We start from the raw sequence: 66,541 nt of genomic DNA, 5'->3' as shown, positions 1-66,541 counted from the left end.
TTCAACTTCTCAGCACCATATCACCCATGTATCGTTATGCACCAAGAAAAAGCACCCTAAATATGATTGCCAGGGTTCCTCCGAACAGTTTGGTGGCCATTGTTCATAGGTTTACCAAAGTATCTGGCATTTAGAGGCCCCAAAATGAAGTTAGTGCATACAAACAGTCCCGTGGGTAACTTCAGCTAATGAAAAATCAACACATTGACTGCATTTTTGTGGGGTAAAAACACAGAAATATATGTTTACCCCCCAAACCCATACATTTTTGGAAAGTACACATTCTACAGAATCTAAAATGGGTACCCATGCCTTATTGCTCCAAACTACTGAGTCGCAAGGCTTTCCCAAAGTTGTCGGTTTTGGTGAAATATCTGGAAATTGCCTCAAAGCTTCAACTTTCCAGCATCGTATTGTCCATGTATCATTACCAGCATAAAGCATCCTAAATATAAACATATGGGTCTACTAAACAGTTTGATACCCAATGTGCATAGATATACCAAACTATGTGGCGCACAGAGACCCCCAAATGACAATATGTATAGACATTTTCACGGCTGACGCGCTGGCTGCTGCAATATAACCACCCGGTGTGTGTATTATGCGACATTAGCCCACCTAACAGTACAGAGACCCCAGAAAACCATATATTTTCAGAAAGTACACATTCTGACGAATCCAATATGGGTAAATAAGTGTTTCTACTGCAAACTGCCAAACTGCAAAGCAATGCTGAACATAACGGTTTTTATCAAATTTCGGAAAATCATCACAAAGCTTGAATTTTACCCCATTATATGCCACACATTTCGTAACGTATCAGCATAAAACATCCTAAATATGAACGCCAGGGGTCTACTGAACACTTTGATGCCCAATATGCATAGATATACCAAACTATGTGGCGCACAGAGACCCCCAAATGCCAATAGTGTATATACATTTTCACGGCTGACGCTCTGGCTGCTGCAATATGAGCACCTGGAGTGTGTATTATGCGACATTAGACCCCCCCTAACAGTATAGAGACCCCAGAAAACCATATATTTTCAGAAAGTACACATTCTGACGAATCCAATATGGGTAAATAAGTGTTTCTACTGCAAACTGCCAAACTGCAAAGCAATGCTGAACATAACGGTTTTTATCAAATTTCTGAAAATCATCACAAAGCTTGAATTCTACCCCATTACATGCCACACATTTCGTAACGTATCAGCATAAAACATCCTAAATATGAACGCCAGGGGTCTACTGAACACTTTGATGCCCAGTATGCATAGATATACCAAACGATGTGGCGTACAGAGACCCCTAAATGACAATAGTGTATATACATTTTCACGGCTGACGCGCTGGCTGCTGCAATATAAGCACCTGGTGTGTGTATTATGCAACATTAGACCCCCCTAATAGTACAGAGACCCCAGAAAACCATATATTTTCAGAAAGTACACATTCTGACGAATCCGATATGGGTAAATAAGTGTTTCTACTGCAAACTGCCAAACTGCAAAGCAATGCTGAACATAACGGTTTTTATCAAATTTCTGAAAATCGTCACAAAGCTTGAATTCTACCCCATTATATGCCACACATTTCGTAACGTATCAGCATAAAACATCCTAAATATGAACGCCAGGGGTCTACTGAACACTTTGATGCCCAGTATGCATAGATATACCAAACTATGTGGCATACAGAGACCCCCAAATGACAATAGTGTATATACATTTTCACGGCTGACGCGCTGGCTGCTGCAATATAAGCACCTGGTGTGTGTATTATGCAACATTAGACCCCCCTAACAGTACAGAGACCCCAGAAAACCATATATTTTCAGAAAGTACACATTCTGACGAATCCAATATGGGTAAATAAGTGTTTCTACTGCAAACTGCCAAACTGCAAAGCAATGCTGAACATAACGGTTTTTATCAAATTTCTGAAAATCGTCACAAAGCTTGAATTTTACCCCATTATATGCCCCACATTTCGTAACTTATCAGCATAAAACATCCTAAATATGAACGCCAGGGGTCTACTGAACACTTTGATGCCCAATATGCATAGATATACCAAACTATGTGGCGCACAGAGACCCCCAAATGACAATAGTGTATATACATTTTCACGGCTGACGCTCTGGCTGCTGCAATATGAGCACCTGGAGTGTGTATTATGCGACATTAGACCCCCCTAACAGTACAGAGACCCCAGAAAACCATATATTTTCAGAAAGTACACATTCTGACGAATCCAATATGGGTAAATAAGTGTTTCTACTGCAAACTGCCAAACTGCAAAGCAATGCTGAACGTAACGGTTTTTATCAAATTTCTGAAAATCGTCACAAAGCTTGAATTTTACCCCATTATATGCCCCACATTTCGTAACTTATCAGCATAAAACATCCTAAATATGAACGCCAGGGGTCTACTGAACACTTTGATGCCCAATATGCATAGATATACCAAACTATGTGGCGCACAGAGACCCCCAAATGACAATAGTGTATATACATTTTCACGGCTGACGCTCTGGCTGCTGCAATATGAGCACCTGGAGTGTGTATTATGCAACATTAGACCCCCCTAACAGTACAGAGACCCCAGAAAACCATATATTTTCAGAAAGTACACATTCTGACGAATCCAATATGGGTAAATAAGTGTTTCTACTGCAAACTGCCAAACTGCAAAGCAATGCTGAACGTAACGGTTTTTATCAAATTTCTGAAAATCGTCACAAAGCTTGAATTTTACCCCATTATATGCCCCACATTTCGTAACTTATCAGCATAAAACATCCTAAATATGAACGCCAGGGGTCTACTGAACACTTTGATGCCCAATATGCATAGATATACCAAACTATGTGGCGTACAGAGACCCCCAAATGACAATAGTGTATATACATTTTCACGGCTGACGCGCTGGCTGCTGCAATATAAGCACCTGGTGTGTGTATTATGCAACATTAGACCCCCCTAACAGTACAGAGACCCCAGAAAACCATATATTTTCAGAAAGTACACATTCTGACGAATCCAATATGGGTAAATAAGTGTTTCTACTGCAAACTGCCAAACTGCAAAGCAATGCTGAACATAACGGTTTTTATCAAATTTCTGAAAATCGTCACAAAGCTTGAATTCTACCCCATTATATGCCACACATTTCGTAACTTATCAGCATAAAACATCCTAAATATGAACGCCAGGGGTCTACTGAACACTTTGATGCCCAATATGCATAGATATACCAAACTATGTGGCACACAGAGACCCCCAAATGACAATAGTGTATATACATTTTCACGGCTGACGCGCTGGCTGCTTCAATTTGAGCACCTGGTGTGTGTATTATGCGACATTAGACCCCCCTAACAGTACAGAGACCCCAGAAAACCATATATTTTCAGAAAGTACACATTCTGACGAATACAATATGGGTAAATAAATGTTTCTACTGTAAACTGCCAAACTGCAAAGCAATGCTGAACATAACGGTTTTTATGAAATTTCTGAAAATCGTCACAAAGCTTGAATTTTACCCCATTATATGCCCCACATTTCGTAACGTATCAGCATAAAACATCCTAAATATGAACGCCAGGGGTCTACTGAACACTTTGATGCCCAATATGCATAGATATACCAAACTATGTGGTGCACAGAGACCCCCAAATGGATATATAGTAAATAAAATTTACAAGGCAAAACAAAATAAGGCAGTAAAGAGTGAAATGCAAAAAAATCCAATAAAACCACAAAAATCAATGTTTTTTTTCCAGACTCGTGTTATCGGCCGTCAGAATCACAGTTTGAATATTTTAGCTGGGCCAAACAGGTTATATGGCTAGAAACAAGTGAACACAACATACGCAGAGCTGAAAATGCAATAAAATGGCTAAAAATTCAATAAAAATGCTAAAAATGCACCAAAATACCCAAAATTGCAATATAATCACCGAAATAACATAAAAAAGATATTGCACAGTACGGTTAGCAAATACGCTATTCGTAATGGCAATAAAACATTTTTTTCAGCCAAAAAAAGAAACGATGCGATAAGAAAAAAAAAAAAAAAGCCACAATGCCATGTATGTGCGTGTGCGTGTGTACAAATGGTAAATTACATGTTATGTGCGCGTGTGTGCGTGTGCACATGTGTGTAAGTGCAGTGAGTGTAAGTGACCCCCCCAATCCCCAAAAATGTATGTGTAAGTGTGTGTAAGTGTGAATCTAAGTGTGTATTACTGTAATAAGTGTGTGTTGGTGTGTTTGTGTGTGTAATTGTTGCACTAACCTGAAAAAATCGCTGGAGACTGTTGCAGGCGATCTGGAAGGGCCTCAGGAAGAGATCTGCGACGTCCTCTGTGTGCCTGTGCTGTGGGGGCGGAGATATCCAGCGCGGTGTAGGCTGCAGCAGCAGGACACGTAAGTTACACGTGCCTGCTGCTGTTTTTGGGCCCCTGGGCGATCGCGCCCCAGGGGCCACTCGATCCCCTGCTCTGCTCGTTGCCTAGGGGCAGGGGATCGATGCGGAACGGAGCGAGCGGCTCTAACAGCCGCTCCTCCGCTCCAGAACCCGGAAGTGCTGCAGAACGTAGAATCTACGTTCTGTGGCATTTCAAGTTACTTTTCCACAGAACGTAGATTCTACGTTCTGTGGCACTTAAAGGGTTAATTTCTTAATATTTTTCTTGCGTGAATATTTATAAATCCAATTACTAAGTATATATAATAGTCACTATTTATAAATTCAATCCTTAGGAATGTATAATAGTATATCTCACAAAATTAGTATAATAACCAAACATCAGTACCACTCACTTCCTTTGCATTTGTTGTTCCTAGACCGTCAATTGCTCCCTTTTTAATCTAGATAACAGTATTAGCCTTTTCACGTATAGCAAGTAACATCAAATTCATGATTAAGTCCTAAGGGCAAGCGCGTGCTCAGATGGAATATCCAGAATACTTCTCTCCTCTCCAAGAGGCTCAACTGATCTCCTCCTCTTTCCCCCAATCTGACTCTCTCTATCCCCTGAATACTAAAAGATTCTAGGGAGTTTCCATTACATGTATTAAAGTGCCTAGTGACATTGCTCTTTTCAGCCATTCGCAGGTTCTTTATCTGACTCAAATGTTCCCTGGCTCTTTCCTTCAGTTTCCTAGTCGTACAGCCTACATATTGTATTTGGCATTTAAGGCAAGTTATCAGATATATTACATAGGTAGTATTGCAATTAATATAGCCCTTAATGTCAAATTCCCTCCCTGTTACCGTTGATTTGAATTTCTTTGATACTTTCATGTGCCTACACGTTATGCATCTCTGACTCCCACACCTGTAGTTCCCAATTGATGTAAGTGGCCCCAGATCTCGTCCCTGGTCTCTCTTTTTGAAATGACTAGGTGATAACATATCTTTCAGAGTGTGGGCTCGCTTGGGAATCACATTAATCCCTGGATTCAACACTCTGAAAAAGTGCTCATCCCCATAGAGAATAGGTAAAAATTTCTTAACAATCCTCGAAATTTCAAAAAATTGCTTACTGTACCTAGTAGTAAGTACTACTTTGTCTGACCAATTAGAGCTCTTATCTTGTTTCGTTTTCGTACTTAACAGATCTTCTCTAACACTTCCTTTTGCCCTCAATAGAGCTTTCTGTATAGTTTTTTGTTTGTAGCCTCTCTCCGCAAATCTCTGCTGCATGTCCTGTGCCTGGTTCCCAAAATCCTTACCCGTGGAGCAGTTTCTTCGGAGCCTCAGAAACTGTCCCACCGGTATCCCTTCTATTAGTTTTTTTGGGTGACAGGAAGAGGCATGCAAAAGAGTGTTGCCACTACACGGTTTACGATAAATACTCGTGTTTATTACCTGATCCTCTGCTGTTAGCTTTACATCCAAAAATTGTATCTGATTTGGGCGTAACAAAAGGAAGCCATGCCCCCCCGCCTAAAAAATATTTTGAGGGCCCGACGCGCATAGGGACACCTTTACATTTATCTTTTTTCCCTATTAATAACATTGGGATCTGACATCATTTTTACCGGACAGGAGTGGCAACCCTAATAGGGACTCATGTGTGGACCCCCCCCCGTCACTCACTTGCTCACTGAGGCACAAGCATGTCAAGAAATTGAATGTGACGTGGAGGGGGATTTCAACTCTGTAGAGGAATCAGACCCTGTAGTCCGGGCCCCCTTTTCCTCAGGCCCACCTACTACCACGGGGTCTGCTTCCTCTATAGTTACGCCAGTGTTTAAGTATGATGTAGAGAGTGATATTCTGAGACAATATATTATTATGTGTTTTTTGCTTTTAATTCAGCAGCTCTCAAGTTTGCAAATTCAGCCATCTGGTTGCTAAGGTCCAAATTGCCCTAGCAACAATGCATTGATTTGAATAATAGACTGGAATATGAGAGGGCATGAGTAGAAATCTAGAGTTGTCACGGAGGTGGTTTTCTACTGATAAAACAATGATCCATACCACTCTGGGCCCCAATCACTCCAGTAACAATATCTTTATTATTGGCTGCAGGGCCAGTAACAGTGGCTTAACTATAGAAACAGACCCTGCAGTTACAGGGGGCTCAAACTGTGGGGGGTCTGCTTTCTTTATAGCTAATAAGAAAACCCCCTCTGAACGGCGAGGAAGGGGACGCAAGTGGGGCGGGATGTGGGTGGAGTTCATGGAGGATGTGGGCGGGTTGTAGGTGGAACATGGGTAGGATGGGGATGGGCGTCCACAAATAGGGGCAAGGGGGGGCCGCAGAAGCAGCTTCAGACACAGTCACCCAGCCAGACTGCACTGATTATACATAAACTTATCACTTTGCCATCCTTTATATTTAATAAAAATCGGCAAATTGAAATTATCCAATTGATAATAAAGTGTCAGTAACAGAATGAAGATGCTATACTTATGCAATTTGTACTACTTTTTATATTATATAAAAGCTTTGTGGATTCTGAAACCAAAATATTGGTACAAGTAATTTGCCTCCTTGCACTCCCCCCCCTCCCGGAAAATTTTCTGCAGACCCATGCCAGGCCCCTCTGAAGGTTTTTTTTGCAGGGGGTCCTGGCAGACTCTATTTAAGCCACTGGTCAGTGAAAACTGGAAAGATTCAAGAAGAAAACAAAAAATTCAGAAACTATAAGAAAAAAATCAAGACCAGTAAAAAGTTGCTAAGGATTGGTAATTGGGGGAACCAAATATGTTCTAGAAAGGCTATTTCTTAGCAACTTTTCAATTGTCTTAAAAAATTTTTTATTTGTTATAGTTTTTTTAAATGTTTTTCTTTCCTCTTCTGACTCTTTCCAGCCTTCAAATGGGGGTCACTGACCCCATCTAAAAACAAAGGCTACACATGGGCACGGTTTTAATTTATCAGAATCCGAATTTTTCTGAGTATTTAAATTAAAAAAGTCCGACCAAACTAGAATCCACCATGTGACCTTATTTGTTAATAAAAAGCATGAGTAAATGGGATCAGGGACAAACTCAAACAACATAAAGCAAAAATCCAAATCCTACGATTTTTTTGTGAGTTTTTTCTCGAATCACTAAATTTGTTTGGACTAAGAACCCGAGACCTCAGATCTTTTCGTATTTTTTACCGAAAAGTCCAACAAAGTCGGATTTTCAGGCTAATTTCAGCGCAGAAATAGATTAGGGACCACTCCCATTGACTTATACACAACCTCGGCAGGTCTGAGATGCCAGATTTTCAGATTCAGACTTTTTCCATTCTCTGGGTATAATAAATTTCGAAAAAAAAATTTCCACTAAAAATTTGTATTATATAGTAAAAAAAAAACCTAGAAATTTTCGAGTTTTTGTCATATGGATCCCCTCATTGTTATTGCTACTTTTTATTACTCATTTTTCTGACATAATTTGTTCCTGGTTGTTATGATATATCAGTTGGATATATATATACACCTATATATATACCTGTTGTTAATTTCATCTGACAATATCCAAGATTATTGAGGGGAAAAAACAGAAAATACATATAGGGGCAGATTTACATATGGTCGAATATCGAGGGTTAATTAACCCTCGATATTTGACTGCCGAATGTAAATCTTTCGACTTCGAATATCGCAGGTCGAAGGATTTACCACAAATAGTTCGATCAAACGAAAAATCGTTCGATCGAACGATTAAATCCTTCGAATCGTTCGATTTTTCTTCAACCAAAAAATTGTTAGAAAGCCTATGGGGACCTTCAGTAGGTTTTAGGTGGCGAAGTAGGGGGTCGAAGTTTTAATTTAAAGAGACAGTACTTCGACTATCGAATGGCCGAATAGTCAAACGATTTTTAGTTAGAATCGTTCGATTCGAAGTCGTAGTCGAAGGTCGAAGTAGCCAATTCGATAGTCGAAGTAGCCAAAAAAAGCATTCGAAACGTCGTTTTTTTTATTCTATTCCTTCACTCGAGCAAAGTAAATGTGCCCCATAGTGCAGTAATTTATAAAAAAAATATATATTGTAACACCCTTGGTGCTTCTTATAAATTTAATTTGTGCTTAGTCACCTAAAAAATATCTTCCATAAGTGAAAAAATAGTACCATATGGTGATTTTTAGTAAATGAACAAAAAAAATGGAAAATGGAAAAAAGAAAAGTTACAAAAATTTACAAAAATAAAAAAATGAGAAAAAAGTGACAAAATAGAATCCACACTTCACAGGCTTGTATTGTACTTTAGTGAAAACCAGAAGTTAAAACCGCACTATTCCCGGTGGTATATTATACTCACAAGACATGAGTTAATGCAGGCGTTGGATATATTAGATGATTTGCTCCGCTCCCGATCTACTTTGTTCCTTGCTTGGGCATAAAAAAAGTGACATGTGCAGAAGCGCTTTTACAACTTTAATAAATATTTAAAATGCACTCGCAGACGTTCTTTGTAAAACCGCATATAAAATCTACATAAAAGTCTCTATTTGCTGCTCCTGGTCTCTCAGCGTCTTTTACCATCCACTGTGTATGTTTGTCACACGCTTCTGCAGCTCCCAAAATTGGTAGTCCTTGCTAACGCGTTTCGCCGACTGCCTTCTTCCCCGCCTCCTCCGCACCTCCATTAATTTCAGGATGCAGTTAAGTTAGTGAGAAGAGGAAAGTCTTGTGATGTTGCTCTGCATAGTGCTAACCAGAGAAACATGAGATGCCTCCTCCATGCTCACTAACGTTAAAGGGTTGCAATTACTTTTCATGTTTTACTATTTGTGTTTTTTGAGTTATTTAGCTTTTTAGTCAGCAGCTCTCCAGTTTGCAATTTCAGCAAAATGGGTGCTATGGTCCAAATTACCCTAGCAACCATACACTGGTTTAAATAAGAGACTGGAAAATGAATAGGACAGTGAGATATACAGGGAACTCTGAGTATCACTCATGTATTATAAGGGATAATGTACCCCCTACTGTAAATGATAAGGATATTAGAAGTCACTGAGGGGTTGTTCTGTGACCATATAAAGACACAAGGCTGAAGGCTGAGTTATACAGGGAACTCTGAGTATCACTCATGTATTATAAGGGATAATGTACCCCCTACTGTAAATGATAAGGATATTAGAAGTCACTGAGGGGTTGTTCTGTGACCATATAAAGGCACAAGGCTGCAGGCTGAGTTATACAAGGAACTCTGAGTATCACTTGTGTATTATAAGGGATAATGTACCCTCTACTGTAAATGATAAGGATATTAGAAGTCACTGAGGGGTTGTTCTGTGACCATATAAAGGCACAAGGCTGAAGGCTGAGTTATACAGGGAACTCTGAGGCATGCCTTTGATGCCTAAAGATACTGAATGATGTCATAATGAGCCTTTCCTGTTGCTATAGTAACCTAGTGTAAACATGAAAACATCCAATCATCCACTTTTGTGATGTCATAATGACAATGCCCTGTTGCTATAGTTACCCAGGTGTCCTGTATGATGTCATAATAACCCTGACCTGTTACCATAGTTACCCAGGTGCAGATGTTAGTTGTTAGGTTTGCGCAGCTCATTCTCTTTATTTCCTGCGTCGGATGAACATCTCACCACCGTTCTCCATGCAAGGAATATTTATAACTTTTTTATTTTTTATTTTATTTTACAAAAACAATTCAAGGTAATGTGGGGCTGTAGGTAGACTATGGGGGGAGGTGGGGGACAGGTTTTTTAAGATGTTTTGGAATTTTCAGGAAATATTTTAGTGTATATTTTTAATGGAGTTTTATCTGTTCTGGAGGTGTTAGTGATTAGTTGTACCTGTTTATCTTCTGTTTGCCTTATGCAGAGTGCTGTGGAGTATACTTGCCCTTTATAAATGAATGTAGTAATAATAATAATAACAACACTACTCTATGTCATCTACAAACAAGTACATTTTAAGGGGCAGATTTATTTAGGGTCGAAGTTCGAGTTTATGGGAGTTTCTTAAAATGCACATCAACTTCCATGAACTACTGTAAATGATAAGGATATTAGAAGTCACTGAGGGGTTGTTCTGTGACCATATAAAGGCACAAGGCTGCAGGCTGAGTTATACAGAGAACTCTGAGTATCACTCATGTATTATAAGGGATAATGTACCCCCTACTGTAAATGATAAGGATATTAGAAGTCACTGAGGGGTCTGTGACCATATAAAGGCATGTCTTTGATGCCTAAAGATATTGAATGATGTCATAATGAGCCTTTCCTGTTGCTATAGTAACCTAGTGTAAACATGAAAACATCCAATCATTCACTTTTGTGATGTCATAATGACAATGCCCTGTTGCTATAGTTACCCAGGTGTCCTTTATGATGTCATAATAACCCTGACCTGTTACCATAGTTACCCAGGTGCAGATGTTAGTTGTTACGTTTGCGCAGCTCATTCTCTTTATTCCCTGCGTCGGATGAACATCTCACCACCGTTCTCCATGCAAGGAATATTTATAACTTTTTTATTTTTTATTTTATTTCACAAAAACAATCCAAGGTAATGTGGGGCTGTAGGTAGACTATGGGGGGGGGGATAGGCATTTTAAGATATTTTGTTTTGGAATTTTCAGGAAATATTTCAGGGTATATTTTTAATGGAGTTTTATCTGTTCTGGAAATTCAGGCAGTTTTCGTGATTAGTTGTACCTGTTTATCTTCTGTTTGCCTTATGCAAAGTGCTGTGGAGTATACTTGCCCTTTATAAATGAATGTAGTAATAATAATAATAACAGCACTACTCTATGTCATCTTTTATATTCTCTACAAACAGGTACATTATAAATGTTGTAGCAGTATGCTGAACAGATGAGGTAGATAAATAAATGATAATACTGATGTACCTTCACTTACATTATTCTTTCTTTTTATCCCTCAGAAACAGAAGTAACAAGACCCCAGTGAGCCACCGTAGAACAATGATGTGGTTTATCTTTGGACTCTTCTTTCTCATCCTTCATCCAACATCAGGTCAGTAGAGAAACTAGACATAGAGAACTTTGTCTTTTCAATTTCAGCAGCTTTGATTTTTGGGGTAAGGGGCTGATGGAATGAAATAATTACACTTTTTTTCTCCCTCTCCTTTAGCTATGAAGATAAAACATGTTACACTATACAGAGATCATGTAGAACTGAAGGTGAATTCCTGGAATATGATCCCTTGCACCTTCACAGCGGATTCTCCTATAAACCATGAGCAGCTGCATTTAGAATGGATTAAAACGATTGATGAAGGAAAAAGCTACATCCCCCTGATCAGTCTCTTTAGGAGCAAACAGCGGGCTTCCAGCAAGTCTAGGAAGAGGTTTAAGGTGTTTCCATCTCTCCTACGAAGAGGCAACTGTTCTCTGATTATCAGTCCTGCCAAGAGCAATGACTGGGGCAATTATTCCGTTCGGCTCACTGCTGATGGAATCCTCTATGAGCCTGTTCCAGAAATTACTGTCCAGATTATGGATATGAAGAGGAATTTAGGTAAAGATCGGAAGCTTAACTAGAATTTCAAACAATGCCTAAATATTAAATATATTTATTTTCTTAAAATGGGGATATCATATAATGTTGTATTAAATAGAATCTAAATTTTTGTTGAAATGTTACAAAGGATAAAAATCCAATTCATTACTTATTCCTATTAAAGAATAAGGAAAGTTTTAATCACAGAGCGGTGCAAATGTTAGACACCCCTCAGTGATTATAATTGTGTACCAGGAGCCGGGGTACTAGTCGATAATTAGTATAAATATCTTAGACCCCACATTGGTGACAGAACCATCATTTTTTGTATTTCAGAAGTGGCCCAGAAACGTGGCCCAGTAGACGGAACACTACTAAGCGCTAGAGCTGGAGAGATTAATGGAACTGAAGAAACACCAGACGAAAGCACCAATACTTCTAGCAAGACATGGATATTTGTTGTGTTTATAGTTCTATTTGCCATAATTATAGCGGGTGAAGCCTTTGGATGGTGAGTCACTTGTTTTTTATTTCTTTTTACAGTTAGGGATTCGGGACAACTTACCTGGTGCCACTCAGGTACTTGGGTAGTTGTTTAAATCCTGGTATTAAATCTATTACATATAATAATTCTACATTTTTGATTATTGCAGCCTCTAAACTGCTTCAGAGTCACTTATGGAACTGTATTTTATTGCAGGTTTCTCTATTACAAGCTGAGGAAGACGACCTCACCAGAAGATGAAGAATGGCTGATAGTTCATGGAAAACCAAGGACAAAAGCAACAGTAGCAGTTGTGTAAGTTTCCACTTATATTAAATAGATCCCAGAGGGCTACAGCTGACATCAACCATTAGATTTCAGTAATGTTTTCAAAGCCCCACTCCTGCAGTTCAGATACATATCAACCAATGGAGTAGGAGAACTGTAAATATATGTCCAGGTGGTTTACTGAAAGATCCTTTGAGAATTAATAGATTTTAGGTTGAAGTCCACTCATAACATTGTTGTAAGTTGGAATGTTTGTGATGCCGGAAATAAAGTAGTGGCGTCATTAGTTACTAACTGTTATATTCTTGTTTGTTCAGGGTTAAACAAAAGGAAGTAATTAAGAAGGAAACCACTAAAAAAGCAGAACCTGCAGTGTCAGAAGAGGAGGAGACTGAAGAAGAACCAGAAACTCCTAAAAAGTCTTCACAGAAGACGCTGCCTTCAAAGAAACCTTCCTCTAAGGCTCTGAAAAAGAAGCGGTAAGTTTTCTAAGTCTGAATTCAGGATTTCACTCTTAAATGATCTGATCTGATTGCTTTTTTAATTGATATTTTTCATGGATACCAACATTTTACTGAAGTATCAGAGTTCATAGGGTCAGTGTCTGGGTGCAATCAATCTTTCACAGCCAGACTATACCTTCAGTAAAACATTGCACTTTTTTAAAACATTGTCAGAAAGGTATATAAGATGGATGTGGTGAAAATCCCTTTCAATAATTTCAAAATAATATAATTTTTAACTATAAAGAGCTCCTTTAAAAGTATTTATGGCATAGCAATATGTCAGCATTATAAATTAGAAGAAGTTGTAGGGAATACATTTCCTAGGTACATGCAGTTTCCACCATATTTCAATAATTTGCCATTAAATCTGAATTTTTCATCATCTGAAACTTTGGTTTGTTCAGGTCCGTCATTGTTCAGCCAGAGGAAGAGACTGAGACTTCTGAGGCAGAGCCTGAGACTTCAGAGGAAGAGCAGGAAAAGCCAATCAAGTGAGTTTCTGGGTTCGATTTTTTAAAATGTTTTCATAGGTCCCAGGGGGCTACAACCACCATTAACAATTAGCAGTAATATTTTCAGTTCCCCACTCCTTCAGTTTAATTACTGGTCACTCAACAGCCCAATGTGGGCACAGTAGGTCAATTGCAGAAATATATCTAAATGGTTACTGAAAGATCCTTAACAAATCAAATGAATCCCCCTTATAAAATGGGAGTATTTTAAGTGACATCAATCTCACGACTTTGTTGAAACTGTTGTTTTACTGATGCCAGAAAAAAGTAGGTGTTCCAATGACTTACTACTTGTGTGCTACTCTTGTTTGTGCAGGGTTAAGCAAAAGAAAGTGATTAAGAAGAAAATCACTAAAAAAGCAGAACCTGCAGTGTCAGAAGAGGAGGAGACTGAAGAAGAACCAGAAACTCCTAAAAAGTCTTCACAGAAGACGCTGCCTTCAAAGAAACCTTCCTCTAAGGCTCTGAAAAAGAAGCGGTAAGTTTTCTAAGTCTGAATTCAGGATTTCACTCTTAAACGGTCTGATCTGATTGCTTTTTTAATTGATATTTTTCATGGATACCAACATTTTACTGAAGTATCAGAGTTCATAGGGTCAGTGTCTGGGTGCAATCAATCTTTCACAGCCAGACTATACCTTCAGTAAAACATTGCACTGTCAGAAGGGTATATAAGATGGATGTGGTGAAAAACCCTTCCAATAATTTCAAGATAATATAATTTTTAAGTACTATAAAGAGCTTCTTTAATAGTATTTATTACAAAGAATGTTTTAAAGCAATATGTCAGCATTATAAATTAGAAGTAGTTGTAGGGAATACATTTCCTAGGTACATGCAGTTTCCACCTTATTTCAATAATTTGCCATTAAATCTGAATTTTTCATCATCTGAAACTTTGGTTTGTTCAGGTCCATCATTGTTCAGCCAGAAGAAGAGACCGAGACTTCTGAGGCAGAGCCTGAGACTTCAGAGGAAGAGCAGGAAAAGCCAATCAAGTGAGTTTCTGGGTTTGATTTTTTAAAATGTTTTCATAGGTCCCAGGGGGCTGCAACCACCATTAACCATTAGCCGTAATATTTTCAGTTCCCCACTCCTTCAGTTCAGTTACTGGTCACTTAACAGCCCAATGTGGGCACAGTAGGTCAATTGCAGAAATATATCTAAATGGTTACTGAAAGATCCTTAACAAATCAAATGAACACCCCTTATAAAATGGGAGTATTTTAAGTGACATCAATCTCATGACCTGAAGCTGTTGTTTTACTGATGCCAGAAAAAAAATTGGTGTTCCAATGACTTACTACTTGTGTGCTACTCTTGTTTGTGCAGGGTTAAGCAAAAGAAAGTGCACAAAAAGAAGACCACTAAAAAAGCAGAACCTGTTGTGGCAGAAGAGGTGTCTGAAGAGGAACCAGAACCTCCAAAAAAGTCTAAGAAAAAACCTTCCAAGAAACCTTCTTCTAAAACTCGGAAAAAGAAGCAGTAAGTTTCCTAACCCTAAATTCAGGACTTTGCTCTGTCTGCTGTTGGAGGGGTAACCAGAATTTTTTTAATCATCTAAACCTTTTGTTTGCTCAGGTCCGATGTTACTCAGACAGATGAGTCTGTATCAGAAGAAGAGGAAGCAGAGGAAGAGCAGCAAAAGCCAATCAAGTGAGTTTCTTGGCTTAAATGTTGTATTTTCTGTAGGCCTCAACTACCCCTAACCATTAGCTTTCATTAATATTTCATTGCCCCTCTCCAGCTGTTGAGTTATATGTCACCCAATGGCCCCAGTAGGGCAGTTGTAAAAGTATGTCCATATGGCTTACAGAAAGATCCTTGGTGAATCAAATTAATTCTTTATAAGTTAGGTGTATTTTAGGCTCACAGACTTTTAATAAATAAATAATTAAATATAGGGATCCAATGAGTTACTATGTGTGTGCTACTCTTGTTGTGCAGGGTTAAACAAAAGAAAGTGCCTAAAAAGAAGATCGCTAAAAAAGCAAAACCTGTAGTGACAGAGGAGGAGTCTGAGGAGGAACCAGAACCTCCAAAAAAGATCACTAAGAAAAAGGCAGAAGACGAGGAGGCTGAAGATGTCCAAAGCCTCTGAAGAAGTCTTCTAAAAAGAAACTGAAAACCACTGACAAAGCAGAAGACAAGGAGGCTGAAGATGTACCAGAACCTCCAAAAAAGTCTTCTAAGAAAAAATTAGCTCCCAAGAAACCATCCTCTACGGCTCTTAAACAGAAGCTGTAAGTTTCCAAACTCTGATGTCTAGACTTCACTCCTAAATTGTTTTGGCTTTCTTTATATATTTAACAGGAATAATAATAATATTTTAGACTTAGAATAAGTTTATATGGTCTGTGTCTAGATACAATCAATCATTTTTATGATTTCTACAGCGCCTGCACCGCAGGCCAACAGATCAGAATTGAATTTCTAGTGCAGGTGGCTTGATTTGTAATAATCTCCCTAAATTATGACATGTTTTAATTATGTGCAAACTTTGTGTTTATTTAGAAAACCGCTTCCTGCGAAAGATGAGGAGCCAAAAGATGCCGCAGAAGAAGAGAAGCCAGAGAAGAGCAAGTGCGTTGGAACTTAAATTTTTGCCATTTTCTTATTAGTCTTAGTCCATTGTTGAAGTTATATACTTGCTATGATTCATGCAAGATTCACAAAAATCTTTGCAGTTGCAATTTCAGTGCAATGTCACAAATGCAGAATAACAATGGGACCTGCAGTCAGTTATAGTCATTTCCACTGTTTGTTTAGGATTAAACAAAAGGCAGAAGAAGGTTGTTAAAAAGAGAAAACCACCTTTTATAAACGCTTCTGATATTTAGCCCACCTTCCCCTTATACTTGTACACCTACATCTCTCCAGTCATTCATTCCTTTCCATCATGTAGTTGTAGCCCAGAGGTAGTTGGCGAGACCTAGGTTATTAAGCCCTCTATCAATAAGTTAAATGATAATTATGCTCAGTTCAATCAGTTCCTTGGCACACAGTGCTGTACTCATACCAACATTCAAACTGGATGGTAATTTCTGCTTTTTGTTTGTGCAGGACTCAGCAGGATGGTACTAAAAAGAAAATAAAGCGAAAAGTAAGACGCCCAGCTAGGAAACCTAAAAGGTGAGTCTGATAAACTTTATTTGTTTCAACTTCATTATTAAACACAAGAAACACATCTGGCAAAAAATGTACCTTTAACAAGGCAGTAATATTTAACTTTTTGTGTGCAGGGTTATGAAAGTTGTAAGGCCAAGAACCTCAAAGAAACCATCAACTAAAAAAGATGCCACGGAAATTGTGGCTGATCCAAAGAAAGGTGATTTAGAGGATGAAAAGGAAATTGCTAAAGAAGGCAGTAGTGAAAAGAAGGCACTTGTACCAGAAAAGGGGCCTGCAAAGACTAAAAAAATTTACAAGAAAGGATCCCAAAAGAAAAGATCACTGGTCAAACGTAAACCTAAAAAGGGCAGTAGTGCAAAGAAGGTACTGGCAGTAAAAGGTCCAGCAAAAACTGTGAAAAGTTCAAAGGAAAAATCCAAAAAACATGATTCAGAGGCTGGAAAGGAGACTAAAGAAGGCAGTGGTGCAAAGAAGGCACCTCCAGTAAAAGCACCAGCAAAGAAGGCACCTCCAGTAAAAGCACCAGCAAAGAAGGCACCTCCAGTAAAAGCTCGAGTAAAGAAGGCACCTCCAGTAAAACCTCGAGCAAAGAAGGCACCTCCAGTAAAACCTCGAGCAAAGAAGGCACCTCCAGTAAAACCTCGAGCAAAGAAGGCACCTCCAGTAAAACCTCGAGCAAAGAAGGCACCTCCAGTAAAACCTCGAGCAAAGAAGGCACCTCCAGTAAAACCTCGAGCAAAGAAGGCATCACCAGTAAAAGCTGTAGTAAAGAAGGCACCTCCAGTAAAAGCTGTAGTAAAGAAGGCACCTCCAGTAAAAGCTGTAGTAAAGAAGGCACCTCCAGTAAAAGCTGTAGTAAAGAAGGCACCTCCAGTAAAACCTCGAGCAAAGAAGGCACCTCCAGTAAAAGCTGTAGTAAAGAAGGCACCTCCAGTAAAACCTGTAGTAAAGAAGGCACCTCCAGTAAAACCTCGAGCAAAGAAGGCATCACCAGTAAAAGCTGTAGTAAAGAAGGCACCTCCAGTAAAAGCTGTAGTAAAGAAGGCACCTCCAGTAAAACCTCGAGCAAAGAAGGCACCTCCAGTAAAAGCTGTAGTAAAGAAGGCACCTCCTGTAAAAGCTCGAGCAAAGACAGCAGTAAAACGTCCCACCAAGCCTTGGAAAACATTTAAATTTAAATCTAAGAAAGTCTCACCAAAGACTGTAAAGCCTCATAAGTAAGGTAAGATTTTTGCTTTATCTTCATCACTTCAACCAGGACTATTGCATACGTATGTGCGTAACCAGGGTCGGACTGGGGGGCCCTGGTCCCCTGCTGCCGAGTTCCCCCGATGAGCCGCTGCCCCCCTGCCGCACCTGTACATCTTGAATTTGCCGCGACCTGTGGCAACAAGATTAGTGTAGGGAACTGGACTGGGCCAGCGGGGCCCACAAGAGCCGGGGGCCCACAGTCACCCTGTGTGTAACCTGCAGTTTTCCAGTCTGATACAATTTAGAATGATTAGTGGTAGTTTAGAATCATTACTGGCCAATATAGGCCTCCCAGGGGGGAAATATAAATTCTTGTGAATTTTTGGTAACGTATAAAATATTGGGATTACTGGATGTTCTTATAGGAGGTATCACTGTGTCTCCATCTATTAAGAAGGGCTCCCACTTTACACATCCACACACAGGGCATAAGATTAATATCATTCCATTTTCTTCCAGTGAATATCTAACCTGCGACGACAGAGCTACAGTTTGCAGCTGATACTCCAGCACATTCAAGCGACACAAACGACGATCCCACTACCTGTATCAAATTATTTTATTTCCATTTATTTTTATTTTTTTAAATATAATAAAATAAAACTATATTTTTATATTAAATAAATATGTGTTGTGTTGAAATTTCCAGAAAAAATATCTTCTTCCTAAAAATGAAGTGTTTTAATATGATTTTGCTTTAAGGCCCAGTATCTTTTAGCTGTGCCAGTTGGTTTTATACAAGGACACGGCATATGTTGTGCCACATGTTTCAGGGGTGATGCGCATGACACTGGCACTGCAGTTATGCCGTTTTTCGGAGGCATTTTGCATTACGATGACTCTATTTATTCTACTAAGTTGAATTTGTGTGCAATTATGACTAAGAAATCAACAGTAGAGAACATACCTTTAATTAGCCTCCCCAAACCAAAAAACAATCTTCAGCCTATGGGCATAACGACAATGCACTAGACCCTCCCATAAAAACATTTGCAGCCCATACATGACCCTCACTCCGCCCACCAGCCAGCTTGTGTCCCTGGCTTCCCACCCACTTGAGAGAGAGAGAGAGAGGATAACATACCTCCCAACAACGGGACTACTGATTTTGACAGCTCAACCAGCGGTCCCAGAATACGTGGCAGGTGCACTTAGATACTTTTGTAACAATTTAAGAGAAGCAAAGAAACAATTGTAACAATTTAAGATAAGCAGGTCTCTTGGGGAAACTGTGACTTGCCGCTTAAAGGGCACTTCACCTTCATTAATGTAAATGTGTTTAAACTTTTATAACCTGCCAAATTTTGTAAAATGAACATGGTAATTAGGGGGTGTGGCCACAAAATGGGAGTGGCCATTTTTTTTAAAAAAAATGTTTTTGCTGTGGTCCACTCAGCAAATTTTTGTCTCTCTTTCTATTTTCAAAATGTTGGGAGGTATGGGGTAGGGGGGTTATTGGGGAAGCAGACCACATGATCTGGGCCCCCATCCCCTGTCTGTTTCCTCTATAGCAGGGGTTCCCAACCTTTTTTATCCATGAGCCACATTTAAAAGTGGAAAAAAGAGTTGGTGAGCAACATAATCATAAAAAAAGCTCCTGGGGTGCCAATTAAGGGCTGTGATTGGCTGTTTGGTGACCCCTATGAGGACTGGCAGACTACAGGAGACTCTGTTTGGCAGTACACCTGGTATACAACAAAAACTTGACTCCAAGCCTGAAATTCAAAAATAATCTCCTGCTTTGAGGCCACTGGGAGCAACATCCAAGGGGTTGGCGAGGAACATGTTATTCATGAGCAGGGCCACCATCAGGGGAGCACAGGGGGTACGAGTGTCCCAGGCCCGGGCCTGAAGGAGGGCCCGGCAGTGCTGCACTTTTGAAAGAGCCTTGACAGCGCCGAAGCCTGCGGCCATTTTCGAAGTCCCAAACAGCTGAAATGCGCAAGTGCTGAACAGCCGAAGTCCTGAAAAGAACCGAAGTCACGAAAACAGCCGAAATTTAAGTCCTGAAGCCACGAGTTCAATTCTTCTGAACACCAATTTGTGTTTTTTTATTTTTTTCAACCCCCTGGCCACCAATGTATAATTTTAATATTCTATAGGCCCCTGCCACCAATGTTTTTAATAAAAATATTCTTTGGAGCCCCAATTTTTTTTAACTTGTAAGGGGGTCCCTGTCACCACAGTTTTTTATGTAAAGGGGGCCCTGATCATCAATAGCTTTTTATAACTTGCGAGTGTGTGTGTGGGGGGGGGGTTACCTTTTTTAGCGCTGATGTCTTTGTGGTCTTTCAACTGTTGTGTGGAGTGGGCGGGATCTAGGGTGGGGCTTGGGGGCTGGGTGTTAGTTATACGGGGCCCTGTGATTTCTAATGGCGGCTCTGCTCATGAGCCACTCGCTGGGGATCACCGGTCTATAGTTGTGCTACTGATTTTGGAGGTCCTAGGTCCCTGCTCTTCTGTTTCTGATCTGGAGCTGGTTCCTGGGGATTTAATCAGATGCTCACTGCCAGGGTCGGACTGGGGGGCTACCTGATACCTGCCTCACTGCACTATGTTCTATGGGCCTCTGGCCCTTTTTCGGGCCAGTCGCGTCATGAAGAGGAACCACGGGGGGGCGGCCCAGTCAGACACTACGTGCAGACACAGCACACTCCGCAAGTGCCAGCCAGCTGTCATGTCCAGGTGACCGGGTCCCCATTACTATCGCAGGACTGCCACTTGCCAGGCTATGTGAGTGCTGAGTGAAGGGCGGACAGGCTGGCTGTCAAATGGACAGGTGGGCAGGGAGTCAGTGGGCCCACTGGTACTCACACAGCAACTGGCTCTGCCCTAGGGTCTAGGGCCCACCAATGCCGGGGCCCTGTTCACTGCTCTCATGCTCCTTGGCACATAAATCATTGACCACATGTATACATGGCCCTTCTTGTAGCCCATCACATCTCACTGGTATATCGACAACTTTACTGTAGCAGCTCGGTCATATAAAGACATGCTCTGGCTTGTATTTCAGCTGAGACCATTGCTTCTTTATCTTCTGTTGAGTAGAGGTAACGTCTTGTTGTAGCTCTCTGACTCTACCAGAGAAACGTTGAGGATAGCGATCCATTTACCCACAAAGTACTCATTCCCCTTGTAAAATACTGTACTTCTAAGGCCTTTTTCAAAAAGCAGGTTGCCCTGGGCATTGCGTGCAGAGCTCTCGGGTATCTCCTGCTAAGTTCAGGGTTGGCACACACACAGTACAACTGAAGGTGGAGTCCAAGGAGGTGGTTGTGGCGCTGGAGATGGTGAGAGACAAAAGCTCTGGGTGAAGTTTTTGTTTTCCCATGTGAGAATTTACCTTCCCAGCTGTAGTTGTAGTCATGGATGGAGTGCAGTCATTATGGGCAGTGATGCCATCGGGAACATCACTTTGCCAGTCTGAGCCCTCCGACCCCATGGAAAATCACAGGTCACCTGTCGCCCACACTTGAGAGTCCCGTGTGTCTGTTCCGCCTCCTCTAAAGAACCGTGTCCATTGTGTCTGTTGGTTCAGGGGAATCCTGCAAAAAAACACCAAGTTTAAGCTCGGGGGGAGGTGGGGTTATCATTGCGGTGTCAGATAGGGGAGGGGCCTGTGCAGGGGGGATATAATAAAGTGGGGTTCACTTATCATTTAGCATTTGCTACTAATATATTATAATTCGCTAGGATCCTAGCGAATAGTAATGGGCGAATAGTAATGGGCGGTCAGATCGCGGGACCATCAACGAATAGATGCGGCCGTAATCCGATGGGATTTTTCGTCCCATTCGATCGAGATCTGGCCAATCTCGATCGGGGAAGCACGTCGGGGGGCCTCATACACAGGCCAATAAGCTGCAGACACGGTCTGTTGGCAGCTTTTATCTGCCCGTGTATGGCCACTTTAAGTTTGCTCATAGTCTGTACAGAGAGATCTCGTAAAACTATGGCAGCATAGGTATTCCCTGTACTAAGCACAATTCAGCAGGAACAGTCCCCTAAGTTTGCTCATAGTCTGTACAGAGAGATCCCATAAAACTATGGCAGCATAGGTATTCCCCTGTACTAAGCACAATTCAGCAGGAACAGTCCATAAATTTGCTCATAGTCTGTACAGAGAGATCCCATAAAACTATGGTAGTATAGGTATTCCTAGGTGTGTTTGTGTATATATATATATATATATATATATATATATATATATATATATATATATAAATAAATAAATAAATAAATAAATAAAGAATTGTGGTCTGATAATCCCTCCATTGTGTATTCAATGTCTGTTCCAAAGCCTCCCCCCTTCCATGACGGAGAAAATAAGGACAGAGAAAAAATAATGGAAACAAAGAGGAGACACAGAGAATAATGAGAAGAAAACGACAGGAAGGGATAAGAGAAGTGAAAAGGAAGTGTATCAGGACAAGAGAATAAAATTGGAGATAAAGATAAAAGAACAGACCAGGAAAGCAGATGAATGGACACAACTGGGCATTTTAAGTCTAAAACATAAATAAAAATGGTTAAAGGGGTGATTCACCTTTAAATTAACTTTTAGGAAGTAGTGTTCTGGCTATTATGTTACACATCCAGTTACTCCAGCCTTTATACATTACATTTATGCCTAACTAACTGTAAGGAAATCTTACCCTGGTAGTCTAGTGGGGGGACGGCAGGGATGACTGCCGCCCCCTCGGCGGGGACACTGCCGTGCCGTGCTGCTGCTGCTCTTGCGCCGGTTTCCTAGTGCGCATGCGCACGCGCACTTCCGGGTTTAAAGGCGCACGTCACCACGTCAGCGCGCAATGGCGCCAAATTTGAAAGTATTAAAGGGGCATTTCCACTGTTTGTCATTGCCCGTGATAGGATTTGTTCCTGGTACTGTTAGCTATTGCTATTCCGTTTGAATCTGATCCTGATTATCTGTCTGTCTGCTTGACTGTTTGACTATTCTGATCTCTGGAACCTGACCCTTGCCTGCCTTCGACAACTATTCCTGCTAAATCCCTTGATTGACAACCCGGTTTGACCCTTGCCTGCCTGACGATTCTCGATATCTGCCTGCCTCGATCCTGCCTGTCTGACGATTCTCTTGCCTGCTCCATTTGTATCGTGACCATCGGCCTAACTGACTTTTACTACTGTCGTGCCCCTTTGCTTGCCAGAACTCCTCGCTTTGCTCCTCTCGAAAAGTCCAGGTGGCATCTGAGAACGCTGAGGGCTCCTCCCGAAGCCAAAGGCGGTCACACTACTGGTGAAGCCGAGCCGAGACCAGGGAGCTTGGCATTAGTTCTGGTTTAGGGTGCCGGCCATGACACTAACTATATTAGATACATTTTTTATTTTGCACAGCCTATCTGTTAATCCAGTTTTTATTTTTACACTGAACTGTTCCTTCAAGTGCTGCATTAAAGGCTATTCGGCCTATAACAGTAAGCAGCCACTAGAAGACATACTTCCTTTTCTTTTTCTCCATTTATAGTTTGGGGCCCCCTCTTTTTGTAGCAGAAAAGGAGTGTCGGTTTCTGAGTTTCAATACACCCCTAGATCTGCATGGCCTTTGGGTCAATGCATTGGGTAAAGTGGTCAAAGGTGATCGACTGAGCGTCTTCCCCCTTCCCCTCTCAGCATCACTCCTGGGGCCCCACACTTGCCCACTCTTTTAAAGGGGTTGTTCACTTTAAAGGAGAAATTAATCCTAAAAATGAATGTAGACAAAAAAATGGCATATTTTATATAGTGAACTTATTGCACGAGGCTAAAGTTTGAGCTTGTCAATAGCAGCAATGATCCAGGACTTCAAACTTGTCACAGGAGGTCACCATCTTGGAAAGTGTCTGTGACACTCACATGCTCAGTGGGCTCTGATTGGCTGTTGAGAAGCTAAGCTTAGGGCTCGTCACTAATTATCCAGCAGAAAATGAGCTTCCCTGGCTGTAATATAAGCTGATGCTACAGGTTTGCTGATTATTCAATTCTGATGCTAATTGCACTGGTTTCTGTGCTGCCATGTAGTAATTATGTGTATTAATTACTAATCAACCTTATATTGTGACATTTCTACATGTACAACATTTCTACCTACTTCTTTAGTTAGGCTTTAGTTCTCCTTTAAGTAGGGGTGTGGGGTATCTAAGTGCTGGGCCACAGTCCGAGTAGCTGTGAACTCCTGCCTCAGGCATCAAACATGAGACACATTTCCAGTCTATATCAAGACCAACTCTGGGTTTCTGACAACAAATACAAAGAGATGCAAAATATTCTCTTAGTATTTATCTCTAATTAACACAGATCTTGAGGGAAATGTGAGGGGACAGTGTATTTTTAAGTTGTGGTGAAAAACTATATTCCTGTTGGAGGTGGATGTAGTAGAATCAATGACATGAGGTCTCCTTTAATAACTGGAAACTATAAAAAAACGCCAATTGAAAAGTTGCATAAAACGTGGCCATTATATAACAGACTAAAAGTTTATCAGTGAAGAGAAATACAGAAGCCGAGAAGTTCAAGTATTGCCTTTTAGTTCTAGTGGCAGCAGCAGCCGCCATATTGGTGGTGGGCAGAATAGTGTTACCTCCACAGCAAAGCCAAACCCAACTACTCAGTTCTGGTAGGTGCTGTAAAAAGAGAAGGATTTTGGAGACTTCTTTTGATTTGTTATCTTCGACAAATTATTTTATAGCGTGAGTTCCCCTTAGTTAAGGTGAATTAAAAGGAAACAATGGAAGCGGTCAGGCCACACTGCACGTCCCGCCTCTCTAGGTATTCACGTGTCCTATAGGAGCCCGCACTATGACTGTCAGGAAGGCGCACCAATCCACAACGTAGGGACGCGTGAGCGTTATTATCACAACTGTAACGTCTACATAAAGTTGTAATAAAAAAAAAAAGACCCAAGGCGTGACAGCGCGGGGACTATAAAAACTAGACCACGCCCCAACCCGCCCTCTCTCACACTGTGACGGTGGTTGTGTAAGGTGCTTGGTCCTTCAGCAGAAGCTAAGGCCTGATCTCAATCCGGCGGCTAGCACCGTGTCACTCAGCCATCCACGTCCCGCTCCGCATCCTACTTACTGAGCCATGGCCTCCGTATCCGAGCTCGCCTGCATTTACTCCGCTCTCATCCTCCACGACGATGAAGTCTCCATCACGGTGAGAAACCCGCCGGGGGGAAGCAACATGGCGGCAGCGCAGCTTCATGTCACGGGGCGGAAGTGTCAGTGAGCGCGGGGTGGTGCCGGGTGTTTAGTAGTAAGTCTCCCCGGGGCCCTTCAACTGCTCCTACTCGTTCCGCCTCAGTGGAATTGTCTCGCCCAGTCTGTGTCTCCTCGTCTGTCTCTGTCGTTGCCCTTATTGCACATGAGACCCTCACAGACAAGACACGTGGGGTCGGTGGTGACACTTACTGTACAACCTACTGTATTTATATAGGGACTAGCCTGGGGTACAGGGCCCAAAATCTGGTAACTCCGGACTTCTACACAAGTCAGTCCCGTTGCATGCTGGGTATTGTAGTCTTACATTCAGCTTGGCAGTTGGCAAATTGCTAAACAAAAACTACATTACCCAACATGCACTGGGAGATGTAGCCTGGGCACATTAGGGAAAAGAAAAAACCACATAAAGTAGCCCAAATCTGTACATTGGCTTCTTTGTACTTCAAAACCGCCTGGGCTTCAAATTAGTTTCCTAATGTGGCTGGAAACCCACCAATCTGGCAACCCTGCTCTGGGCAGTGACTTGAGATTTCCCATTGACAACAAAACATCTCGTGCCCTTTAGTGTAATGTTTGTATCTGAGGAGCTGATGGAGTGAGGGCTTGTTCACCTTTAAATTAACTTGGTACGATGCAGAGAGTAATATTTGCAATTGGTTTTCATTTTATTTGTGTGGTTTTAGTTATTTAGCTTTTTATTCAGCAGCTCTCCTGGTTGCTAGGGAACAAATTCCCCTAACAACCACACTCATTTCAATAAGACTGGAATATGAATAGGAGAGACCTGAGGAGTAATAAAAAGTAGCAGTAACAATAAATCTGCACCCTGACAGAGCATTCGTTTTTTTAATGGGGTCAGTGACCCCCCATTTGAAAGATGGCAAGAGTCAGAAGCAATAGGCAAATGATTAAAAAACAATAAACTAATAAAAACCGAATGAAGCCATTCTATGAAGTACTTAAAGGTGTATCGCCCCTTTCAAAGGGAACTTCTCCCAATGTGTGTGTTTGGCTAATGAAGGAAAGTCCAAAATACGATCATTTATCACCCAAGATGCTGCCAAAATTCTTATTCTCTCTCATCATATCACGTCTAGACTACTGTAACTCTCTTTTAATTGGCCTCCCCTCCAGAGACTGTCAGCTCTCCAGTCCATAATGAACACTGCTGCGAGGCTCATACACCTCAGCAACCGCTCCTCCTCTGCCTCGCCATTCTGTCAATCCCTGCACTGGCTTCCGTTACCTTTCAGAATCAAATTCAAATTAATGATCCTGACCTTCAAAGCACTTCATAACTCTGCCCCACCCTACATCTCTGAACTCATCTCTATATACTCACCCACTCGCTTACTACGCTCCTCTACTGACCTGCTACTCAACTCTTCTCTCATTACCTCCTCACATGCTCGCATTCAAGACTTTGCAAGGGCTGCACCCCTCCTCTGGAACTCTCCCCCACAGTCTGTCCGACTTTCTCCCAACCTTTCTGCTTTCAAAAAATCTCTGAAAACGCATTTCTTTCGAGAAGCCTCCCCTCACTCTGCTTAACTACCAAACGCAACACCACATACAGTACCACATTTCTCACCCACTTAATTCGATCTTGCCCACTCGCACACCTTGTGTATTACTCCCCTCCCTTTAGAGTGTTAGCTCCTTTGCATAGGGCCTTCCTCACCTTTTGTACCGGTATTGATTGTGATGTATGTAACTCCATATGTTCTATGTATAATTCATGTGATTTAGTTGTATAATCACATTTACTTAACAGTACTACGCAATATGTTGGCGCTATATAAATACATGTTAATAATAAATCCTCTTCCCCTATAAACTCATTCCTCATTCTCTCTAAAGGTGGCCATAGACACACAGATCCTATCGTACGAATCGAGGATTCGTACGATTTTTGGATCGTGTGTGGCGTGTGCCGACATCTTTCGTCCGGCCGAGATCGGTCAGGTTTGATTTTGACCCGACCGATCCCGCCGGAGCTCATGGCACATCGTAATCTGGCCATACGGCCGAACAATCAGATTACCCCCGATATAGCCATGCCTGTTAATGGCATATCGGGGAAAGATCCGCTCGTTTGGCAACATCGCTAAACGAGCGGCTCTTTGCATCTATGGCCACCTTAAGTGTCATGTCCCGGCTACTGACAGTAGAGATTCTCTGTTCCCTGCGTCTAATTCCTGACACAGTGTAGCAGATGGCGGTTCTCGGGCAGCCGTGTGCATCAGTTGGCTTGTGCTACATTTATCAGGAGTTGGAATCCGCAGTACAGAGAATAAACTGATTTGATTGCATGTTTGTGCTGCTCCCCCTCTATCAAACTTTATTTCTACTGCCGTTGGGGAATTTAGAAGTAACCCTTTCCGCTTATTGTCCTTGGCTGCAGAATGCTGGGGGTTGACAGTGTCAGCAGGCAGTTGCTAGGAAAATCAGTGGTAAAGAAGAGTGGTGCCGAGTATCTGATGTGACTAATCTCATCTCTTTTCCATTCGCAGGAAGACAAGATCAGTACCCTCATTAAAACGGCAGGGGTCACCGTGGAGCCGTTCTGGCCCAGTCTGTTTGCAAAGGTTTGTTTTGTCACTTGTTTTATGTGCTTTGTACTGAGTCGCTGGCAGCAGTGCATCCCTACGTCTAACTGCCTTTCTGCATTTATCTATACTCAGTCGCCCCACAATCCTGCAGCTCATGCCTTGGGGCCCGGGGGGAGAGGGGGTTTGCTCAGCACTGGGGGAACTGACAGTTAAATTGGGTCCTTAGACAGCAGTGCAGCAAAACTTTGCCTCTGATCCTGAGAGTATAGGGCCCCTGCCATAAAGCAAGTCACGCGGCTGCTAGGACCATGCAAGAATAAATAAATTTTACGTACAAAATGTTGTTCAGGCAAATTAGTGTCAACTTTGAGGTTTTACATTGGATTTGCTGCAGCAGCGCCACCTGTTGTTCCTCCCGGTCACCACTGTTTGTCTGTTACATTAAATAATCCAGCAGGATTGATAGAAATGGGCAGAGAAGGGGTTAAAGGGCATCATTAACCCTCTGACTGCAGGCCCATAGCGGGGGCCCTCCCACTGAGCAGTTTTACATTAAGTGCCAGTGCTACGTCTGCACATTTATATAGAATCCTATTTAATAAATACTAAATGGTTAATAAAGCCACCAGTTACTGAACGGCGACACTGACCATGTTGTATCTACCAACCTGACGTGAGCAGTGGCTGCTGGGAGTAATTCATCCTGTGTTTCTCCTCCAGGCTCTCGCCAACATCAACATCGGCAGCCTGATCAGCAACGTGGGAGCCGGCGGTGGAGCCCCAGCAGCTGGAGGAGCGGCCCCAGCCGCAGCATCTGCAGGAGGAGCAGCACAAGGTAATCACTGGTTATAAGAACCATAAAACCAACTGCAATAGAATTCATTGTCATTTCTCCATGTCCTGCCCCTGCTGGATGTCTGACACTGGATTGTCCCGACCCAACACCGGAGTACAATATTCCCATGATAAGGTTTTACTTCTCCTTTACTAACAGTCTGGGGGTTGTGTATAGTTCCCATGATTTGTGTGTATCAATATGAGTAGGAGCTGCTAAGAAAGAACTTTAATGAGATGGCAGACTCACCATGAAGTTATGGCTAAATAGTAACCTAGTAGTTATGGGTTAAGAGTGACAAAGTAGTCTATAAAACCGACCTTTTATTACCCAAGTGTAAGTTGCCCCAGTGCAGGGCTAGAAGCCTAATCTAATTGGGCAGGAATCTCGGGTGTTGCCCCAGTAGCTCTGTGTGGCCCCAATAATCTGGTTCTTTTACCGCTGTTTTTTTTTCTAAGTGAAATGTTGAGGTTTTGGCATTTGGGAGCTGATTGGTCACTGTTTGTGCTCTTTCCCTTCCAGCTGAGGAGAAGAAAGTAGAAGAGAAGAAGGAAGAATCGGAGGAGTCTGATGATGACATGGGCTTCGGTCTCTTTGATTAAGACATTTTGTAATGAGTCTTGTAATAAAAGAGAAATAAACACCGGCCGGGTCTGTCGTTTACTCAGGGCGGGGGGGGATTTGTGTTGTAAATATGAGACTATTCAGTCTCCACTGGCTTTAGATGAGCACTTCTCCCTATTTCATCCCCATTGGTAGAGTCTAACCCAGTGATCCCCAACCAGTGACTCACCAGTAACTTGTTCCTCTCTAACCCCTTGGATGTTGCTCCCAGTGGTCTCAAAGCAGGGACTTATTTTTGAATTCCAGGCTTGGAGGCAAGTTTTGTTGTATAAAAACAAAGTGTACTGCCCCAGTCTCCTGCAGATCCAGTCCACATAGGGCAGGGTGTCCAAACTTTTACCGAGGGCCCAATTTAGTGAGGTGAAAATGTGTGGGGGCCGATCATTCAGCCTGATCCATTCTGATGTAACTTGTGATCAGATTCATTCACTGCTGGAGATTGACGTGTACACGGCGTTTAGGAAGTGGAGTTTGGACTTATTCTCCGCTCCTCATTTAAACAAGAAATTGTGTAGCAGTTTTATCTGGGCACATTAGTGAAATGATCAGCCACTTGGTCTATACTGTGCCTGTGAGCTGAAGTGTTAGTAATAGACACGTAGTGAAGCCATACTTCTTTAGTTCACTGTACTGGCACTTCAGTACGACTATTGAGCTCTAAAGAAGTACGAGTCCGTGTCTATTACCAACACCTTCAGCACACAGGCAGCAGTATAGACCATCATTTCACTAATGTGGCTTTAAAGGACAAGGAAAGTCTAAAATAGAATAAGGCTAGAAATGCTGTATTTTGTATACTAAACATAAACATGAACTAAATGCACAAATGATTTATGCTTTCAAAGTTGGCCACAGGGGTCTGTCATCTTGTAACTTTGTTATACATCTTGGCCCTGACCCTGCTCAGTATGGTCTGGGCTGCTTAGAGATCATCATAAAAAAAGCTCCTTGAGTTCTGCATGGCTGGGAAGTAAGGTGGGGGCTCCCCCTGCTGTTCATAAGTATGATTGTTTCCCTGCTCAGCAGTTAGGGACCATCTGACAATTCCTATCCACAGCAGTAAATGAAGGGAGAATTTCACTGCATACAGTCAGGTTTCTTATAAAAACAGTACATATTTTTAATTTAAAGTATATTGGATAAAGGTTTCTTTTTCATTAAAGAAAGTAAAAATGGGATTTTATTTTTTTGCCTTTCCTTGTCCTTTAATATTACTGCTATGGGATTCCTGATTGCACTGTGCTGGGGGGCCTCATTATAATTAATTTCATGACAGAGGCTGGGGGCCGGTGTAAATTTGAAACAAGGCTGCAATTGGCCTGCAGACCGGACTTTGGACATGTCTGACATAGGGGTTACTAAATGGCCAATCACAGCACTTTATTTAGCACCTACATTTTCATGCTTGTGTTGCTCCCCAATTCTTTTACATCTGGAGGTTGTGCATGAAACATTTATAAGACATTCATGTGATCAGACTGGTGAGTAACAGCGACAGTTCTAGGCTGCTGATCTCATTGGTGAGTGAACTGCAGAATCTATAGGTTTCACTCACACCCCAACATCAATTCCATCACTGAAACCCAATGAGCTGTATATAGTGATGTCACATCTCCTCCAGCTCAGACTGAATGTTACACAGAGATCCTCCTACATAACTACAGGATATTAAATCCAATGCTTTGCTTTTAACTATATAACTTGTGATGTCACATCAAGAGCACCCTCCCCCGCTCACTGGACCCACTACAATTTTCATATCGGCCAAACAGGTCAACTGAGGATGCCATATCTACTGCTCTCCACCTCTCACTAACTCATCTGGACAAGAAAGACCGTTATGTGAGAATGTTGTTTATAGACTTTAGCTCAGCATTCAATACCATCATCCCTCAAAAGCTGAGTGGGAAACTGAGAGAGCTGGGATTGAGCACCTCTTTGTGCAATTGGATCTGGGACTTTCTGTCAGAGAGGCCTCAGTCTGTTTCGTATCGGCGACAAGGTTTCCAGCACCATCAGACTGAGCACAGGAGCTCCTCAAGGATGTGTTCTCAGCCCGTTGTTGTACACATTGCTGACATGACTGCATAGCGAGACACAGCTCAAACCACATCATCAGGTTCTCCGATGACACAACTGTGGGGGGGCTCATCAACCACAACGACGAGTCGGCGTACAGAGATGAGGTTCAGCAGTTGGAGGTCTGGTGCAGTGAGAACAACCTGTCACTGAATGTGGATAAAACGAAAGAGATGATCATCAACTTCAGGAGAACTCTCCCTGCTCACACACCACTCAACATCAACGGCTCCACAGTAGAGACAGTAAAGAAAACCAAATTCCTGGGAGTCCACATCTCTGATGACCTCACCTGGACCACCAACACCACCTCCATCACCAAAAAGGCTCAGCAGCGTCTTCACTTCCTAAGACGACTGAAACGGGTCAGCCTTCCACCTCCCACCTTCACAGTGTTCTACAGGGGCACCATAGAGAGTGTCCTGACGAGCTGCATCTCCATCTGGTACAGAAGTGCCGGCTCTGCTGACCGGAAAAGTCTACAGGGGACTGTCAGAGCAGCTGGCAACATCATTGGAGCGGCTCTTCCATCACTGCAGGACATGTTCCACAAGTGCTATGTAAGAAAGGTCTGCACTGGACTCCACACTCCCCTCACGCGGACTGTTCACGCTGCTCCCATCCAGCAGACGCTTTCGCAGTATTAAAGCCCGAACAACCAGGTGAAAGCTTTTTCCACAAGAGATCAGACTCCTCAACTCACTGCCTGTCCTCCCACTACATTCCAGACACACCTGAACTGTGAACTTAACTTTGTGAGCCGTTAATTTATTTGCACAATTCTAAAGGTTTACACTTGTATATATCCAATTTCTGCCTATATATTGCACATTTCATGTTTACATATTTATTGTGTATTCTAAGTGCCTTTTTGTGATATGTACGAGCTGGAGCCACGTCGTCTAGTCTCACTGTATATTCCTTTGCATCCTGCGCAGCAGCAGCACCATGAGATTTATTCCGCCCCTTTAAAAGGATAGGACAGTTAACACATAAAATTTGCATAATCCCATAAATAGCCTCTTAGTAACTCCACCCTTATTGTTTTTTCTGTCCTACCGGACAAAGGATAGGATAAGGACCAGACGGGTTGTTGGACTGTAAGAGTCTGTACAAGAATACCCGTGCTATGATTGGATTCATCTACATGGAGCAAATAGGAAGACAACCACAGAAAAAGATACAAGGAATTCCCCCCTCTGGTATTACCTTACAGAGGTTAGGTACAATTGGCCCATATTTCCGGTACAAGATGGTGAGTCAGCGTGTACCGAGTTTTTTGCGCATGCGCAATGACGTCAGCACATACGGAGGATGCACGCGTGATTACAGTGCGCATAAAGACACATGCGCAATTACGCCAGCGCATAGAGACGCAGGCGCAGTTACACCAGCGCATAGAGACGCAGGCGCAATTACGCCAGCGCGCATGGAAGACGCACGGCAAATCAGAGCATGCAGAAGGCGTGTGTAAGGCCAATCACGAAAGTGAGGGAGGAGAATGACGCAGAGGCGTCCTGCGTCTCCCTAAGCACGTTTTGGCGCCAAAAAGACAAGTATTTAAAGGTAAAAGATGGCAGTGCTTGGCCCTTCTGTTTGCAAGCTGCTGCAATCATCCACATTCTGCCATAAGGAAATTGAGGAAGCCTTAAGGTATAACAAGCCTGGTTTTTTGGTTCTAATGGCTATACTTCAGCATTCCATTAGGTTTTATTTTTTTCTATTATTTCAGATGTCAAGTCCATCAGAGAGTCAAGGGGCTCGGAAAAGAGCTAGAAAAAGTAGACATATTATATGTAGGGAATGTGAGATTCCCCTGCCCGATGATTACCAGAGGGGGCGTTGTGCAGACTGCCTACAGAAGGATTCCTAAAATGAACAACTTTCAGGATCTGTAATAAAATTGATTAAAGATCGAATTAAAGAATCTTGGATGGAATTGGAGCAACAGAGTGGCGTTCTTAAGAAAAAATTACCCCAACAGGACTCAGATACAGGCCCTGAGGGGGAACTGGTAGTCCTGGATGAAGTTGGGTCTTCTTCCTCAGAGGAGGAGGAAGTGGACTTGGCCCTTTTCCAGACTGAAAAGGTAATAAAATTGATTAAGGCGGTGAAACTGATATTGATTCTGCTGAAGGAACAAGCCAATCTAAGGACCCAGAGGGGGACCTAGGAAGCTGTTCTAGGATAAAAGCATTTCCTTTGCATCCACTCATGAAGGATTTAATGAAGTTGGAATGGAAGAATCCAGAGAAAGCTCCAGTATTAAATAAGAGATTTAAACTCTTATATCCTCTTGAGAAGGATGAATTACAGGAATGGGAAGCACCCCCTAAAGTAGATCTGGCTGTGGCACGCTTCTCAAAGAGGACAGTTATTCCGGTGTAGGATGGCTCCAGCCTGAAGGATGCAATGGACCGCAAAACTGAGACATCCTTGAGAAGAATGTACTCAGCAGCGGCTGCACAGTGTAAACCAATGGTTGCAGCTACATCTGTAGCCAGATCCTTGAGAAACTGGATTCTCCAACTAGAAGAAGATGTAGAAGCTAAGGTACCTAGGGAAAACCTGGCAAAATCCTTACAGAACATCAAGTTAGCATCAGATTTTCTATGTGATGCGTCAATTCAAAATTTAAGATTGTCAGAAAGAATTATGGGTCTATCAACAGCAGCCCGCAGAGCAATTTGGCTGAAACCTTGGGAAGCGGATGTCACATCCAAAAATAATCTATGTAACATGGAGTTTGAACCAGGTCATCTTTTTGGAAAACAACTAGATGAATTAATGGAAAAACTCTCAAATGACAAGGGAAAAAACCTGCCACAGAATAGAACAAGAGACCAAGGGAGGGGGGCTTTTTTTCATAGGCGCAAAAGATCCCCTCCTAGATACAGACAGAGGTCTGGTAATAGGTCACAGGCAGGCAACGAAGACAGATTTAGAGGTTCAAAAACAAGAGGCCAAGGCAACAAGCCCTTCAGAGGCAGAGGGCCTTACCAGTCATTCAAGTCCTCAGATGCACGACGCAGGGCTAAGGGTGGGAGGAAGATTACATCTTTTTTTGCATCAATGGGAAAACAAAATACAAGATCCTTGGGTCCTTCAAGTGATTCGAGAAGGTCTAAGGTTAGAATTTCAACATCGTCCCAAGCCAAGGTTTCTTCTCACCCCTCAAAGACAAAATTCAAAGAAACAATCGATGATACAAGAAATAATTCAAGAATTTCTCCAAGACAAGGTCTTGGAAAAATTCCCGCAAGAAGAAATTCATTCAGGAATTTATTCAATAATTTTTTTGGTACCAAAACAAGATGGAAGCTTCAGAATGGTAGTAGATCTAAGACATCTCAATACTTTCATAAAAAGAAAACCTTTTCGTATGGAGTCAATAAAATCGGTGATAGGTCTACTAGAACAAGGAGATTATATGGCTACCTTGGACTTAAAAGAAGCCTACCTACATATTCCGTTTTATCAACCTCATCAGAAATATCTGAGAATAGCAGTTCCCATACAGGGAAAAATATGGCACCTTCAATTCACAGCCCTCCCCTTCGGGATCTCATCTGCCCCCAGGGCATTTACAAAGATTGTGGCTTCAGTAATAGCGGTTTTGAGGTCCCAGGGCATCTGTATAGTCCCATATCTGGACGACTGGTGGCTCAAGGCAGTCTCCGAATCCCTTCTGAAGAAACATCTAGACAAGACCCTGGAGTTGCTACAATCACTAGGATGGATTGTGAACACCCAGAAATCCTCCTTAATTCCCAAGAGAAGGATTCAATTTTTGGGATTCATAATAGACTCTGGAAAGATGTCGCTCAGCATTTCTCAAGAAAGGAGGATGAGGCTGCTCAAGCAAGTAGACAGTTTGAGGAGATCAGATCCAGTCTCAATCAGGAGAGCCATGAAAGTTTTAGGCTTGATGGCGTCATCAATAGAGGCAATTCCTTGGGCAAGACTACATATGAGGCCATTACAACAAGAAGTCCTACAGAGATGGGACAGGAAAATCAACTCACTAGACAACACCTGGATTCTTTCAAAGGAGACAAGGTCTCAACTCAGGTGGTGGTCCCACAGAACCAGATTGAATCGAGGACAATCTCTTCTCCAGAAAAAAACATGTGTAGTGACCACGGATGCTTCCAACAAGGGTGGGAGCTCACCTGGACAGCCTATCAGTTTCGAGGCAGATGGTCATTAATGGAGAGAACTCTATCGTCAAATTTCAGAGAATTGAGGGCAGTAGGGTTGGCCCTACACAGTTTCCAGGATCATATTGTGGGGAAATCCGTAAAGGTCCAGACGGACAATGCTACGGTTGTCTCATATATAAATCGCCAGGGGGGGACCAGGTCCCCCTTGCTACTAAAAGAAGCCATGAACATTCTTCATTGGGCAGAAGCTTTTCTGTATCAGATTTCAGCAATTCACATAAAAGGAGTGAACAACGTTTGGGCAGATCGATTAAGCAGGGATTTGACTCTGCCGGGAGAATGGTCTCTGAAACCACAGGTGTTTTGTTGGATTGTGAACAGATTCGGATGTCCTCAAATAGACCTGATGGCATCGAGGAAGAATAGCAAACTTCCAAGATTCCACTCACTTTTCAAACAGGACGCTCCAGAAACACTGGATGCAATGTCTGTAGTTTGGAACTACAAACTTGCATACATCTTTCCCCCCTTCCCAATGGGAAGAGAAGTAGGAAGACTTCGCCTAACGGCCTGGAACTTGAAGGGCCCGTATTGAAGCAATTGGGTCTCTCACAGAGAGTGATTGAAACTATGCTTCATTCCAGAAAGCTTTCTACCAATAGAACATATGGTAGAGTACAAAAGACATTTAAATCTTGGTGTACAGATCATGGAATTGCCCCCTCGTTACCCACAATTCAAGGTGTACTAGACTTCCTTCAACAAGGTTTTGATAAAGGGCTGAAACCAGGAACCCTAAGAGCTCATGTTTCAGCTATTTCAGCTTTCACAGGTGTATCCTTCTCAACGGATCCCTTAGTGATACGTTTCATGAAAGCTCTGAATAAACTTCGACCTCCATTCAGAGATCCGGTCCCTAGCTGGGATTTGAACCTGGTGTTAAATGGGTTATGTAACCCTCCATTTGAGCCCTTAGAACAAATGGACATTAAGATCTTGTCAATGAAGGTAACTTTTCTCTTAGCGATCACCTCGGCAAGAAGAGTTTCTGAGCTAGGGGCATTATCTATAGAGGAACCATACTTACTGTTCCTGAAAGACAGAGTTATGTTAAGAACAGTTGCTTCCTTCCAACCAAAAGTTGCTTCAGAGGTCAACATTAATCAGGAAATTATTCTACCTTCCTTTTTTCCAAACCCTTCAACTGAAGAGGAAAAAAGACTTCATTCTCTAGATGTTGCAAGAATTCTGAAGTTGTATTTATCAAGAACAGAAAGCTTCAGGAAAACACAGAGTCTATTTATTTCCTTTTCTGGAAGAACAAAAGGATGTCGAGCTTCAAAATTCACAATTGCCAGGTGGATACGCGACACTATAGAACTGTGCTATAAATCAGCAGGTTCTTTACCTCCAGCATTTGTCAAGGCGCATTCTACCAGAGCCATGGCTACTTCTTGGGCTGAAAGGGCACAAGTTTCAGCAGGCCAAATTTGCAAGGCAGCTACTTGGAGCAGCTTACAGACTTTTGCAAAGCATTATCGACTTGACATCTGGGCTTCTCAAGAGGCAGAATTTGGCAGAAAGGTCTTGCAAATGGCAAGCTCAAAAGGACTCCCTCCCTCTTAATAATTACTTACTATATCTCATGGTGCTGCTGCTGCGCAGGATGCAAAGGAAAATCGAAATTTATACTTACCGTAATTTCTCTTTCCTTTGGATCCAAGCAGCAGCACAAAGAACCCTCCCTAATAAAGATGTTTTTGCAGTATTGGTGTTACTTGATTATTACAATAAGGGTGGAGTTACTAAGAGGCTATTTATGGGATTATGCAAATTGTATGTGTTAACTGTCCTATCCTTTTAAAGGAGAAGGAAAGGTTAAAACTAAGTAAGCCTTATCAGAAAGGTCCATCTAAATATACCAGTAAACCCTCAAAGTAATGCTGCTCTGAGTCCTCTGTCAAAAGAAACAGCACATTTCTTTCCTTCTATTGTGTACTCATGGGCTTCTGTATCAGACTTCCTGCCTTCAGCTTAAACCTCATTGCCCCGGGCGTGAGCATGCTCAGTTTGCTCCTCTTTCCCCGCCCCCCCTCCCTTCTCTGCTGTAATCTGAGCCCAGAGCAGGGAGAGACTCAGGCAGGAAGTGATGTCACACCATGTTAATACTGCAGCTGCTATCCTAAACAAACAGAGAGTTTCTAGAGCTTTTTACTCAGGTATGGTAAAACATTTTACAGAATAAATATAGCATTCTATCTTGCACTATTGTGGCTAATCTATTGGCAATAAAATGCCTCCGTAGCTTTCCTTCTCCTTTAAAGGGGCGGAATAAATCTCATGGTGCTGCTGCTGCTTGGATCCAAAGGAAAGAGAAATTACGGTAAGTACAAATTTCGATTTTTGTATTCTGCTGAGATGACAACGTTTACTTGACTTTCTGACTTTGACTAATGTAGAAATGTATTTTCATTCCAAATAGTTTTCTTTTCATTACTGATCTCCCCCTCATTTCTCTGTCGCTTCTGTTTCTGCCATTGCCCCTTTCCACAATTTTGTTTTCTTTCTCTGTGTGTAAGTAAATGTGCGTGTAAGTAAATGTGTGTGTAAGTAAATGTGTGTGTGTAAGTAAATCTGTGTGTAAGTAAATGTGCGTGTAAGTAAATGTGTGTGTGTAAGTAAATGTGTGTGTAAGTAAATGTGTGTGTAAGTAAATGTGTGTGTGTGTAAGTAAATGTGTGTGTGTAAGTAAATGTGTGTGTGTGTAAGTAAATCTGTGTGTAAGTAAATGTGCGTGGAAGTAAATGTGTGTGTGTAAGTAAATGTGTGTGTGTAAGTAAATGTGTGTGTGTAAGTAAATGTGTGTGTAAGTAAATGTGTGTGTGTAAGTAAATGTGCGCGGAAATAAATGTGCGTGTAAGTAAATGTGTGTGTGTGTGTAAGTAAATCTGTGTGTAAGTAAATGTGCGTGGAAGTAAATGTGCGTGGAAGTAAATGTGCGTGGAAGTAAATGTGTGTGTAAGTAAATGTGTGTGTAAGTAAATGTGTGTGTAAGTAAATGTGTGTGTGTAAGTAAATGTGTGTGTGTGTAAGTAAATCTGTGTGTAAGTAAATGTGCGTGGAAGTAAATGTGTGTGTGTGTAAGTAAATCTGTGTGTAAGTAAATGTGTGTGTGTAAGTAAATGTGTGTGTAAGTAAATGTGTGTGTGTAAGTAAATGTGCGCGGAAATAAATGTGCGTGTAAGTAAATGTGTGTGTGTGTGTAAGTAAATCTGTGTGTAAGTAAATGTGCGTGGAAGTAAATGTGTGTGTGTGTAAGTAAATCTGTGTGTAAGTAAATGTGCGTGGAAGTAAATGTGCGTGGAAGTAAATGTGCGTGGAAGTAAATGTGCGTGGAAGTAAATGTGTGTGTGTAAGTAAATGTGTGTGTAAGTAAATGTGTGTGTGTAAGTAAATGTGCGCGGAAATAAATGTGCGTGTAAGTAAATGTGTGTGTGTGTGTAAGTAAATCTGTGTGTAAGTAAATCTGTGTGTAAGTAAATGTGCGTGGAAGTAAATGTGCGTGGAAGTAAATGTGTGTGTGTGTAAGTAAATCTGTGTGTAAGTAAATGTGCGTGGAAGTAAATGTGCGTGGAAGTAAATGTGCGTGGAAGTAAATGTGCGTGGAAGTAAATGTGCGTGGAAGTAAATGTGTGTGTGTAAGTAAATGTGTGTGTAAGTAAATGTGTGTGTGTAAGTAAATGTGTGTGTGTGTAAGTAAATCTGTGTGTAAGTAAATGTGCGTGGAAGTAAATGTGTGTGTGTAAGTAAATCTGTGTGTAAGTAAATGTGTGTGTGTAAGTAAATGTGTGTGTAAGTAAATGTGTGTGTAAGTAAATGTGCGCGGAAATAAATGTGCGTGTAAGTAAATGTGTGTGTGTGTGTAAGTAAATCTGTGTGTAAGTAAATGTGCGTGTAAGTAAATGTGTGTGTGTGTGTAAGTAAATCTGTGTGTAAGTAAATGTGCGTGGAAGTAAATGTGCGTGTAAGTAAATGTGTGTGTAAGTAAATGTGTGTGTAAGTAAATGTGTGTGTGTGTAAGTAAATGTGTGTGTAAGTAAATGTGCGTGGAAGTAAATGTGCGGGGGACTATCGCACGTTCCAAATGATTTCTCATAAGGCCTGGTGTCCCTCAGGACAAAGCAATTCTCTCATCACTTTACTGTTTGATAGTTACTAATTTTCTTGGTACTTTTCAAAAATGTGGTCATTTACTGTTTTTGATCTACAACAGTCGTAAATCTCTCTACAACGAAACATCTGGTATTTACATGATGGGTGGAGTCAGTTTCCTCCTGCCCTCCCCCAAGGAATTCTGGGAACTGTAGTTCAGTCAAGAGCCGCGGTCTGACTCCTCCCCATAGAGCTGAAGAATGTTCTAGACTAATGCTATTGGATGACATATTCCCTGTAGCATGGGGTGGGAGTCATTAGAAGTGTTGGGGGCCAAAATTAAAGACATTCTGGGACCCTTTATATTCTGTAGATGCATCTGACCCGTCTCTTTAGTACAGATATGGGATCCGTTATCCAGAAAACTCTGAATTACAGAAAGGCCATCTGCTATAGACGCCATTATAATCAAATAATCCAAATTTTTAAAAACAATTTCCCTTTTTTCTGTGTAATAATAAAACAGTAGCTTGTATTTGATCCCAACTAAGATATAATTAATCCTTATTGGAAGCAAAACCAGCCTATTGGTCTATTTAATGTTTACATGATTTTCTAGTAGACTTAAGGTATGAAGATCCAAATTACAGAAAGATCTGTTAACAGGTTGTGCACATTCTGGATAACAGGTCCCACACATGTACCACTATCCTGTATCCCCTGTACCTGGTGATTGGGGGGAGCAGTTGCAGATTTGACCACCCAAACCCTTCCTGAAATAAGGGGGTGACCCTGTTCTGTAACACAAATCAGTGTGGGGGGGGACACTTTATCCGCAGATGCTCAACAGACGCAGACAGGCGTAATGTCTCAATTTGTCTGATCACTCAGTAAATATGGTACAAATATTAATCAGACTCCACCCCCCAGCTAACACTTTGTCTCCAATGTTAATAAATATGCGCCGGGGAAGGTGTCCATAGCAACCACTCAAGATCTTTGCTTTTGCTTTGTAACTTGTAGGGGACAATGCAAATGTAATTGCCGATTGGTTCCTATGGGCAATATCACCGGTGATGTACATTGATAATAAAATAAGCCCCATGACTGGGTAATAAGCAGATTTATTTCCCTTTCATACGAGTCTGTATCATGTAAAGGTTCATCATCCCTGTTATTATTGTAATTCTCATGTAACATTCATCCTGAACTCAAACGTTCCCTTTATACCAATCACCTTTAACTTAAAGGGATCCTGTCATTGGAAAACATGTTTTTTTCAAAACACATCAGTTAATAGTGCTACTCCAGCAGAATTCTGTACTGAAATCAGTTTCTCAAAAAAGCAAACAGATTTTTTTATATTCAATTTTGAAATCGGACATGGGGCTAGACATATTGTCAGTTTCCCAGCTGCCACTGGTCATGTGACTTGTGCCTGCACTTTAGGAGAGAAATTCTTTGTGGCAGGCTGTTGTTTCTCCTTCTCAATGTAACTGAATGTGTCCCAGTGGGACCTGGATTTTACTATTGAGTGCTGTTCTTAGATCTACCAGGCAGCTGTTATCTTGTGTTAGGGAGCTGTTATCTGGTTACCTTCCCATTGTTCTTTTGTTTGGCTGCTGGGGGGAAAAGGGAGGGGGGTGATATCACTCTAACTTGCAGTACAGCAGTAAATAGTGATTGAAGTTTATCAGAGCACAAGTCACATGACTTGGGGCAGCTGGGAAATTGACAATATGTCTAGCCCCATGTCAGATTTCAAAATTGAATATAAAAGAAAATCTAGTTGCTCTTTTGAGAAATGGATTTCAGTGCAGAATTCTGCTGGAGCAGCACTATTAACTGATTCATTTTGAAAAAATTTTTTTTCCCATGACAGTATCCCTTTAACTTTTAGTCCATTATAGAATAGACAACTTTTCATTTGGTTGTCAATTTCTTTTTTTTTTTTAGTTTTTTTAAAATTATTTACCTTCTACCTTCTTCGGACTCTTTCCAGCTTTCAAATGCAGGTCACTGACCCCATCAGGACCTGAGCTCCTGGAGTTAGCTTGATAAAAGTCTCATAACAGTCTGAAATGTTGACCCCGAATTTTCGGGTCAGAGCCGATATTCTAATAAGGGCGTTTTAAAAGAATCCAGTGGCTGTTGCAGTCTATGAGTAAACTGATCACTGACCCCATCTAAAAACAAAAGCTAAAAGCTACAAATGTATTATTATTGTTACTTTTTATTACTCATCTTTCTATTCAGGTCTCTCCTATTCATATTCCAGTCTATTATTCAAATCAGTGCATGGTTGTTATGGGAATTTGGACCCTAGCAACCAGATGGTGTAAACTACAAACTGGAGAGCTGCTGAATAAAAAGCTAAATAAGTCAAAACCCACGAATAATAAAAAATGAAAACCAACTGCAAATTGTCAGAAAATATCCCTCTCTACATCATACTAATAGTTAATTTAAAGGAGAACAACCCTTTAATCTGAAGCAGCCAATGAGAGAGCGGCAGCAGTGGTGGTGTATGTTGAGCCGTTGCTGTGGACAGTGAGGGGTAAATAAAAGACAAGACTTTATACTCTTAAAGACTTTATTACTGACATACTATGAGGCAAATAAAGAGCAGGAGAGAGACACACGGTACAAAAGAAGTTCATAGATCACCATTCAGTCTCATAAGAGTTACAGCACTTCAGTTGGTGGGAGAAGAAAGATTCACTAGAAAGCTTTTCTTTTCCTAATTTCTCATACTAAACAATAAAAACAAGAGGAAAATAACTGTCAATGTTACAGCGTTTCTTTTATTGCAAATATAGTGCAAACTAGGTTACTAGGGAGGGTCGTTAGCAACCCTTCAGCGAGAGGGAGCATCTGCATATGGCCACCTTTGGCAATTATATAGAGAGAGAGAATATCATCACCTTTCTAGCGGGCTGAAAACAGTGAATTCACATTAACCCTTTCACAAGGCTTTGCCCCCCTCCCCCAGTCTGACAGTGCAAAGGTTAAGACAATACAAAAGACTTGTTCACAAACCATCCAATGAAATGGGACAGTCAGGTGGCAGTTGTACATGAATGTTTAAAGGGGTGGTTCACCTTTAAGTTTTTTAGTATGTTATAGAATGGCCTTCATAATTTTTTTTTGAGTTTTGTATAGTTTATCTGCCCTTTTTTCCAGCTTTCACGTGTGGGTTCTTTATGTAGTGCTAAATAAAGAACATTAACATTGAAGGCTCTCCAGTTCCTGTTTTCTCTATGTTACTGAGTGGAGGCGGCTGCTCCAAAAGCTGGAAAAGTGGAATAATAAGGAACTCTTTTCTCTATTGTTTCACTGACCTCAACAGTCAAAAAAACGATTGTTCCGGTTACTTTTTATTTCTCCGCTTCTATTCAGGCCTCTCCTATTCATATTCCAGTCTCTTATTCAAACAACTGCCTGGTTGCTAATCTGTCAAACTGAGAATTAAACAAGAAGCTGAATAACTCGAACACCCCAAATACAAAAATGAAGACCAATTGCAAATTGTCGTAGATTATCACTTTCTAATCTACACCATAAATGAAAGTTAATTTTAAGGCGAATAACCCCTTTAATTGTGTTTTATTATGTTAGGAGCCCAACCCATGAATCCCATTCCAACCCAACAGCTCTCCAGGCTCTGTTAGTATGATGTAGAGAGGGATATTCTGAGACAATTTCCATTTGGTTTTAATTTTTTATTATTTGTGGTTTTTGACTTATTTAGCTTTTTATTCAGCAGTTTGCAATTTCAGCCATCTGGTTGCTAGGGCCCAAATTCCCCTAGTAACATGCACTGATTTGAAAGAGAGACTGGAATATGAATAGGAGAGGCCGGCGTAGAAAGAGGAGTAATAAAAAGTAACAATAACAATACATTTGTAGCCTAATAGAGCGTTTGATTTTTAGATGGGGTCAGTGACCCCCATTTGATAGATGGAAGGATTTAGAAGAAGGCAGCAAATAATTCAAAAACTACAAAAAATAAAAAATAAAGGTCAATGGAAAAGTTGCTTAGAATTGGCCATTTACTTAAAGTGAACTTAAAGGTGAACCAGCAGTGATCGGGAATTTCTCCTGTTCCGCCAAAAAATCAGCGCATTTCCCACTAAATGTGTATAATGTGAATTTTGTTGCGCATTAAAGTCAATGGGCGCCTATTAATTGTCGCCGGCGTCAGAATTGTCGCCAGCATAAAAATAATTTTGATGCCGGCGAATAATGTTTGCAGCAATTTTGTGAATTTATTTGCCAGCGGTGAAGTGCGAAATTCGCCCATCCCTATGAACCAGCCCTTTTAGGCCCTTTACCCATCAACATGAGAAGTGGAACATAACCAGACCTTGGACAGAAGTGCTGAATAGGCCCCGGGGGAGGGGACACTTTTGCCAGTTAGTGCTCCTGCGTTTCTGTCCGGAGTCTAAATGAATCCATGACTCAGGTGCTCAGTCGAGGACAGACAGCATGAATGTTTGCTTGTATCAGTGATAACACAGCACATACAATAACATAAGATGTACATGTGAAGAATATATTGCCTTGTATTCTCCGTCAGACTGGGACGCAGAAGCCGGGGCACGAGACTGTACATGTGCAGAATACATTGCCTTGTATTGCCTCTGTCAGACTGGGACGCAGAAGCCGGGGCATGCAGCCGGCCATAGAAAGGGATGAGCAGGAACAAGTACAGGATCCCATAATACACAACTTAAATACAAAGCAACACTAACCAACACACACACATCTCCACTGACACACAAACACTCACACGCATGACAGGAACACAATGCAGCATTTTCAGGCTTTATATTGAGGTACCTACATAGATTTACGTTCACTTTTTTATCTTATTTGCCCAAAGTATGATTTTTACCTTAATTATAAAAAAAAACCAAAAATAAACTGCAGTCTTTTGAGTTGATCCAAACGTCGGGCAGACAAAGAGAAAGTGCAACAATACAGATTGGTTAAATACGCAGGATATCAATGCGCGATGCAGCTCACATCAAATCCATGGCATCATTTCAGAAATTTTTTTTTTGCTTATTAAAATGATTTTGATATATTTTGCACCAAAAAAACCCCCAAAACCAGCCATTGTAACGATGTATAAATCTATTGTGGAAGGAATGTCACTCTTGCTAATTGTACCGGGGGACCCGGCGAGGTTTTGGTTGCTATAAAGTCATTAGAAGAATAAATACTGAAAATATTTGCATTTCAAGCAGGGGGCTATTCTAAGCACTTTTGCAATTTACATTCATTATTTATTTATTTTTTATTCCAAGATATTAAAGGATACATGTATATAGAATAGCCCCCTCATCAATTTTATATTCACTTATTTTTAAGGTTTACTTAAGATCATCTGAAAGTTTTATGGCGGGGGGGGGGTTATATAAGTATTCTCTATATTTTTAAACCCAGGCTCCCAATGTCTCTGGGGGTTCTGTTGTTACCAGTGAAACCAGTGAGCTGAACCCTCAGGGACATCCAAGGGACAGAAAAGGAGCCTGAGCAAAGGGATAGGCTTTACAGCACAGACGTGTTTTGAAGAAGAAGCCATGGACTTAAAAACACTGATGGGTTGCCCCTCAGGATAAAAAGTGGAATGGGGGGGGGAGGTCTTGCTGGTTTGGCTTTTGGTCAACAGTAAAAATGGAGCTTAAATAAAGGTTCATTTGATTGCAAGATGTTGTGCTGTGTGCAAGGGATGTATCAAAGCCTACTCTGAAGTTAGTCTAATAGTCTATAGACCCCCCCCCCCCCCACAGGGAAGGGATATCCAACTGATGACCTCCTTTGCCCTCATATTAATGGGTTAAACATGGGCATAGTGCAACTGTCACTCTCCACAGATGGGCAAAGGAATTACCTGAGGTAGTGTAAAACTGGAAATAGCTGAGTGGCACCTTCCCAGATGGGGAGAGAATAACTGTCATTTATGGCACAATCTCTGCTTGGCTTCCTAAAAAGATGAATGAAACGCAATGGGTATTTCTACCAGTTTTTTCTACCTAATTTTGCATATTACCATTTGAGAAAAATCATTTGTTGTTAAAATGACACGATTTTAAGGGGCAGATTTATTAAGGTTTGAATGGTAAATTCATATATTTTTTTTTTTTTAAATCAAAACTCACAAATTCGAATTTAAAAGCACCAACTTCAATGTAAAGTCGAATGTGAGATTTATCCATGTCGTTCATATCTGATCGCATATTAGACGTTAAAGGGGAAGTAAAGTCTAGAATAGAATAAGAGTAGAAATGCTGTATTTTGTATACTAAACAAACTTACTGCACCACAAGTCTAATCAAACAAATGATTTATGCTAAGTTGGCCACAGGGGGTCACCATCTTGTAACTTCTTTGCAAGACCAAGACTGTGCACATGCTCAGTGTGGTCTGGGCTGCTTAGGGATCGTCATAAATTATCAAAACAGCACAAGTCAAATAATATCTTCCAGAAGCTGATACAGCAAGACTGATTAATAATCAGAATATACAGACTGCACTGGGTCCTGTGTTGTCATGTAATCTAATGTGGATTTTATATTTTTCTTATTGTTTAATACAAACTTTCTCCAACTCTGCAGAACCAGTGGCTGCAGCAAAATAATCCTCCAAATAGAATCCCAGTTTATCTGTTTAAATCTGGCTCCATGATCTTTGTCCCTGCAGCTGGAGTTGGAAACAGTAAAGGGGATGTAAAGGCAAAAATAAGATCCAATACAAATCTCTACACAGTCGCCGACTGCTCTACAGGGAAACAAACAAAGCTGCTTGAGTTCTGCATGGCTGGGAAGTAAGGCGGGGGCTCCCCCTGCTGTTCATAAGTATGATTGTTTCCCTGCAGAGCAGTTAGGGATCGTCTGACAATTCCTATCCACAGCAGTAAATGAAGGGAGAATTTCACTGCATACAGTCAGGTTTCTTATAAAAACAGTACATATTTTTTAATTAAAGTATATTGGAGATAGGTTTCTTTTTCATTAAAGAAAGTAAAAATGGGATTTTATTTTTTTGCGTTTACATGCCCTTTTTTCATAAAAAACTTTCCTATTTGAGTTTTGAGTACATTCAAATGTATTTGAATTAAAAATAATTCACATAACTTCAAAAATGAACTTTGATAAATCTGCCCCTAAGGTTTTAATTGGTTTGACTGAACACTGAGGATTTGGCAGAACCATTCATGAGTGCCGGGAGATGGCCAAACCCCAGATTCAGTGCACCCTACACTTGTATTGGGGAGGGCACAGCTAAACACGGGAATAGAGGTAGAATCAAATAGCGCTGATAATGGCAAATGAAACAGACAAAAACTGGATGGAGTCATTGAAGCCGGGACTAAATGTTTCTATGGGAAGATGAAAGTCTTTGTTTTGCCTGATAAGGGAGTATTTAAAGTGATACAGACACATTCATATGGAAATCAATGTCTGTTTTAAAGGACCAGTAACAATTTTTTAATTAGTTTCTTTTTAACGAAAAAAAACCCCCACCAAGACAGTTTTAATTTTTAAATCGCAAAGGTTTTATTAAGAAATTACTTAGATACTCTGCTGGCGCTCCATTCCAGAAACGGAGACGGGGCGACGGTCCATTGTGCGGCGCTCGATTTCTCCTCCCTGCCTTCTATAGGAGATAGCCAGGGAGGAGAAATTGAGCGCCGCACGATGGATCGTCTCCCTGTTACCGTTACGGAAGAGGAGTGTATGCAGAGAATCGGTCAGTTATTTCTTAATAAAATCTTTGCGATTTAAAAGATAAAACTGTGTTGGTGTTTTTTTTCCGTTAAAACGAAACATTTTTTTTTAATGTTACTGGTCTTTTAATAGAAGGAATGAGACACAGACATCCTTCAGCCCCCGCAGCTCAGTGTTACTTAACTGGAGGCAGAGTGCTGCAGTTCTGTCTCATTAGCGGTCACTTTATTGAAGGATCTCCCCCAGTTCAGCGGAATCAAAGGGAAAATAGAAGAGTAGGTACCGTTGAGCTGGGGGTGGGCTTAGGGGCATTTTTGGGAAGAAAAATAGTAAATGCCTCAACTCTTGTATTAATACAGACAAGAATTTCACGTCCGTATCGCTTTAAAGGAGATATTCAGCTCCCAAAAATTGTTTCACTTCATTTGTTTTCAGATGGTTCACTAGAAATAAATATTTTGTTCAATTACCTTCCATTTTTTATAGTTTTTCCAAAATCTAAATTTAAAGGGGAACTCTGGCTTCCAAACCAAAATTTGATAGAGGCCCACATAAGACAGAAACCCCTAATATACCCATCACTATTACCGGTTTCTTTAAGAAGTATAAATAAATGGCATTTTCTATGGTGAAATCCAGCTGTGTAACAGTTCTTCTCTTTCTGCATCATTTGAAATCCTGGCAGGGAAGGAGGGACTAAACACTGATGCTACAAATTGTAACAACTTCTCCACAGCTTACAGACAGCATGCAGGAACTACATAACCCACAATGCATTGCAATGGGATGTGCGTTCCTTATATAAATCACATGTGCAGGGAATTGTGGGGTTTGGAGGATGCAGGCTGAGGACAGATGGCTGTTGATACAAAGTAACAGTAGTCAGACAGCTCAGCAATGTAGTCAGACAGATCAGCAGGAGAGCAGGGGCTAGGCTTAGGGAACTGTCAGAAACCATTAAAACTCATGAAAAGTCTGAATATTTTTCAATTGAATTCAGGTGCAGATTCTGAACTGTTACAATTTTACAACATTGAGTTGATCCATTTCTCAGCAGCATCTCTGGAATATCAGCAACTATTGTATCAATTCTAACAGCTGCCTGTAATGAAACTCAGGGATTTTGCTCAGCAGGGACAAAGATAAGAAATGTATCAACTAAATGTATCAGTTTAGAACAGTTTTCAGGGTCGTCGACCCCCTCCCAGAGCTGATTTAGAAGGTGAAAAATGACACTTTCCACTTTAATATTACAACTGTCACACATAGAAAATAGAAAGTAACTGGAAAAAAGTCTTTATTTCTGGTGATCTATCGGATACCAACTGAACAGAAAGAAGTAATGGAAGGTGAACATCCCCTTTAATAGTGACTGTCATTTTGGTCCCTCAAAAACATAGCACAGATCCTGCTAAAAAGGCTGCTTTGTTCTGCAACGAGAATTCCACACACTGGCTGAAAGCTGGGCCTAGCACTGGAAGCTCAAAAAATATGAAATGTCATTCTAAGTGAAAGCAAAGCGACACACTATTGCTACTACTTGGCAACATGGCGGTGGAAATTCCGATACAGGCAGCATAAACACGGGGTCAGTTGTTACATAAGCACTGAATTTATGTTTGTGTATAGATGTGCTTGTAGGTGAACTGTAACCCTCACTTCACATCCTAAGCAGTGCAGCCATGACGTCATGTGACTGACTTGTTAACGTCTGATTGTTGCATGTGCCGCATACTTATTTGGGGAGTCAAATTCGGGTGGATAAGTGGACCTATAAGCCGTGCATCCACAAATACTGACACTGGACCGAGGGACAATATATACAAGGCTGGGATAGAGACACAGCAATCTGCATCGAAAGGAATTGGACTTTCTATTTTTAGGCTTGCAAATTGATTTTTACTTTAATGTGACATTTCCAGTCTCCGGTCAGCTTTTAGAACATTTAGGCAAAATATACTGGCCTTTTCATCTGGCCTGAATGTGCTCAGATTATTTAATATAAAAATTTTAACATATAAATATTGTCATTTGTTAGTGGATTCTATGTTCTGCATACGCGCTCTCCTTAAAAAAAATAAATCAGGCATGTGGCCGCACTGCAGCCAAACAAACGGCTACGGAATTCTCATGGAAAGTACTTGGGCCAGGGAATGAATCCAGACATAATACACAAAAGCCATGAATATCTTGTAAATTATATCCTTATAAACGGCGAGTTCTGATGTCATCAGTTATAAACGGAGAGTAGTGATGTCATTTCTGTCACATGACTCACTGAAACGTGTGTATTATAATAAAGTACCCCCAGTTGCAAAATATAAGGATATTAGAAGTTACCTCGGAGTTCCATGACCTGTATAAAAGAACTCGGCCTTCGGCCTCGTGTTTTTATATGGTCGTGGAACTCCTCTGTAATTTATAATATCCTTATAATTTACAAGAGGGGGTACTGTATTCACTATAAAGGCTATAGTTCCTTTTATAGATATATAAGGGGATGGCAGCATTTTACATTCACTTATTTTTTAAGATTTTTTTATCCTTTAACGGATACACATAGTGCATAGCTTATTGTGTGCATAGAACACGTGTTCCCTGTATAAAAAGGTCTGGGATGTGTTACCTGGGATTTGATGATTTCCAGATAAGGGGCCTTTCTGTAATATGGAGCACAAGCTTTAAGGCAACCAAAAACCATCTCAGCCTTGCTTGGTACAAGGTACAGACTTTCATTATATAGGTAAGACACTGGTATTTGAAGTTTTATACAGAATGTCTGGATAACAGATCCCATAGCTTTATTTATTGATATGTGTTTCCTCTATTAGTACATAGCTTGCATCAGATACAGTACTACATAGAAAGCAACAGGAGAATATATCTGATTGGATACACTCTCTGAAGCGCAAAGGCTCCATCGGAAAAGATATTTAGTGTTGGAAAAACATTTACTTGAAACCTGATAAATGTAATCACTTTCTGAATGAATAAAAGGGGGATTTTGGAGGAGCTGGTAACTGGTGGAGACACGTGGGTGAATGAAATCTGTATATTGGTGTATGTGTTTTTATGTATGTATGTATGTATGTATGTGTATATATATATATATATATATATATATATATATATATATATATATATATATATATATATATATATATATATATATATATATATATATATATATATATATATATATATATATAGAACAGAAGATGAGCCGCACTCACAGGACTTAAAAATAATAAATATTGATTTATTTAAAGTATATGACCAACGTTTCGGCCTACTCCAAGGCCTTTCTTTGTGTATTATATATATATATATATATATATATATATATATATATATATATATTAGGGATGCACCGAGATTAGGGATGCACCGAATCCAGGATTCGTTTCGGGACTGGGCCGGGATTCGTTTCAGGATTCCATGTGTCTGGCTAAATCGAATCCAAATGTGCATATGCAAATTAGGGGCAAGAAGGGAAATCACGCGACTTTTTGTCACAAAACAAGGAATTAATAAAAAATTCCACGTTTTCCTTTCTTGCCCCTAATTTGCATATGTAAATTTGAATTCGGTTCAGTAGTCTGCCTAATCCTAATAGTGGATTCGGTGCATCCCACATACCCAGTATTCCAAACATCCCGTGCAGCAACAATCCAGTAGGTGTGAGGGGTGCAAAGAACAGCAGGCTGCACACTGGGCACCTATTTAAGTGTGTGTATATTAAATAAAATATTGTTTATATGCCAGTGAGACCTAGTTACACAAATGAGTATCTCAACAGCAACGGAAGGTGGGGAGGATGATCAAATGCCTAAAGATCTGGGTTTTTATTCCCCATATACAGATTCAAGGTACAAGGGCTAATTGCAAGAATGGATCACCAACTGTCAGCCTTATGTGCCCTTCCAATTGTGACCCCCCCCCCCCCAGCACTAGGCAAGGGCCATAGCAGAAATGACATTTACCCAACTAATGGATTAAACGGTCAGCAGCAATGTGGTTACTCGCCTGTAAACAGAAGCACCGGCTACAGAATCCCATACTTCGTACTGGCAGTCAGTTCAAGCACCTCTTTAGCATACGCCGTGCAGCAGCACTCACACCCACGCCACTTCTACGGATAAACAAACACTATCAAGTCACTTTCAATATAAAACTTAGCACCTTTTGCAGAGTCCATAGATATAAAATGTACTAGTCAGTAAATCTAATGGCATTAGAGAAGCAGAATGAACGAGCTATACACGTCTGAGAGCACCACTAAATCCTATATATAAGGCTCCTCCCTATTGGCTGAAGGCTGTTCTGCTGTATGGAGACTATGTATGAATATGGAACCCAGGGGTCGAAGGTCAATCTTTGTGCCCGTACAATGGGTTTGGCTGTGATTGATACAGAGGCAGCAATGAATCCTTTCTGATGTGCAGAAGATGGACCAGTCATGTAGAAAGGCTGGAGGAAGCACATGTAATAATATTAAGTACAACTTATATCTCTTCTGTCAGTTGGGCAGAGAGACACATGGGAAGATTCGGGGAGATTTAGTTGCCCAGCAACTAATTGCCTCTCCTTCGGGCGACTAATCTCCCAGAAAAGCCTTCCCGCAGGCTAGAATCTAAATCGCCGGCGGGATGGCACTCAGAGGGCTCCCTGTGACTTTTGAGTGGGTAAAATCTCTCTTTATTACACAATAAAATATTTCGACTTCCCTACTATCAAAGACAAAAAAAAATACTGAAAATCACTGCTAGTGCAAAGCCTGTTACGCAACCAGGAAGTTTAATGTAAGGCAGCTGATTGGCTCAAAGCTACGACACTCCAATCCTTGGGAATTAGGAAATTTGCAGCGCATCATTTTTGGGTGAATATGCCGAGTTGCATTGTGAGAAATATACAATCCCTATAGATAAAGCTCTTTTCAAGAGAGGGTCCCCGCTGAGAGACGTTTGGGGGTATCCCAGGTTGTTACAGGGTATAAAGTGTTAAATAAATAGGGGAAAGATCACAGTGGAAATGTGACCAGTAATAATGTACAAGACTCTACTGGGGAAGGATTAGAACCCGTAAGCAAGAAGGTTACAGTTACAGACTATTTGAATCCGAGCTTTATCAGGGAATATTTATTACAATGGGATAGTCAGATGCCCATTAAAAAAAGAAAGATTCCAAATAGCCAGGCCTCTGCTACAGCTTGTTGTGTGTACTCGGCCTTCTCCCTCAGTCTCGTGCATGGATCCATACACTGATACAATACTTTCAATGGAAAACCACAAGCTGCCAATCTTGTGGGTCCCTGTGCAGCGAGTTCACCGTGAGTAAAGTGCACACACTCATCCAGGCGGCTTCTTCAGCTCAACTGAGTTGTCATACTTTAACAACAATCAATGGGATCCAATCACTGTGGTTCCATCAACTTCTTCCCTAATTTGTATCTTCATACCTTAAAAGCAGAGACACACGGTCAGATTTGGAGAGATTAGTCGCCCGGTGACAAATCTCCTTTTCTTCAGGGCAACTAGTCTCCCCGAACTGCCTTCCCGTCGGCTAGAATGAAAATCTCAGGCAGGATGTCACTCGAATCGCTTCGTTTTCCGATACTTCGGGCGACTTAGTAAAACTAAGCGTTCCGATTGTCATCCCGCCGGCGATTTTCATTCTAGCTGACAGGAAGGCAGTTTGGGGAGATTAGTCTCCCTGAAGGCGACTAATCTCCACAAATCTGACTGTGTGTCTCTGCTCTAAGTCTACTAGAAAATCCTGTAAACATTAAATGAACCCAATAGGCTGGTTATGCCTCCAATAAGGATTAATTATATTTTAGTTGGGATCAAGTACAAGCTACGGTTTTATTGTTACACAGAAAAAGGAAATCATTTAAAAAAAAAATGTGGATAATTTGAATAAAACTGAGTCTATGGGAGAGGGGCCTTTCCGTACACTTGAACTTTCTGGATAACTGGTTTCCAGATAAAAGATCCCATACCTATATCACTTCAGGGGGCCCGTTCAATAACAATGCAATTTTGATTTTTCATTTTTCCCCCATTTTTTTTTTACTTAAAAAAAATTCATGATTTATTTAGTGTAAAAACTAAGAAAACCACTAATACAAAACTTCTCCAGGTACAAATCAATGGCAGCTGCACTGATTCTATTGGACCGATTTAAATCAATTTGGACTTTTGAGGTTTTTCAGATTCTTTTCTTTCAATTGTCTGAAAAACTTGAATTTTTAGAGGTTTTCGAGATATCCGTAATTGTTTAGCACATTATTTTCCATCATACTTTTTTTTATTCAGATTTTTTTTTTGACTGCTTTGCTACTTTATTTCTTATTATTAATGGTATTTAACACATTTATCCAGATCTTTTCATAAATCTCACAATATTTGTAGCTTTAGAGTTTGTTTGTTTAGTTGTGGTTTCCAAAACCTCTAAAATCGATCCTTTGATAAATAGGCCTCCGCGAGTTTAAAATACTCCTTACCACTTTCCAGTTGATCTGAAGAAGCCAGATGAGTAGGAAACGGTTTACCAATCCAGTTGCTTTAGGCTTGGATGAATGAAAACTTTCACAGAGACAGTGACAGTAAGATTTAGTTTAATAACAAGTGAAACAACCCCAGGAGGTGAAACAGCCCAACATGTTAAAGGGTAACAATCGGAGGCTGGCCAAACAGAACCCAGAAATCAGGGTATATTTTTAATGAAACAACACCGAGCTTAGAAAAGATGCATCGTCCCTCCTGACTACAAAGAGATAGAACTGGCAGAATTATAGCTATAGGTCAACAGCACATTCAAAATATATTTTCTACTCCCTCGTTAGTGGGCCGACACAACCGGGATTGGAAGGGTTAATAAGAAAGCAACACATCACATCATTCTGTTAAATATAAAAGATCCCCATTGGGCTAATGATCTCGGCTGTACAGTACAAGGGACTATTTACAATATAGAGACGTCTGCACGGGCAATAAAACACATTATTTCAGGTATTATCAGAAATACAAGGCCCAAAAAAAAAGTAGGGCAATAGATTTACTTACAAACTTTGGGTAACAGTGAAACGATTGTCTTTAAATATAGAAGGAAAGACTTTTACACTGGCTGTACAGAGATCACTGCAAATATGTCGTCATGGCAGTCAAATATATTTTAGATAAATTCATAATATTATGTATACACAACACACACACCAGCAATCATACAGCCATGTTTAATGGCACACAAGGTGCACCGGCCATAAGACACTGGGAACGATATCCCAAAATTTCCTCAAACCGCACAGAAAGGCCGCAGTTGTGGTGTTTCTGCATATTCGTATACAGGCTCTTGGCTTTTATATACATACAGTCAGGCTAAATGCACCTAAATGAAACAAATTCATTACATATTCAATCCCAATTCACAGTTGTAACTAACAAGCCTTAGTTGCCGGCTTCTGCACCCCCCTATTTCATCCTACTTGGCAAGTGAATCCTTTAGCATTCACAAATACAGTCCATATTGATTCAGTATCACAAAGGAATCGTTTGTATCGTCCTCAGATTGTCATCATTCGTTAGGGAAACGGGTTCTTCCGAAGAATGAGCGGAGATACAGAGGGTTAGTAGTAAATTATAGTAAATAATGGAATCATAACACACACACACAATAAAGACACAAAAATCCACGTGACAGACAGGAAGGTGTGACCGTAGGAAAGAGTTGTGTACCAGGGTAATAAAAATATATATATTTTTAAAAAGTAGTGTAATCCAGGCAATTTAGGGACATTTAATAAAATTACTGAACGGATTGTAAAAGGTGTACTTCACCTTCAAAGATGGCCATACACAGACCAATAATATTACTGGTACATGTATGTTGACCCACCGTTGGGCAAGTTTAAAATGTCATCTAAATTGGCTCAGCAGGCTGGCGCTGCTATTCAAGTGCCACTGGACTATGTTTGCTGATCAAAATCAAATTATAGAGTGACACCATAGCCTCCTTTAATATAAAGATATCCTCTTGCAATAGAGGCCAGTCATTTAAAAGGAGACACCTAAAATGTGGAGTTCACCTGCTATTAGCGAAGGCAGCAAATGATCAGATGAGGGCTTTTACCCATAAAGTGGATCACCGTACCAGAGGCCTCCCCTTCAGACTAGAAGAAAAGAAGTTTCATTTGAAGCAACGTAGGGGGTTCTTCATGACTATAAGAGGGACTTGGATGATTTTTTGGACAGACATAATATCAAAGGCTATTGTGATACTAAGCTCTATAGTTAGTATAGGTATGGGTATATAGAATTTAATTAAAAGTAGGGAGGGGTGTGTGTATGGGGCTGGGTTTTCATTTGGAGGGGTTGAACTTGATGGACTTTGTCTTTTTTCAACCCAATTTAACTATGTAACTATGTAACTATGTAAGGAAATGGCTTGGAAAGAGCCCTGTAAGACTGACAGAGATAGAAAAGAAAGATATATATACGTATATAAACACGACTCCATTTGTCAACATGAAATTAATTTCAAATAGAAAATATTGATAAGATATTTTATAATGTGCAATGATTTATTACATGAAAACATCCTTTATTCTTATTATTCCCATGTGCGAAGAGAAGCAGAATCTGCCCAGTGATACTGTGAGAAGAGCCAACCCTTGACTAAACTGCTGCACCACATGGGACTCAATGCATAGATAGATTTCATTAGATAAAAAGCACCACTACAAGTTGATCAATTCTCAGAGCGTGACGCTCGTAACGACTTGGCTGCGACAAAATGCGCCTTTCTAATGCCCGTCACCCTTAAAACAGGAAAGCAAGAAGCGAGGAACATGGATTGGTCTGAGGCCGGCAGAAAACACAAAATGTAAATATGTTAAAAAGATGTAAATTAGTCTAAAGCAGGAATAGGAAACCTGCAGCCCCTGCTGATCTCCCTGCAGCCCCTGCTGATCTCCCTGCAGCCCCTGCTGATCTCCCAGCAGCCACACAGCTGCATAGGATGCTAGGGAATGTAACAATCATTAAGACACTATAAATATAAGGCACTACGTTTGCCCAGGAGCAGTAACCCATAGCAACCAATAAGATGTTTGCTTTTAAACAGGTGATCCAAAAATGCGACCTGCTATGGGTTTCTGCCCCTGGGCAAATGAGTGCCTTTTATTATATAACCCCCCAAAAAAAGTTATAATCTACATCCAGAATAAAACAATTTTAGAGTAAACTTTAACCAAATCTGTGTTAGGCGCCAGTCAAACATTTAGTGCTCCTGAGGAGTAACCCATTCCCTAGCCAAGCCATAGAACTATTGCGGCTCATACACGACTGTTAGCTCTGGGATATCCTACTGAAGCAAACTCATTCCAATTATTTATAAATAAGCCAAATGATGTTCCCTTTCTTGTGGAAATATTAAGAGAAGCCTTCTCACAGTAAAGGAGAACTAAGCACTAAAAATGAATGAAGATAAAAAATGCCATATTTTAAATAGTGAACTTATTGCACGAGGCTAAAGTTTGAGCTTGTCAATAGCAGCAATGATCCAGGACTTCAAACTTGTCACAGGGGGTCACCATCTTGGAAAGTGTCTGTGACACTCACATGCTCAGTGGGCTCTGATTGGCTGTTGAGAAGCTAAGCTTAGGGCTCGTCACTAATTATCCAGCAGAAAATGAGCTTCCCTGGCTGTAATATAAGCTGATGCTACAGGTTTGCTGATTATTCAATTCTGATGCTAATTGCACTGGTTTCTGTGCTGCCATGTAGTAATTATGTGTATTAATTACTAATCAGCCTTATATTGTGACATTTCTATTCTATGTGTACTGTATATTGTGAGTGGCTCCCTAAGCTCAGTAAGTGACAGCAGCACAGAGCATGTGAATCAGTGAATCAGCAGAAAAGAAGATGGGGAGCTACTGGGGCATCTTTGGAGACACAGATCTTTACTGCTAAAGGGCTGTGGTTGCCTTGGGCTGGTACAGAAGCACAAAACATCATGTACAACATTTCTACCTACTTCTTTAGTTAGGCTTTAGTTCTCCTATAAGGATTGTATTAGAAACCACTAAAATTAGCGACTTTAAAATATTAATGACATTTGCTTTTTTCTATACCATTTCCATAGATATAAGATCCAGTTCCCTCAGTTGAGCAGGCAGAACCGCTGGGTTTTATTTATAAACACTGGGCAAATTTGCACCGGGGCAGTAACGCATAGCAACCAATCACTGATTAGCTGCGGGGTGAAGGCTGAAAACAATTTGATTGGTTGCTATGGGTTACTGCGTAAATAATGTCACTGGGAAACAATCATAGGCTATGGGTTACTGCCCAGAAGCAAATTTGCCCAGTGTTTATAGAGGAGCCCCAGTAAGGTGTTTGGAGAAAATGCCCTTCGCTCTCTACAGTGGGAGCCAATCAGAATCAAGTACACATCATTACTAGGTGCCATATATAACTGTTTCAGCTCCCACTATAAAGAACAGAGAAGCCAACCTCTGTGATTTTGAGCAATACAACTGGGCCTTCTATCTGCTTAACGATATGCAGGTTTATATAACTTCAATGCAGAACACTGGGCAATTTAACGATTGTATTGGCAGGTAGATGCATTTAAGAAAATGCCTATACAATCTTTACAGAAAGCCTTTACTTCCCCTTTAACAGCACCCAAGCAGTTTACATAACTGCAGTAACAGATTGTACAGTTTTATGACCTATAACACCCCAGATCTGGACAATTTAGGACTATAGTGCCCAATAGAATGGACAGCAGAGAAGTCTTGTGTAATCCTGTGTATGGCCAACTGTACTGAATCTACAGGCCATACATTTAAAGCCAAGTCCTCATTAGAGGGGTGGTTCACCTTTAAGTTAAGATTCAGTATATTGTAGAATGGCTAATCCTAAACAACTTTTCAATTGGTCTTCATTGTTTATTTTTTTTTCAATATTTGCCTTAATCTTCCGACTCTTTCCAGCTTTCAAATGGGGGTCACTGACCCCATCTAAAAACAAATGCCCTGTAAGGCTACAAATGTATTGTTTTTGCTACTTTTTATTAGTGATCTTTCTGTTCAAGAATTGCGGCACTCCAGTTCTGCGTTAAAAACTGAAGTGGAGGTATGTGGAGGTGAACATATTTTGTGCACACTGTGAAGATAAGACTTTAAAGGTACAAGTGTGTTGGAAAACTACTGTGAATCTGTGAATTCGAGCCATCGCCTATTCATATTCCAGTCTCTTATTCAAATCAATGCATGGTTGCTAGGGGAATTCAGACCCTAGCAACCAGACTGTTGAAATTACAAACTGGAGAGCTGCTGAATAAAGCACTAAATAACTAAAAAAACACAGATAATAAAAAATAAAAACCAATTGCAAACTGTCTCAGAATATCCCTCCCTATATCATATTAAAAGTTAACTCAAGGCTGAAGAACACCTTTTAATCTGGCAGAACTTCATAATTTGGCTGGACACAAACACCACACTCCAGTACCGCTGCAGGTTTGAATAAAGGGTCAGTAGTACTACATATGGAGCAGACATTTTTATTTTTACTATAGATCACACACACGCTACCATTCTCTTTAACTTGCAAAGAGACACTTCATTTAGGGCAGAGTTTAACCTTTTCCCTCATAGGATTTAACCCAGGAAATCGGCTTTGAGACCCCAAAATTGGTTTAGAACTTAAGCACCTTGTTCAGTTATTAGTGCTACTCCAGCAGAATTCTGCACTGTAATCCATTTCTCAAAAGAGCAAACAGATTTATTTATATTCAATTTTGAGATCTGACATGGGGCTAGACATTTTGTCAATTTCCCAGCTGCCCCTGGTCATGTGACTTGTGCCTGCACTTTAGGAGAGAAATGCTTTCTGGCAGGCTGCTGTTTTTCCTTCTCAATGTAACTGAATGTGTCTCAGTGGGACCTGGATTTTACTATTGAGTGTTGTTCTTAGATCTACCAGGCAGCTGTTATCTTGTGTTAGGGAGCTGTTATCTGGTTACCTTCCCATTGTTCTTTTGTTTGGCTGCTGGGGGGAAAAGGGAGGGGGGTGATATCACTCCAACTTGCAGTACAGCAGTAAAGAGTGATTGAAGTTTATCAGAGCACAAGCCACATGACTTGGGACAGCTGGGAAATTGACAATAAGTCTAGCCCCATGTCAGATTTCAAAATTGAATATAAAAAATCTGTTTGCTCTTTTGAGAAATGGATTTCAGTGCAGAATTCTGCTGGAACAGCACTATTAACTGATTCATTTTGAAATTTTTTTTTTCCCATGACAGTATCCCTTTAAGGTGGCCATACATAATAAGTAGGGATGCACCAAATCCAGGATTTGGTTTGGGATTTGACCTTTTTCAGCAGGATTCGGCCAAATCCTTCAGCCCGGCCGAACCAGAATGTGCATATGCAAATTAGGGACAGGGAGTGAAATCGCGTGACGTTAGAAAACAAGGAAGTAAAAAATATTTTCTCCTTCCCACCCCTAATTTGCACATGCAAATTAGGATTCGGTCAGGTATTCGACTGAATCTTTAGTGAAGGATTTGGGGGTTCGGCTGAAACCAAAATAGTGGATTTGGTGCGTCCCTAATAATAAGATTTGGCAAGGTCCGAAAACGAGGGGATCTTAATCTGATATAAATCAGGGCGATATCAGGTTAATTAGATTGTTTGGCCCTAGGAAATGGGTGCAGACGGGACGAGGATCGCATCAAGTAGCTGACACTGTTCTCGATCAGCAAGAAAAATCAAATATCAATATCTGGTAAATTTTTTGCCTATCAAACGCCCCATACACATGCAGATAAGATGCCGAATTGGTCTCAAGGCAGCTTTATCTACAGCTTTAATCTGCCTGTGTATGTCCACCTTTAGTTAACAGGGGCACCCATTCATGGGTCCAGAACCATAGGTTAAAAATAGCCAATTTAGAGCAACACCACACTGGGAGATTTGATTGCAGCAAATGCTACCGACATCATAAGGGAAGTCTGTGAGACAACATTCCCAAGTCTGCTCCGTTATTTATAACCATTTCACATAGCACAGCACCGACCCCACTTCCAGCAACTTATACAAAAGTTCCTTCATATAAAAGCATTCCGTTATTACAGCAGCAGAGGCGAGAAGAAAACGGAGGCTATTACTATTGCTTTCAAATGTGAAGAGTCATAAAGAGAAGTTACGCAATTGCATATAACTAACAAAAGCAAAGGAAATGTTACGCTGAGGTTGCATATAAATGTCACACTGAAGGTAAACTTGATCACTGCCAAAAAGCCTTTAGGTAAAATTGATCCATTGAATGAGGCATTCAGCAGGTTGTATTGCAAGACACGGGGGAGAAAGAAAACATATTCACAGGCTATAAACACATAATCAGGACTTCAAATAAAGGGGTTCACATTTAAGTTAACTTTTAGTATGGTATAAAATGGCCAATTCTAAACAATTTTTTAACTGATCTTTATTTATTTATTTATTTTTAATAGTTTTTTTTTAATTACCTGCCTTTTTCTTCTGACACTTTCCAGCTCTCAAATGGGGTCACTGACCCCATCCAAAACACAAATGTTCTGTAGAGCTTCACATTTGTTGTTATTGCTACTTTCTATTACTTGTCTTTCTTCCTATTCGTATTCCAGTCTCTTATTCAAACCAATGCATGGTTGCGAGGGTAATCTGAACCCTAGCAACCAGATTGCTGAAATGGCAAGTGGAGAGCTGCTGAATAAAAGGCTAAATAACAAAACCAATATATAATAATAAATGAAAATCAATTGCAAATTATCTCAGAATATCACTCTCTGCGTCATACTAAAAGTTAATTAAAAGGTGAACATCCCCTTTAAAGGGTAAGTAAATAAAGCATATACTACTAATAATTAGGGATACACCGAATCCAGGATTCCGCCTTTTTCAGCAGGATTCAGATTCAGCTGAATTCTTTTGCCCGGCCAAAGTGAATCCTAATTTGCATATGCAAATTAGGGGTGGGAGGGCGATTCCGTGACTTTTTGTCACAAAACAAGGAAGTAAAAATGTTTCCCCTTCCCAGCCATTTTCATATGCAAATTAGAATCGGATTCGATTCAGTATTCAGCCGAATCTTTCACAAAGGATTCGGCCGAATCCAAAATAGTGGATTCGGTGCATCCCTACTAATACTAATTAATACTAAAGAAGCTGACTTTGCAATGAAATGCAGCATTGCTAATAACAAAGGGATAGATGCAGCTTTTTTCACATTTTGCAGCTCTAACAATACAAGATTATTACAGGGATACCATTATTCATGTTTATTCGTTTCTGCACCAACCTCAGGACCATGGCAACCCCCCCCAAAAAAACTTACAATTTCAGGGCTACAGAAGAGCAAGCTTGGCCTCTGTGTGTTTCCATAGAAAAAAAGCAACCAGACTCATGGTGCTCCTTGTAACTGGGACCTAGAAATCAGGCAGGCACCCCAACTTACAGAGATTTGGGGGTAGGGGGTAGATGATGTTCCATCAACAAGGAAATCAGGTTCTAGGGATGGCACAGCAGATATATCAGAAGAGTAATGGTATCCCTTTAAATGTCAGGAGGATACAAGTTTTTTTTTTGCAATCTGTGATGAGTACCTCTAGCAACAAAACAGTTAAAAATGAGTTTTGTTTTTTTTAATCCATTCACTGTCGGTGGAGCCTGTAAGAACAAATCCATGTAGCACAGGTCACATTGTCAAAGAAAGGTTAAACGTGTCAGGTGATTTAACCCATGCACAGAATAGATATGTTGCTATTTAAAAAATAAAGTTAAAAAAATTATGATTTTTTTGTAAATAAAATAAATAGCATGTCATATTAATACTGGTAAATAGATTTTTTTTTTTTTTACATTAGCTTAACATGATTGTACTGATTGCCACAGACCCGTATTGGTAAGCAACTTTGGAAAGGTTAGAGTTTAGACACAAGTACAATAAAGTAGACTTTCTATGGAGAGAGTGTTCTGAATGGCACAAGATCATATTATATGTAAAAGCATGAGTTGGAGAGAATAGGGCACTAATCCTCTGTAGCTACGATTCAGTTAAAAACTAATTGACTAAAAATAACTCTGAAATACATAAAGTTATGTACCAGAACATTTGACACATAAAAAGCTACATATGGTAAAATTCATTTGCTAATTAAAAATCTCAATATTTAAGGCTTCAAATGTTCTGCCAATGCCTTTTTTTTTTCTTTTTAAGCTCATTTTATGCTCTTTTTGTAACCAACCCAACTGACCGCAACCATCCCATTAAATTCAGCAACTGAACAGGGATAAAACAGAAACTGAAACAATATTCCATAGTGAAAGTCTAAAGCCCTGAGGTTACGTGTTCAGTTTTTCTACATGGGTATGTGTGTTTTTCTCTCTGCACCTTTGTAAACATTCCCATACGAAGCACACTCCAAGCTACATTAATTGTGACAGGTCTGCGTTGTGAATGGAAACAAAATGTGATAAGCGGTTGGGACGGAAGGCTGGTTGGACAGTAAGGGAGACAACAGGGTTACCGGCACTTTTTGATGGGAGTCAGCGTAGTATGGACTAGTTTACAAACAACTAAGTGCAGCTGGTCTGTGTGAATCCTTTTCCAGGAGTGCTATTAAGTCACTGGATAAACAGCGGCTGTTATGCAAAGTACATTGTACGCAGTGTGTCCTGATGCACCTGGACTGCCTTAGCGAGTGCTTGCTGATCTCTCCCGTTACTCTGACCAGATGTATGGCTACCTTCAGCGCTACAAGAAAGAAAAAAACCATTGCATTAGAAACAAGACAACAACACGTTCTGATGGCTATAACATTTTGCTTCATAAACCATTCTAAGTGGAGCTAGAATAGTATGTGTAATACGCAGGACCCATGAAATAAACTGAACATTATATCCTTAGAATACACAAGTCATATATATTCTGTCAATAATATTTGTATAAATGGCGCTTGGTAATGTCCGTGCTTAACGATATAATTTCTGTAACATGACTGACTAAAACGTGTGTATTATAACAATCAATGCATCCCTATTAAGAAATATGAGGCCTTCAGCCTATTGCCTGTATATGGTCATGGAACTCAGTGTTGACTACGAAGTATCCTTATACTTTACAAAAAGGGGTACGTTATAAACATATAAACAGTGATCTGTTAGTGCTGTAATTTGTCACGTACCACTGAAACTTTTGTATTATAAAAAACATCTTGTCGTAAAATTTGATGATATTTGTCTCCTCAGTGTTCCCTGTATAACTACCCCTCAGTGACTTCTAATATCCTTATCATTTACAGTAGGGGGTACATTATCCTTAATAATACAGGGGTGATACTCGGAGTTCCCTGTATAACTGCAGCCTTGTGCCTTTATATGGTCACAGAACAACCCCTCAGTGACTTCTAATATCCTTATCATTTACAGTAGGGGGTACATTATCCCTTATAATACATGAGTGATACTCAGAGTTCCCTGTATAACTCAGCCTGCAGCCTTGTGTCTTTATATGGTCACAGAACAACCCCTCAGTGACTTCTAATATCCTTATCATTTACAGTAGGGGTACATTATCCCTTATAATACATGAGTGATACTCAGTTCCCTGTATAACTCAGCCTGCAGCCTTGTGTCTTTATATGGTCACAGAACAACCCCTCAGTGACTTCTAATATCCTTATCATTTACAGTAAGGGGTACATTATCCCTTATAATACATGAGTGATACTCAGAGTTCCCTGTATAACTCAGCCTGCAGCCTTGTGCCTTTATATGGTCACAGAACAACCCCTCAGTGACTTCTAATATCCTTATCATTTACAGTAGGGGGTACATTATCCCTTATAATACATGAGTGATACTCAGAGTTCCCTGTATAACTCAGCCTGCAGCCTTGTGCCTTTATATGGTCACAGAACAACCCCTCAGTGACTTCTAATATCCTTATTTACAGTAGGGGGTACATTATCCCCTATATAGAGTGGTCAAACCCGGGAGATGATTTCCTGGAAGATTGCTGTGCTGCTGATCAGAAGTCAACTTTGCACGGGCACGCAACCGGGGGATTTGCGATCACATCGGGAGACAGGGGCTTGACAGATTGGGGGTGCAAAGTCAGGACACTTGGCCTGCAGCCTTCTGAGTTTATAAATTTACAGCAAGAGTACATTGTTTCTTACATAAGCTATACCATTATAAAACAGAAGTGTGGAATATGTCTCCAGTAAAGAAGCCTGAAATCATTCCCAGGACTGTGAACACTGGTAATGCCCTTAACTAAGGAGCTCAGCAGGTATCATCCTGCAAATAGTAATTATGTTTAACATTATGATCAATACAGCCAATACAAGACCTGTTCATAACTGTTACAATGCATCAATCCAATGTTTAGCGCTTAAAAATTAGTTGAAATCTTGACTTGCCAGTTGATTAAAGAAATAAAGCGTACATATGTACCTGTCATGCTCTTTATCCACCAAATGATACCTTGCTCTGAATGCCACCAGGTGAGCGTAATATGCTGGAGCAGGGATAGACACAGAACGAGTGCAACGAACATAAGTGTGGCAGAGCTGGTAAGTGAGGATCTGCAACTCATCAGATGAAAAGCGATTGTCATCCCACAGGACATGATAGTGTGACGGCCTGCTTGTTCCCTGTAGGAATATGTTATATGCAGTTAGAAATTGTGTACTTGACAAACTAGCAAGCTACACTTTAACACAAACATGAAACCTCTGCAGCTGCTTTTGATCAGGAGAAGGTGGTTCCAGGCTTCATGATTCCTATAGAACAGCTCATTCTTACAAAGATGTTAGAGAAAGAGCTAGATCAATTACGGATGCACCGAATCCAGGATTCTGCCGAATCCTTGTGCATGGTAGAACTGAATCCTAATTCGCATATGTAAATTAGGGGAGGGAAGGGAAATTACGCAACCTTTTCACAAAACAAGGTAGTAAAAAACATTCCCCCCCACCTTTTCCTTTCCCATCCATGAGAATTAGGATTTGGCATTCAGACTAATCTTTCACGAAGGATTCGGCTGAATCAAAAAAAGTGGCTTCGGTGCATCCCAAATATCAACGTACTTCTACTGCATTCTAACTATATATTTCATTTACAGTTGCTAACACTTATTTTTCATATATTCCAGTCTACACCAACTCTGTGCATACAGAATGTCTTTTTTTATTAAACACACGCCACACTATCATCTAAGGACTTACCTGAATACCAGCGTGACTGCACAGGTAAAAATCAAACTCTGAAGGGTGGGTAATCTTTGTGTCTACAGTGGTACCAGCTGGTATATTTCCACTTTTCCCTACCTATGGAGAATAAAAAAATAAAACAAATTAATTCTGAAGAGCAATTCTGTAAAGCAAGCATCTCTATACATAAAAATGAATCTTGCATTAGTGATGACATTTTCCAGCCTGATTGATGACCTGACATCCATTGAGACCACTCGGGTCCTTGTGGTGCTTTAGGGCATCGGTATGAGGCATTCTGATTTGTGAGCCATAGAGGAATTTCACCAACATTATAATATTTAAAAGGGGTTGTTCCCCTTTTGATTTAACTTTTAGTATGATGTAGATAGTGAAATTTGGAGACCATTTGCAATTGTTTTTAATTTTTTTAATTTGTGGTTTTGGAGTTTAGCTTTTTATTTAGCAGCTCTCCACGGTGCAATTTCTGCAATCTGGTTGCTAGGGTCCAAAATACCCTAGCAACCATGCACTGATTTGAACACGAGATTGGAATATGAATAGGAGAGGGCCTGAATAGATAGCGGAGTAATAAAAAGTAGCAATAACTATACTTTTTCAGCCTTACAAAGCATTTGGTTTTTAGATGGGGTTAGAGACCCCCATTTAAAAACTGCAAAGATTTAGAAGGCGGCAAATAATTCAAAAACTATAAAGAATGAACAATGAAGGCCAATTGAAAAGTTGCTTAGAATTAGCCATTCTG

General features: G+C 40.7%; 3 protein-coding genes across 6 annotated transcripts in view; 2 read left to right on the top strand and 1 right to left on the bottom strand.

The window, feature by feature from the left end:
* Positions 1-13,037: 13,037 nt before the first annotated feature.
* On the top strand, positions 13,038-19,260 carry LOC108719436 (nucleolar protein dao-5; the record flags this gene model as incomplete). Its single annotated transcript, XM_041565674.1, is given in 12 exon segments — positions 13,038-13,216; positions 13,648-13,734; positions 14,072-14,233; positions 14,667-14,753; positions 15,088-15,240; positions 15,337-15,411; positions 15,703-15,839; positions 15,842-15,998; positions 16,270-16,338; positions 16,819-16,887; positions 16,998-18,109; positions 18,598-19,260. Coding segments are annotated over 11 exon segments (2,286 nt in total), but the record flags the coding sequence as incomplete, so codon positions are not given.
* A 5,840-nt stretch (positions 19,261-25,100) lies between these two features.
* rplp1.L (ribosomal protein, large, P1 L homeolog) lies at positions 25,101-29,393 on the top strand. The gene is given in 4 exon segments (NM_001090161.1): positions 25,101-25,296; positions 27,875-27,949; positions 28,634-28,748; positions 29,271-29,393. Coding segments are annotated over 4 exon segments (342 nt in total). The 5' UTR covers positions 25,101-25,224; the 3' UTR covers positions 29,351-29,393.
* Positions 29,394-62,189: 32,796 nt separating this feature from the next.
* ago2.L (argonaute 2, RISC catalytic component L homeolog) overlaps positions 62,190-66,541 on the bottom strand; it is a 64,863-nt gene continuing 60,511 nt past the window's right edge. For 3 of the 4 annotated variants that reach the window (XM_041565493.1, XM_041565494.1, XM_041565492.1), the window contains exons 17-19: positions 65,791-65,892; positions 65,018-65,217; positions 62,190-63,314 (exon numbers count right to left, since the gene is read on the bottom strand). In XM_041565493.1, coding sequence (XP_041421427.1) covers positions 63,206-63,314; positions 65,018-65,217; positions 65,791-65,892 — 411 coding nt within the window. In that variant the 3' untranslated portion in view covers positions 62,190-63,205. 4 annotated transcript variants of the gene reach the window in all.

Source organism: Xenopus laevis, chromosome 6L (genome assembly GCF_017654675.1).
Source record: "Xenopus laevis strain J_2021 chromosome 6L, Xenopus_laevis_v10.1, whole genome shotgun sequence".
Taxonomy (NCBI): Eukaryota; Metazoa; Chordata; class Amphibia; order Anura; family Pipidae; genus Xenopus; species Xenopus laevis.
Note: the sequence above shows the minus strand (reverse complement) of the source record. Positions and strands in the feature narration are given on the sequence as shown.